Here is a 72089-nt window from a genome sequence, read left to right as displayed (position 1 = left end):
GAGAATTTGGTGGATCAAGGAAACCAAGTTTCCCTTTGGACCCTGTTAAGTTTAGCCCATGCTTAAGCTAGCTTGCAAGGCCCCTATCTAAGAGGACTGCCCACAGGCGCAAAGCATTCCCAGTGATGTGCCTTGGCCCGCTGGATAGGGGAGGAGCTGTAAGAAGTCAGCAGACAGCATGTGCATTGCCCAGAAAATAGTGAGGCACAGTGGTCCTCGGGCACAGCTGGAGGTCTCTGAGAATGCACCAAAGAACCACCAGTTGGATGCCTGCCTTAACAGAGGGCTTCTGACATCACAAGACAGATGAAATCAGTGTCAGTTTAAAAGAAAACAGCAAACAAAAGCCATTGCCTCAATCTTCTGTAAATCCTCCACTTCATATTCTCTGGCTCTGAAGAAGCCAAATTCTGCAGTTAGTTGGGAAGGAGGTGGGACAAGGAAACAGAAAGGATGGATCGCAACCTCCCCCTCTCTCCTGCCAATGCTCAAGCTACAAGTTAAGTCTGACTTTGGAAGAAAGGAGTTTTGAACTGGAGAGTCTGAAGTTTTGATGTTAGATTAGGTTAGATATTTTATTCTTGAAAATAAAACCTTCCCAATACTTCAAAATGACTAGAAAAGCAACGGAACCTTCCTGCAGTAGTAGGGAAGTAGAAGTAGGGAAGGAAATTTTCACAAAAATCATTATGGGGAAAGAATGATTCCTGTTTATACTTCATTAAGCTCAGGGAGAAGAGCAATCCAAACCAACCCACAAAAATCCACCAGAAGATGGAGTCCACATTCTTCGGCACAGAGTCTCCCCCACACAGGTGACCTGGCCGGAAGGAACTGAAACACAGCAGGGCTCCCCGCAGACTCGGCAGGTGCGCCGTTGCTGTGCCCCGAGAACTGGAAGGAGCTAGAGCCTGCACTCTTCCCAAGCTGTTCTGAAGCTCACAAGATCAATGTGTTCTTTTTCACCCCAACTCAACCCTTCTCAATAGAATCTCAGACACCTTCTCTACTGAAGCCTATCATACTTACACAAGTATCAAAATTCTGCAGTCTTTTCTACGGAAACATGTTTGTGACTCCAAATGTCTTGTTTCCCAACATGTGTTTTACTTCTCAACAAGTACATCCACTATGTTCTGAAGTATCATACAACATAATCCAGATGTGTGCTCACAAACAAAAGGTAAGTTTTCCATAAATATTGCTTAACCTAACAATTTTCCTGTTTTAATGTGAATAACTACTCTTTTAATCAGCATTACCCACAGTAGCCAGAATGATCTGCCAGATTTGCCATAGGAAAAAGGACCCAAGGATGATCTGAGTTTGATGTTGATCTTTAAGCTACATGTAACAGACACTGTAAGTGCCCCATCGATAATCCTCAGATCTTCCCATTTTTGTGTGTGAGGCAGACTCCCAACTCCTAGTACCTGCATCTCTTTGCATAAGGGCTTTTTCCAAAGCTCCCAGAAGTCTTGGAAATGCCAGGGAATTAATATTTCCCAGAGCAGCCTTCAACTAGCGATTGGTGGAAGCTGGTGTGTAAATACTCCAGCTCCCTCACCACAGAGTGAGATATGCTTGAGTCCTGGGTTCTCTTCTTTCCCAGAGTGTTCCAATGGGATAAAGCGCCAGTTGCCCACAGTGGTAACCGGTTTAACACACCATTTATTAGCTGATTTCCCTTCCCTGTCCCAACTCTCCACCTTCATCCTTATTTCCTTTCACACCTTTCAAATAAAGGTGTCTTGGGGTCTGCTTCCTTCAAACTAAGACAGCACGGTAGCCCTGCTTGTTGGTTAAATGTGGTCCCAAAGAATATCCTAGCCCCCAGTCTAACTAGCTTCTCCTCCCAGGAAAGAAGGTAAATGGAGAGACAAAAATGTGAGGTCAGAGATCAGGAAGTCTTCCACAAGCCCACTCACTGCCGTGAGAAGCCAGCTCAGTTTTCAGTTTGCTTATTCTTCACGGAGATATCTCTGAAACTGCCTACAATTGTGCTTTTCTGCCCCTCTTCCCAGGCACAGGCATCTTCATGCTTTGTTTTAATGGAAGTAGACACATCAGAGAAGAGGAGATTTTGAAACCAGATGGGTTTGGGCAAGCATTCTTCGGCACTTTGCATCTTTCTGAAAGCATTCCTTTGAAAATGGTTGGCACTGAGTGATCATTATTCCAGAGGAAAATTTTCAGAGAGGGAGAAGAGATGTAGGCCTGTGTCTCTTAACTGGACCATAGTGCCTTATGAAGCCAAAGGCAAGCTGGACACCCAGATTCAGAACAGACTATGACAGACGGCTCCTGAGCATCCCCTCTAGGGGGACCCAGACTCTGTCCCACTTGCTCATGGAGGGCTTGCAGTCATCTCTCCTCCCCACAGAGGGAGGGTTTCTCTTCCAACAAACTCCTCACCACCTGCCTTCTTCACTGGTTTCCCCTTCTCAATAACCATGATTCTGTAATCACACTCTTCCTCTTGGGCTCCCATTCCCCTATAGAGCCAACTAAACTTCCATTTCTGTGCCTCATCTCATCTCTGGAAAATGTGGCTTCATATTTCAGCCTTATCTGAATAGGGCACCGAGAGCAGGTACACTTTACAGGTCTTAAAGAGTCTTGAATCCAAATAATGGCATCAGAGTTGCCAGGCTTTCAGATTTAGAAGATTATAACAGGTCTTCAGTCATTTTAAGATAACCTTCCACTTGGCAGTTTGCAACTAACATCTTAAAATGTTCATACCCATTGACAATAATAGTACTATAATAATAAATAATAATAGCAAACATACATAGCAACTGCTATGTCCTAGGCCTGCTCTAAGGGTTTTATGTATATTAACTCATTTAATTATCACCAAAACCATAGGAGGTGAGCATTATTTTCTCTACTTTATAGATGCAGAAATTGAGACAACAGAGCTGAAAAAAAAAATTGCAGAAGTTCACACAGTAAGTATGTGGCAGAGCCAGGGTTCAGGGCTGCCATGTATGGATATGCAGGTTGTTCACTGCACTCCACCAGGAGGAAGCATTGGCATCAGCTGATGTGCAACCTGCTCAACCCTGCACACCAGGATCTGAGCCCAGGAAGACTCTCCAAAGTTCTGATAGGTTCTATAGTCAAGAGAGTTAAAGCACAGGACAAGATTTATGTATAAAGACACTGATCACAGAATTCTTGAGTTTAAAAAAGCAACAACAGACAAATGGCCGAGCCAAATTCATCAAAACCACTTCATAATTATTTTAAGACAATTTAAAATAATGCTTAAAAAAGATATGATATATTTAAAGTTGCCTTAAATTATGGTAAGAGGTGAAAAGAAACAAAATTTAAAAATCTAAACCTAAGTCAGTAGGGTAAAAACAGAAACACATCACCCACCATGAATTCCTGATATGATATATCCTGGGACCAGCCAGATGCCTGTGGCAGGTCAATTATATATTACTCTTGTCATCGTGTACTGGGCAGCAACTAGACTCAACGGGATAAAAATATTTCTAGCTTAAAGTTTTCTTTCCCTGACATCATGCTTATTCTAGTACATCCCTGGTGCCCAATCACGGTTTCTCAAACATTACTGACAAAGGAACTCATTTCAGAGTAAAAGAAGGCAGGTAATGACTCATACCAACAGAATCTACCAGGCTTACCATTACCTCATTACCCAGAAGTAACTGGCCTTAGAGAACCATGGAATGTTTTACTGAAGACCCAACAACTGTTACAAGAAAGATAAATCTTCGGCCTACACAAGTCATTCTTACAGAGCCTACTATATATTCTAAACTCAGGATAAGTATAAATTGTTCTTTCTTATAACCAGAATATAAAAGTCCAGGATCTAAGGATGAGATGCATGGGTGAAGCCTTTCAAATCCTTTGCAAAAATTTTACTCTTGACCTCTGAGACTCTAGATGGTAGACTCTAGAAGTCCTGGATCTCAGGACGAATTATTTCCTCCAGAAGATACAGAGTTTTGCTTTTTTCTTCCCCACTAAATTGGAACCAGACATGGCCACTTTAAGTTCCCTGTGCTACCAGACTAAAAAGCAACAGGAAACTGTTTTGTACAATAGCCTTGAGTCTGTTTCTGTTTTGTAAATAAGTTCATTTGTGTCATTTTTAGATTCCATATACGAGTGACATCTTGTGGTATTTTTTTTCCTTCTCTTTCTGGCTTACTCCATTTAGAATGACAATCTCCAAGTCCATCCGTGTTGCTGTAAATGGCATTATTGTATTCCTTTTTGTGGCTGAGTAGTATTCCATTGTATAAATACACCACAACTTCTTTATCCAGTCATCTGTTGATGAACATTTAGGTTGTTTCCATGCCCGGCTATTGTGAACAGTGCTGCTGTGAACACTGGGGTGCATGTATCTTTTCAAATTAGAGCTCCCTCTGGTTATATGCCCAAGAGTGGGATTGCTGGATTATATGGTAACAGACTAAGAATTATTTTTAAAAGCAGAATTTGTCAACTTCTGGCCTGAATGAGATAGCATAGTCTTACCTTACCCATTCCTCCCCACCAAGTATAATAACCGTAAATAATCCAAGAGACAACCTAAGGGGACCTCTAGAAGGTGGAAGAGGAAGGTGATCTGCTTTGAGGCCCCAGGACTGGAGGACAACACAGTGGCAAGGGATCAGACGACCTCCCAACTTACAGAAGGAGATGATACCAGCCAGGTGTTTCCTGCTGCCCAGCTAGCATGAGAAGGCAGCCCAGGTAGGTTCATTTCTCCCCCTGACTGAACAGGAGTCCACTGCAACACCAGGTGAGCCCAGCAAGTGGGGTCAATCAGATGCCCACTGTTACTAAAGAGCGGAGGACACTGTCTCCTTCCCCTCTGGGCCTGGACTATCCCCCCTCCACCCAGAGACACCACACAGATGGGAGGCACCAGAAAGGGAAATATGCCAAAATAAGAGGACATTTTTTTTTGCATGCAATAATGGAAAGGAAGATCAAAAGGTGGGGGAAAGGCAATTTTTCTGAAAGCACTTGCTTTGCTGTCAGATACTGGCAGGAGTGCCTGACTGGTGTGGACCAAGCCCATGCAGACATAACTCAGGGCCTTAAGAGCCCCCTGGAATACACAGCTGTAGACAGTCCACATCCTGGCCGCTAGAGACAAAACCAGGTGAGAGGGTCTGATATGCCACACTGCATGGGACAAGGACTCAGGGTTGCATAGCATCCCTGACTTTGTTGAAAATACAGCATCTTATATAGGTTTGCAACCATTATACTTTTCAGGGTATTTTTCAGATATTTTATTTTTAAGACCACCTCTCCCCTATTCATCGCCTTACAGAAACAAGTTTTAAGTAGAAATATGTTGTAACATTGAAGCAAATACTGTGACTGAACTATGCTACAGAGGCAAACTAAGGAAGCAGTGAAGAATCTGACTAAATACATGAGTCAAGAGGGTAAACTTGTAAAATAGTTTGGTTTCAAATTTTATTTCTAGTTTTGCAAAGTAGCATCATAACTAGGAGATTCTCCTCTGTGATGCTGTAAAAAGTGCAAGTCGGCCCAGAAGGTCATCAGGAAACTGTTGGGGTTCAGTTGCCTGCAGGAGGCACTTTCCCCTTCCCAGAGAATGACTTTATAAAGTAACCCTCAGGATATTTACAAAAAGAGAGAAAGAAGCCAGCACTCCACACGTTTCCTGGGTTTGTGGTCCCTCTGCCCTAACCAGCTCCTTCCCCAGAATAAGAAGCTTCCAATGGATGACAAGAGAGAGGTGATGGACAAACTCAACTTTCAAACTGTCGGTTATGGTACATTTCCTTGCAACTCCTCCTAGAGCATCAAAATAAATAATTGCACAAACGCTAGAGAGAATTTACAAGAATGTTGTAGAAAGCTTTCTAGAGCACTCATTCACTTGTTTACTTAACAAATACTTATTGAACCACTTCTACGTGACAGACACTGTTCTAGGCACTGGACACACAGCATGAAAAAAAGAAAAAGAAACCCTTCCTCAGGAAGCTTACATAGAGGTCAGAGGAAACAGATAAATAAATAAGCATGTAATATCAGACAGTGATGAGTATTATGAAGGAAAATAAAATAGGTTGAGGGAGGCAGAGTCAGGAAGACAGGGGATAGGAGCACTATTTTATTTTAAATGCTCAAAGATAAGCTCTCTGAGGAGGTGGTATTTGAGTAGAAACAAAACAGAATGGGTGACCAGTGCCCATGGCTGTGAAACAAAAGCATCCCGGCAGAGCCAACCAAAGGTGAGTGGGTCATGATGTTACAAAACAAGATAACACACACCAAATGGAGTTAATTATGCTAAGCTCCACATCACCAAACTGAGATTTAACTTACTTACAGCATCAGCTCTCCCCGCAATGGGATCTTGAAGAGCTAGTCAGGAGTTGCCTGATCAGCACTAGTTGGGCAATCTGCCTGATGGACCCCTGCCATCCCCTATAGGAAGGTAACACTGCAATAACCAACCCACTTTTCTAGTTCAACTTCCTTGTTCCTGCTCCCTTCTGGCTACAGAAGTCTTTCATTTTGTACAGTTCCTTGGAGCTCCTTTCTATATGCTAGGTTGGATACTGCCCAATCCAAGTCTATTTTTGCTCAAATAAACTCTTAAAATATTTAATATGCCTCAATATCTCTTAACAGTCCTGGCGTCAGAAGAGGGAATTGAAGGAAATCCCCAGTGGCCCCAGGAGAGTCACAAGAAACCAGGCACAGGTACCTGCTGATTTCCCTGAGCTCTCTGCCTTCTCATTCCCTCTGGAGGCCATGGGTCAGTCCCTCTCAGACCCTCGCTCCGTGGCCTTTGCATTATGAGCTTTCAGAATTTATTTGAGCATTTCTTTTTGTGGACTGGGTCTGGAAACCAGTCAGGGTCAGACTGGGTACAGCTTAAAAACCAGACTGGGTCTGGGGTCAGATTGGGTCCAACTTAAAACCTGGACCAGTTCCAAGATCAGAATGAGTCCAACTTGGAAACTGGACCAGGTATGGGGTTGCACTGGGGTCAACTTAAGCTAGACTGGGTCTAGGGTGATGCCTCAGGTGAATAAAATTTGTTTTAAGGCTGAACAAGCAGGTTAAACTCACCAAAGATAATCTTGAATTACAGCAGCTACAGTGGAAAAAATTTAACCTAGATAAGCTGATTCATTTATGAGGTATCCTAGAGAAAAAAGGGGTCTCAGCAAAGCACTCCCCATAAAGGGTAGAGGAGAAGTTATTTTTCCTCCTCTAGTTTCTGATGACCAGGATGGGACCCGCTGGGAGACACTACTCACTCCAGAGCCTGCAGATTGAATCCTGGAAAAACTGGCAAGTTAGGCTGAGAGTCCAATCAAAAGGGGGAATTGTTAAAAAAAACAAGACAAGAGGCCCAAGGTGGAGACGCTTTTGTTAAGCCCTGTGTCACCAAACTGAGACTTAATTAGTTTCAACTCCTTCAGAAGTGGAATGTTAAACCATTCAATCAGGAATAGCCTGATAAGCACTAGTTAGGTAATCTGCCTGATAGACCCTTGCCATTCCCTAAAGGAAAGTAACTTCCAAGTAACCAATCTACCCTTTTGTCTAGTGAAAATTTCTTGCTCCCATTCCCTTCTGGCTATGAAAGTTTTTCACTTTGCACAGCTCCTTGGAGCTCCTTTCTATCTATTAGATTGAATGCTGCCCAATTCAAATGGATTTTTGCTCAAATAAACTCTTAAAATGTTTAACATGACCCAGTCTATCTTTGAACAGGGAACAGGGAGACAAGTGTGGACGAAGATGAGTGCGCTGCGGTGGTGGAAGCAGGAGGTGTGCGCATGGCCTTGTGGCCAGTGCGAGGATCTGGCTTTTACTTTGCTTCTTCTCACTTTTACTCAAAAGCCATTGGAGGGTTTTGAACTTAAGAGGGATGCAATCTGACCAAGGTTTCTATGGGATCATGCTGACTGTTGTTGAAAAATACACGGTAAAGGGGGCAAAACTAATTAGGACGGTATTGTAATAATAAAGGCAAAAGATGGTGGTGGCTTGATCAGGGTGAGAGTAGCAGAAAAAGCAAATGGTCAGATTCTGAATATACTCTGAAAGTAAAGCAGACAGAATTTGCTGAGGGATTTGGGTGCATGGGCTAGGAGAGGAAAACTGGAATCAAGACTGACTTTATGACTTCTGATCCAAGAAATAGATTGAATTTACTGAAAAGCAGAGAACTGCAACAATTAAATCAAGAATGGGCATGAGCGGAATTAAGAGTTTGATTTGGGATATATTAAGTTTTGAGATACATGTTACATACTCAGGTAGATTTGGCAAATAGGCAGCTGGACTTAACAAGTTTGAAACTCATGGGAAAGGTTAATACTGGAGATACACATTTGAAAGTTATCAACCAAATAAGCTGAAATTTGAAGCCATGAGCATCTTTTTATTTAAGCCTCCTGAAGTTTAGTAATTGACTGGATTTATGCTATAGTAAACAGGATAAAAACAGAACAGTAGACATCTCTATCTCTGTCGCTTATATAGTCAAAGTAGAAAAGCCTTCGGACCTTAAAGATCGTAACCAGTTTACGAACTCTGCACAAAAGTGAACATAAAATATGAGCATGACCAAAGAAGAGAATTCTGACCAAGATTATCAAAAGTGATCACAGAATATATCGAAAGGACATCTGTAACACAGACACACACACACACATACACACACACACACGGGAGATGCAAGTTATATATATATGTGTATACACACGCATGTATATAAAGTCATATACACAAATATGCACACATACCTGCGAGGGCGTTTGTGCTTAAGTATTCATAAAGAATAAAACCAATTTCCATCTTATTTTTAATTTTCTATTCCTAGTCCTCCTTCTCTAACTCAAGACTTTCAAATCTCTTCTTTTTCTGCCCCTCTCCTATCAAAATTCCAATTTATGACTCTTGCCACACCAAACACTTAGAATTGGGGGAAAGCTGTATTTTTTACAAGCTAACTTGAGATCAGTTATCATTTTTTAAAGTTGACACTTGATTTCTCACCTGATGTGCTAAAGAATGGCAGAGAGGAGGCCTCTAGGGAGAGAATGAGATTTTCATAGTTTAAACGCTAAAAATAACAGCCCCATAACACTGAATCTCATTACTAAGCAGCGAGCACTCTCGCCTCTCTTCCAGTGCCGCATTCACAAGATGACTTTCAGAAGCCCACGCATTCACTCCACCCCATCACACATAAAAACACATACACACACACACACACACACACACGCCCCACCGGCTATGCTGTTACCTCTGGTAAACTTGGAAAATACGTGTCAGAACTAGAACCTTCTCTTGTCACGTTATCATAATTTACTGCCCGGGAAATGAGTCTGTGGCTGCAGACCGTTCTGTTCCTTATGTGGCAGATTTGGGCAGAGCCAGTGAGAATAATGAATGCAGCTGCACGTCCGAGCGCTGGGAGGATGGAAATTCAGACCCAGAGCGAATTAGAGAAAGAGAAAACCCGAGCCAGAGGCACGACCCAGCTCACTCTAGCTTCGTCAGTCCCTGTTTACATCATGTTTGCCCATAAAATAGATAATAACAATATTTCCACATATTCCTAAGCTGCTCCTCTCTGGGGAAGTCTAAAAGTTCATACTAGCCTTGTGAAGAAGTTCCAAATCTTTAGCAAACAATGAAAGAAACATGAAATCAACATTTCATCAGTCTCTGGATTAGACCTCCCTGTGCCTCAGGCAAGGAGTTATTTGCAAGGCTACCTAAAAGCGATAAACCAGGGAGAGCTGTTGAGCCCACACAGGCACGCTCTTGCCCTGCTCTGCTATTTTGCTCTTAAATCCTGTTGGCAAGTCTTGGGGAAAGCTATATCCCCAGAATCTTGTCCTAGAATGTTCCATGGGGAAAATGTCAGCAAAGCCCACCACACCATAAGACATGCCTCTCTCCCCTTCCTTCCTCACCAAGCCCCTTCTTCATTGCCTTCAGGAGAGCTGCATCCACCACTTTGTCAAGGCCTCGAATTAGCAGAATACAAAATTAACATATTCAATTCCACTGACACTTGATGTGTAAGGGTTTAGAAAACAATTTCAACATCTGTGGGGGCACTTTATCCTTTACAAACATCACCCTTCATACCCTTTACCACAGTGAAGGCTTTCAACAGTCCCTGGGAGAAGCAATGTTGAGTATTGGTCTCCCATCTTACAATTGAGAAGGAAGGCTCAGAGTTAAGACAACATGGAGGCCAAGGTCAATTGTAAAGTCTGACCCACAGGACACTAACAGGAAGCCCCTAAATTGAGGTCCACCTGAATGAACTACATTACAGGAAAAAAAAATCCTGGAGTCAGAAGGACCTGACTCTGCCACTCAGGCACCAGCCTCGATACCCACAAGGCTAGCATCATCACTACAATTGTTGCTCTGATGGTGATTACCCATCACCTATTCTTTGAGCTTACTGTGTACCAGGCACTGTGCCAAGTGCATCTTTAATCCTCACCACAATCCTATGAAGTAACACTGTATTATCTGCCTTGTTGGAAAGCCTAAAAAAGCAACTGCTTTTCAGAAGAGTTATGCAGAGTTGCAATTCCCTTTCTGCTCTGTCTGACTCCACTGCCCCAATCTCAGCAATCTGGTACACTGCCTGAACGCTCAGGCTCCTACTCAGCCCATCGTTCTCTGTCAGCCTCAAAGATCTGCCCTTTCCCCCTCCAGTCACATGCTTCAGTCCTCATTTGTCCTGAACCACCTTGTAACTAGACCAATAAATAGCTTCTAGCACCTAGTCCCATTCATAGGGCTCTCACCCAAGGCTGCCAGATCTAGCAAATAAAAACTAAGAATGTTCAATTAAGTTTAAATTTCAGAAAAGAAAAGCAAGCTATTTTAGTTAAAGTATATCCCAAATATTGCATGGTATGCTGACTTGCATGGGACATATTTATACTAAAAAATTATTTATTGTTTCTCTGAGATTCAAATGTAACTGGTAGTATCCTGTATTTTATCTGGCAACCCCAGGCACTTCCCAAACCTCAGCAGCCTCTATTCTGTGCGTCCCATATTTGTAAACCCTCTTCCTCAAACCACGCTGCAGTACTCTGTTATATCAGTGAATCTGGGGGCAACCACACCTCCAATACTCACATCCTTGTAGAGTTCCCCTTTCTTGAATCTGAGCCAACCTATGACACAACAAGAATATAGTGCAGGTGATTCTGTACCTGTTCTGAGCCTAAGTTTTCAGAAACCCTGGAGTTTCTGCTTTCACACCCTTGGAAGCTCTAAGTGTTTATGTAAGAATTCTCACTATCCTCCTGGAGAAATTATAGAAAGAGGCCTTACGGAGAGAGCAAGGCCCTGAAACCACATGAAGGGAAACCAAGAAAAGCAGCCAACAGTAAGAACCAAGGCCAAACCTGTGATCCTAGTCCAGCCATTCCAGTCAGGCCCCAGTCATGCAAACCATCTTTGATCAAGAGTCAGGCATGTGATGCACCCCAAAATTCGTGTATATATAATGGAATACTACTCAGCCATAAAAAAGAATGAAATAATGCCATTTGCAGCAACATGGTTGGACCTGGAGATTATCATAGTGAGTGAGTGAAGTAAGTCAGACAGAGAAAGACAAATATCATATGATATCACTCACATGCAGAATATGAAAAAAATTATACAAATTCTATTTACAAACCAAAAACACACTCACAGACATAGAAAACTATGGTTACCAAAGGGGAAAGAGCAGGGAGGGATAAATTGGGGTTGGGGATTAACAGACACACACCACTATATATAAAATAGATAAGCAACAAGGCCCTACTGTATAGCACAGAGAACTACACTCAACTGCTTGTAATAACATATAATGGAAAATAATCTGAAAAGAAAATATATACATGTATGTATATGTATAACTGAATCACTTTGCTGTACACCTGAAACTAAATTGTATATCAACTACACTTCAATAAAAAATTAAAGAAAAATAAGAGTCAGGAATGTAAGTGAAGAAGCCATCTTGGACATACCAGCCTGGTAGACACAGGTGAAACACAAGACCTTCAATCCCTACTATGCCCTGTCCAAATTACAGACCCTCCCAATCATGAGAAAGTCATGATACTTTCTACTACTAAATTCTGGGGTGGTTTGTTATGTGCAGCAATAGATAACTGAAATACCTGCCAAAACAATATTTTCCATAAATTTTAGGGGTTTAACATTAGCACTCAGTTCAACCTGGCTCAACCATGGATTCTCCCTAATCCAATCTTATAAACTCTGATTCTAGATACAACCTCCTTCTGCAGTGGTGACTTTAAAGGCTGCTGGAATTCAAGAGCTGGTCCCCATATTTCTCAGTTACAGCTGGGAACTAAACATGGCAGGGTGCAGCAGGCAGGGATGCTAGTGTATTGTGTGACCCAAGCAGCACCACATCAGCCCATGCCCAGGGAGAGTAAGGCTGAGAGATGTGTCCAGCACCTGCCTGTTCTCAGCTGAGGCTCCCGCCAAGCCTATGAGCTTTGTGATTCCATAATCACCAAGTCCACCTACATATCCTTCAAAAGAAAATTCCACGAACCATGGGCGATAATATCCACCTGAATTTTTATCTGGATTGGTACACCGAGGGGAGGATTGATAAAAACACAGCAAGGGAAATATGCTACCAGCACTGACAGAAAAACACAAGGGCTTCTAATATTGATTCACAGTTTAAAAGATAATAATGCCATTTTTTGACCACCCCAAATTGGTTCAATCATATCCTACTACGCATTACTCATGTTTGGTGTCCAATATAATGATTAGGCTTGATTTTAGTGGAAGATTTCTGGATGGAAAATTAAGAGAAGGAATTCATAATTCCACTCCAGAATTAATGTTGAAGTTGCTGGGTCCTTGAAATATGTATATCATCTGAAAATGTATCATGGGTAAAAACCTTTTGACAGAATTTGTTAATGTTGCTGGAAAGGAAACCTCAGAGGAGAGACACTCAACAGAGAGAACACTGGCAGGAGGTCTCTGCACAAAGTCCTGACATAGTTACTAGAAAGGAAGAAATTAGCACAAAGGATGGCAGTTCTCTTTTAGGACTCAGGAAAAATCCCTTCATTTTGACTTAATTGATTTCTCCAGAGTGGACTTTCCACGAAGAAAACTCTGTCCTGTGGCTGTATCCTTTAATTGAAGGTATATTCATTTAAGTACCTCTTATGTGCCAAGCACCATGATAGGTTCTGGGGATTTCAGGCAATGAGTAGCACATCGTCCTGGTCCTCACTGAGCTTACTGGCTTATGTGGGAACCATATGTGAGTGGAGACTCTTGAAGCAGAGTGTGGGTAAATACAGGGGGTGGGAAGTACAGCACAGGCTAAGGAGGAAGGAAGACCGACAGCCAAGGTGTCAACACAGACCAATTCTGCACCAGGCCTGAGACTTCAGGCTTCCTCAGTTCCTGATTCAACTTAGGAGACAAAACTTCTATGTGACCTTGAGGAAGAGGAGACCACTGGCTAGTTCCATCTACATGTTGATAGGTTTTTCATGGCATTGACTTTACCAGCTTTAGACATCTTACCACCTTTGGAGACTGGGGCTCCTCATCTGTAAAGTGGGGATAATAACATTTATGGTATAACGTTTTTGTTCAGTGCAAACACGAGCAGGAGGATTAGATCAGGTTCTTCAGAAGCAGAACTCAAGACTAGGATTCTTGTCCAAGTGACTTACTAAGAAAATGCCCTCAGGGAGACCAGCAAAGCAGTGGATGGAGGGAGTGGGACAGGGAAGAAGAGGACACCCACGTGGAGGACACTGTCTCAGGGAGGGACCTGCAGAGGGTGGCCTCTGCCTGACTCCACCGTGGAGCTCTGGAGCGTTTGCCCCCACCAGAGGCCAGAGAGCAGGACTTTCCTATCCCTGCTTCTGTCAGTCACCATCTGAGAGCCTTCACTGATAGGCACTGTGAACTCTTTGTGCCCGTGAGGAAAGCAACTCCCACAGCAGAGCACATCCCCCAAAGAACAGACTGAGTCCAGCAACTTGCAAGCAAATGCCCACTGAAACCAGGAGGGGATGCAAAGACAAGGCCAAAGAGACCCAACGGGTTCTGGGCGGAACACCAGTAGCCGCTACTTCAGTCTATACTTCCAGGCTCATTTAATGGACTTTGTCTTTTTGCTTGGCATGGTGAGGTTGGTGGGGATGTGAACACTGCCTTTCACATACTGCAGTCAAGACAAGTCCTTGGGCTTTCTCTTATTTGCATCTCAGAACCATGTTTTATGGCAATAATCTGAGACTCCCAGGTGTGCAAGGAAATTCAGCCAGATCCAAGGAAGAAGAGCAAGTGTGAGTCACTAACACACCCTGATGGACAACTCCCCAATAACCCCTCTTCTCCAGCAGCTTTTCCTTAGTCCAGGAGACTCCCTTTCACCCCATTTCACCTGCAGGACAAGAAGTAGCTGATGAGGGGACAGGGTAGGCAGTGCTGGCACAAACCCGTCACTCACTGGCCCCTGGCCCTGGTGAGTGACGCTGGGTTGGGGTTGGTGCGCTGCAGGGGCTGGGCTTTCACACCGAGGGCTGCCCTTGACCTCCCACTGTCCAGGGCTTGTGGCCAGCTCCACCCATTTCCCTCAGGATGACCTGCCCCTCAAAAGCTAGACCAGAGCTCTCCCAACTCAGGAGGGACTGGTGTCCGAATGAGGAACATCTTTACGATGTCCCTGGCCTCAGCCAACACATGGTTCAAAGAAGCCCTGTGCCCTCGACAAGGAGGGAAGAGAGGGGTCAGCACAAATCTACAGCTTCAACAAAGGGGCCAGAGGAACTCTAATGTCTATTGAGAATCAGGTTTGAGCCAGGATCTCTATTTGTCGGGATTAAAAAAACTCATTTCAATAGCTGAAACCAAGCATCCTCTTAGGAGAAAATGGTTTTGGTTTAGGAAAATACTTTAATGACTGCACTAGTTGGAGAGGTTGAAACCCTAAAAGCTTAGTCCATAAGAAGACAAGGAAGTTAACAGATAATTCAACCACTCTACCAAGTAAGTTAAGTATCTGGAGGCTGGAGTGAGTGAGTAGAGAAGAGATTGTCATACCAAGTGAAGTAAGCCAGAAAGAGAAAGAAAAAACACTTATATGTGGAATCTTAAAAAAAAAAAAACACACAAATGAACTTATTTTAAAAACAGAAACAGATTCACAGACATAGAAAACAAACTTATGGTTACCAGGGGGGAAAGGGAATGGAAAGGGATGAATTGGAAATTTGGGATTTACAAATGCAAAGTACAATATATAAAATACATAAACAACAAGGTCTTACTGTGGAGCACAGGGAACTATATTCAATGCCTTGTAATAGTCTATAATGAAAAAGAGTATGAAAAGGAATATATATGTAACTTAATCACTATGCTGTACATCAGAAATTAGCACATTGTAAATTGACTATACTTCAATTATAAAAAAATAAAAACATAAGTTTTTTCTAAATCTAAAAAGAAAAAAGAGATGGGATGGATTTGGAGGAGAGAGGAGACAGCAAAGCTATAAGTCTAATCCTCTCTGGGGCTCATGTTAATGTATTGGCCACTTATTCTTAAGTTGACTCACTGAGATGGTTCCTACCGCTAAGTCTGTGAATATAAGCCCCTCCCAAGAAATTTCTCCCCAGCCCCACCTCTACTTGGAGCTAGAACCTGGCGCTCCCTATTCACTCCCATTCCAGCTCCTTGAGTCATGTGTGAAGCAGGCCAGGCCCTGGGCTTCACCATGTCTGGCCAGGGTGTCCGGGCTGCCTTGACTCCTAAGCAGCGTCAGGAACCCCACAGTCCAAGCTCTGCAGAGTCAAGTGGCCCCCCTATTATCCTAGTCCTTCCCTGTCACTCCTGACACTCAATGAACTTTCAAAGATGCCCCCCGAGCAGGGCTCCTGACTCTTGCTGTAAACATCACACGATGCCAGAGCATCTGTAAAAGCCTATCTTACCTTCCTGTGACAGCACTTTGAGAGATGACCCAGGACCCTGCTTCCTGTAGGCAAGCCGTCTGTGTTTGTCTTCCTGCTGCCTCCCTCGTATTAATTCTTTTTTAAATTCTGTCTTTGCTTTAAAATGAGGAGTTCATAAAATGTTTGTAACCCCGAAGACTCTATGTTACTTAAGAGAATGGACTGTATTTTGATCTCTGCCCTGTCACAGCCCTCATGCCACCAGACACTGCTCACAGGGCAAGCCAGGGTCTCTGCCCCATTCTTTGTAAGTGGAGTCATGGGTCAAATGGACATCTTCTTCAATTGTAATTTCATCTGAAGATAAGAATGTGGGGGAGTGGGCATGAGCATACACAACTGGTGTCAAGGAAATCTATTCACCCTCTCTAGAGGTACTGGCAGTGGTTAACAAGAGCCCTAGTGTCCACGCCCTTTGAGCTCATGATTCCACTTTAGGAAATGTACCTAGAGGAAGGCACAAAATTTCATGTGTAAGGAAATTCTCATAGGTAAATATTTATAATTGTGAAATGTGGAAATAGCCTGTAAGTCAAATGAGAGAGAGGTAGCTAAATAAATTTTATTATATTTAAATGATTAAATACTTTGTAGACAGTAAAAACAACATTGAGTAATTACTGATATGGGAAAATAGTTGTTTTCTATATTTATGTATACATACATATAATTATAATTTTATCCCTATAAAATGACATGAATTTATAAATGTACCAAAATATGAGATTATGAAATTTATCTTTTGTTTTCCTTATTTCTTGTAATGATAATAAATATAATATTGTTTCTTAATTAGAAAAAAATTAATGTTATAAAATTTTCAATAAAAAATGTCTTTGGGCCAAGGTCATCAAAAGGCAAATATAACATTTATTTAACAGCCAATTGTTGAGAAACTCCTAGATGGCCAAGCACTTGAAGCTGGATATTCTAAGGTTGATATAACCCACTTTCTTTTTTCCAGCTTTACTGGAGTATAATTGACAAATAAAGATTTTATGTATTTATAGAAGCACTATATACAACAGTGAAGACATGGAAACAACTTAAATGTCCATCAATAGATGACTGGATAAAGAAGCTGTGATGTGTTTTTGCAATGGAATACTACTCAGCCATAAAAAAGAATAAAATTATGCCATTTGCAGCAACATGATGGACCTAGAAATCATCATTTTAAGTAAGCCAGAAAGGAAAAAAAAATGTCCCAGGGAGTGCGCTAGATATTGAAATACAATAACGAACAAGCCCAAGGCTCACAAGGACGCCACTATCGAAGTGTAGGACTGAACATCTTGAAGGGTGAATGGGCATTTGCCTCCTTACAAGTTCCTGGCAGATGACCACCTCTGACCCAGTTCTTCCCATCATTTCAGTTTGGTATCCAAGCCTCCCTTCTTGCCATCCAAACATTCCCTACATCATATCTCATGTACCTAACTAACAGCTCCTGTCAATGACAGCTGTTTCCTCAAGTCCCATTAAATTCACTGGTCACTAGCTCTGAACAGCACTTTCAGTCTGCACTACAGATGCCAGTCATGCCCTCCCTGGGTCCTCAGTCTACCTCCTGAGAGAGTCACCTCCCACCACCCTGGTGAGTAGGCAGTGGGCCACATGACCCTGCCCCCTGGTTGTATCTGACTGCATGGAAGAGGACACCCCAGATACCAGGTGAGCCATGTGGGTCCTTTCTTTCAGGAGTTTGGAATGGAAGACTCAAACAACTGGGCAGTGTCCTTTGAGTATTCCTGGACAGCACTATCCAGCCAAGTCTGAAATAATCTTTTATGGCCTCATAAACCATAGCACTGGAGGAACCAGGTCCAAGGAAGGAGAGAAAACTGTAGTAGAAGCCCAGAGAGCATAACACCCTACAGAGAAGTATGTAGTGAGCTACCATGTTGCCACCTCCTGCCTTTGCATTCTGGAAAATTTATCCCTTGCTCTTCTCTGTTTTAAAGAAGCTTCTTTGAATGAGATTTTCCTTCTTGCAAATAATACTCTTTGATTAAAACAATCTCCAAGAAAAAGCTTCCTGAAACTCTTGTGGGATCCCACAAACTTACTGGAGAGACCCTCTGATTGGACCAAGACTGGGTCAGGCTCTGAGCCTTGTACCAGGCAGAGACTCAATAAATAATTGTTGGCTGAATGAATGAAAAGCTGCCCCCAAAGGGTTTCTCTGGCTGCCTGAGAGTCCTCATTTGCCTGTCTGACATCCACAAGCACTACAAGGAAAGCAGTCACATGGGCCCAAGCACAGCTTGGATTCTCTGCCTCAAACTTGTTCCAGTAATCACTGAACACCTGTTTTCTTTGGCAGTCTGGGTTGCACTGAGCCATTCCAAAGGATATTAGAGTTCTTCCCTGTTTCCCACCTCTAGTGAGTGATGACTTTTGCAACAAGGAGAATGCTCAGTGTTCTCTTGAGTCCCATCAGTAGTCAGGGTTGTAAGGAATGGAGCACAGAATCAAGCACAGACAGCCCACTCGTGAAGATTTAGTTCCTGGTTAACAGGAACAGGCTTCACAAGTAGTTCTGGAAATGAGGTCAAACTCATTTATATCCAGATGGTCCCAGACGAAAAAAAAATGGAAAGGGTAAGGGAAAATTTTCAGGCATCATATGGTCATTTATCACATCAAACCAGCACCTTGATTTCTGAAATGTTAGGTATATCTAGCTTGGAATTTATCCAGGTAGCTGTCCTACATTTGTGGACTTTACTATTCGAAGTAAAAAAGCTTTTTGTTCAGAGATCTATATGCCAATCAAAATTCACACTTCCAATCCAGAATAATCACTCCTTCCCCACTGCTGTCAAACTATTCATTTGTGTATTTCAGCATTATTTTTTTATTCTTTGTATTATTCATTGAACAATATTTATTAAGCACATACTATTGTCAAACTCTTTTCTGACACAGGGATGGTGGTAGAGAGCAAAACAAAGTCCCCTACTCTCATGGAACATACATTCCAGTTGGCACAAGGGAAGAAAGACTAGCAAACAAATACACAAATACAAAAAAGTAAATAAATACAGAATGATTCAGGAGAAAAACAGTTCACAATTATGGAGATACAGAGTTCTCAGGGTGAAAGAAAATGGCTATCCTATATGGGATACTCAAGAAAGACCTCATTGAGATGGTGACAGGTGAACTCAAGACGGTGTTGACTCAACCCTGCACATGTCTAAGGAAAGAACATTTCTGGCAGAGAAAACTCCAAGTGCAAAGGCCCCAAGGGAAGAGATGCTTCCTACCTTTTAGGAAAAGGAAGGAGGACAATGTGTCTAGGGGCAGTGAGTGAAGCTAAGAGGACAGGACATGAGATCAGAGAAGTGTATGTAACTACTTTCAACTAGACTGTGAATTCCAAAAAGCAAGACTTTATCTTATTCATCTTTATATTCTCCCTAGCTCTTACCATAGCTCTTGGCACATGAGTGTTTCAATAAATAGTTGTTGTGTAGTTACAAATTAACACATAGTTTACTAATACTTTAGGTCACTTCTAGTGCTTTCTTATAAAGTAAAAAACCTAATTTAGCTTTCATTTCCATTAATATTGACCTAGGTTTAATTCCTCAGTCAGTAGATGCAATTCTATTAAATAAATGAGAGATGGATGGATGGATGAATGGAGACTTAGACATATAAATGTCAGATCTGAGCAAAACCCTAGAAGCTAGCTATGATCATATATCTGTATATATGTCCATGATCCCATGAGCTTTTCCATTTATCTTTCACTTGACTATTTGCAGTTTATCCATCAAGTGATGCAGCATGAGGAGTTCCAATCCTTAGCCCACATAGGTGAGATTATGGTTCACTAAAGAACAGCTGTCTATAGGCTCAAGAATGCTGTGCTGTTGTCACTTGAATACAAGCCCTGTTCTGAGCATCTGTATCTCCCTGGCCTTGAAAGGTTGCCATGTACAGCAGTGATTCTAACTTGTCTCCTGCTCGTATCCCTATCTTTTTCTCACTTTCCTGTAGGATTTACAGTTAATTCCAGCCTAACACTAGCAGGTGGGGCTCAGCTGACTTAGTCGTGCTTAGAACCTATGAATGCACCTCAGGCCATTGGGATCCACTAGGTTCTTAGCCAAGGTCCTTCCCCTTGTTTCTTTTGCCTGCATGTTAGCCAAGCCCACAGTCTTCTTTAATTAATAGGGGACCAAACAAAAGGCCAAATGAATAAATGAGTGAGGAAGACTCAGGTCTCACCCAGACCTTGCAAGGAGAAAACAGAGACCATCCGTTAGGTTGAAATTGAGCAAGTTTTAAGTTAGTTTAAAATTTTTTACTCCAGAATTTCAAGAAGCAACAATTGGCTTTTAACACATAAGTGAATTTGTTTCCTTCTATGAGGTTGGTAAAAACATCTACCCCTATAGTTGGTATGACAGACCTAAGAACATTAGTTGATATGTTACACCAGAATGTGCAACTCCAATTCATTCTTCTTTAAAGATACTCTGCAAACACTTCATCTACTTCACATAGAATATAAATTCTAATCTCTGTCTTTCACTGAGTATTCATTCACACCATGCTGTGCTTCATGAAGGTCCTTGTAAACTATGACTGTTGTCCAAATACAAGACTCATGATAAATTTCTCTTGACTTTGAATGCTAAAGAAACTGTCTTGTGCAAAACTGATCTACTTCTTTTTATCTGACAACAAGAACTAGACAAACTAGATAAACTGTTTTTTTTTTGTCTTATCTTTTAAGAAGTTCAAAGCTGGAGCATTAAACTCTATTTCACTGCCCTTCAACCCAGTTTCCTGGTATAATTACCTAGTCCCCATTGATACTACATGGTTTCTAACCTTCATTTAGCTTTCTTTCAGCATCCCCAATGTCATAAGCTTTATCCTAATGTTCATGGAAGTTTGAGGGAGGTCCCAAAAATACAGGTAGAATATATATTGTGGGTAAACAAAGAGGTATGTGACTTACTACATTAAACGTGGGATTTTGAATCATATAGGCCTGAATTCAAATATCAGCTTCAATTATTAAAAGTGTGATCCTGATTGAGCAAACTGCTTAAATTCTCTGAACTTTAGTTTCTTCATCTAATAAATAAGGACAACGATTTTTAAATGTTGTGAGGATTAAATAAGACAATACATACAAAATGCTTAAAACCCTATCTAGCACTTTTTAGGTGTCCATAAACAATATCTCTAAGTCAACAAATAATAACTATTGAGAGGCAACTTTGATTTGATATAGAATACGTGAAAGAGTGTCTCCTGAATGCACTTCTTGAGTGGCTAAAAGTTTAGGCCTGGGAACTAGTTTATGTGGGTTTAAACCCCAGTTCCATAATTTACTATCTGTAACCTCAGGCAAATTTCTTTGAGCTTTTTATGCCTCGTTTTTCAAACATTAAATGAAAGTGAAAACAATATTTACCTCATAAGGTTATTTTTAAGAAGACAGTACAGTATAGATGCGTTTTAAAAAACATGTCCAACATACACTAAGCACTCAGTAAATGCTACTACTGCTACAGCTAGAAGAAGAAGAAGAAAAAGGAGGAGGAGGAGGAGGAAGAAAGAAGAGGAAAGGGGAGGAAGAGGGGAGAAGAGGAAGAAATCATAATAGTAGTAGTTGACTCCTAGATTCAAACTAAATTTTCAGAAACATCAACTACATTTCGGCCCCAATAAAAACTGAAAATAATAAACACAGTAAACTGAATTGATCTAGGAACACAGATATTTTTCCTGGGTTTGTTTTCACTTATACATTGGGATCTATGTTGATAATAACATTAGAGGCAAACATTTTATGGGGGAAAAAATGTGCAGCATAAGCCCAGAAAGGTGTACATTGTAACTTCTCTCCAATAGAAAGGTATCTGGGGGGAAGATGTGTCTCTCTTTGTATCCTTATAGAGTCAAGAACCATATGAATTGACATATCTCAAACCTCATCATTATTGATTCTTTGTGTATTTATTTCATTTTACTCTTTGCAATATGTTTTCATATTAAACCATTATCTCTTTTGATCCTCAGAGTGAGTCAAAAAAGAGAGCAGGACAAGTACAATTATTATCAGTAATAAAGTAGTATCAGTAATTTAAGTATCATCTATCTAGTAAGGCACTGAACTGGATGCAAAACCAGATTATTTTCTTTCCCCATACTATGCCCATCACAGTGGAGCAGTTTCATATGTAAGAAGATCATTCTACAGTGACTGTTGGAACATCTAAGGAGAAGATTCCAGGATGCTTTCAGCTCCTCCATAAAAACTGCCTCACACTGCCCCTCTCAGAAGAGGGGTCTCTGGGAGAATAGGGTGCTTCTTTCCTTCTACTTCTTGTGCATCTTGTTTCAGCACACACTCATCCCCAAGCTATCCACTGAACTCCCACTACCAGCAACAAAGGAGGTACCTCTTAATCCCTGGCACTTAGAATGGAAAATTGAAGCACATAATCACAGGATTACAGAACAGCTGAATCTAGGGACACTGAAAAACTCTTTAGAACAAGTTGCCAAATAGCTTTGCTCTTTGCCAAAATCTCTTTTCTCTTCATTTAAACCCTTCTGGATTATAAGAGAACTGTAATGAAAACCATGATTTCTTCTACTTAATGAACAGCTTCTCTGGTCTAAAAAAAAAGAAAGAAAGAAAGAAAGAAAAGAAAGAAAAGAAAGAAAGGAAAGAAAGGAAAGAAGGAAGGAAGGGAGGGAGGGAGGGAGGGAGGGAGGGAGGGAGGAAGGAAGGAAGGAAGGAAGGAAGGAAGGAAGGAAGGAAGAAAGAAAGAAAGAAAGAAAGAAAGAAAGAAAGAAAGAAAGAAAGAGAGAGAGAGAGAGAGAAAGAAAAGCCTCAGAAAGATACCTATGACTATTCTAGCCCTTGGGAGGAGGAAGAGACCTCTTGAGTCATTCAGACTCAAGCTTCTTGGAAGTTGACCACTTATAGCCTGGGATCTGGGCTAGTTATTAAGCTGTTGTCTCTCGGAACCACCCACCCACTGTTCTCTGTTTTTAGAATTCCGAGGCTGGACTCCACAGATAAAATTTCTCCTTTGCCACCTGGCTTTCTGTTAGGATCTGCCAGTAAAGGAAATTAAAGGGAAACTGCAAGACAAGAGGAAGGAGAAGGGATCTGCTTTTTGCTGTTTCCTTCCTCTTCCGGTCAACGTCTCCTCAGCACTGGTTCTCCACCCTAGCAGCGGCAGCAGTTGGCCCCAGGTCTTTTTTTCCATATTCCCAGAGCCAGACTCATTGGGTTTCCTTCAGGGACACCAGCCTCAGCCAGTTGGCACCTCCTGCTTCATGGTCTGGGTCTCAGCTTTGTGGAGGCCTTCACCTAAGCTTATAGGTTCTAATAACCCCAACCTCTTCCCTTTGTTCTTCCTGTCCTCAGGGCGGTGGATGTTTCCTGCGGTTACTACATCTTTCTGCAGTTACAGTTCTCCAAACACCTGTTTTAGCTATTCAATTCTCTGTATTAAATTATCTTTGTTAAAATAACCAGTACGGTTCCTGTTTTCCTGATGAGAGAGACACTGCATTGGGTAATGAAGGCACTTATAGATCAGGTCAGTGAAATCTATTAAAGTACATTCCATAGTACATTACTTCATTCGGGGCATTAATTAGTAGGTAGTTCATGAATAAAGGACTCAGTGGGTAAGTAACTTCGAGTAATGATGGACTTAACAAAAGACAGTTTTACTTCCTGCAAGGTTTCTCAGAGCTTCTAATGTCCTAGTGTTTGCGAATCTCAAAGACAAAGTAATGAATTACAGCCAGCCCTCTAGAGCACATTTGGTTCATCTTTTCATTTGTCAACTATATATACACCTAGTTAGATATTCACATTCCCTCTGACCTGTTCCTCCCTCTTTCTTCCTCCCCACTGTCATCATCTGAGTCTTAGCCCTCATCACCTTTCTCTGCTGGCCTCCAACCTGACCCCTTGCCTCACTCCTCATCCCCCAAGTCAGTCTTCCATAGCAGAGGTGAGAAAATTGCAGCCCACAGACCAAACCAACCAGTTTCCTGTTCCTTTGTGGCTAATAAACCAAATTTTATTAAAATTTTATATGGCTACATTTAAAATGGTTATATAAATACCTACATAAGAACCTCAATGTTGCCTCTTGCCTTTAAAGCTTCAAATATTTACTATTTGGCCCTTTAAGAGAAAGTTCACAGACCCCTGCTTGACTCTCCTGTCAGATGTATTTATTCTCAATCACCTACATTTTTTATAATGTCTTCTCACAAGTAGCTCCTACTTGTTTATCCTGAATGTTTAGAAAACTACAAACAAGGAAAATCATCTCATGAAACACTCCTCAACCACCAAGTGGGAAGTGAGGTCCTTCTTTTAGGTTATGGCAGATGACAACTGTCACCTGCTGACTCTGGAGCAGCATCAGGGAATAGTGAAAGTGCACAAAGTCCCTTTCTGGGGATACAACAATGTGCACTAGATAGTGGTCAAACAGAAAGAATGACTCAATTTTGTCAGAGCAGAATCACCAGGCAGGAAGGGGTAGGTTTTGCAGGGATATGTGGAATGGGAGGTGACATGCCCTAACCTGTATAATTCACTACATATACCCAGAAGTGGAACTGCTGGATCATATGGTAGTTCTATTTTTAATTTTATGTGGAACCTCCATACTGTTTTCCATATACATTCTGAATTTTTTGTCAGACAGTTCATAGATCTCCATTTCTTTGGGGTCAGTTAGTAAAGCCATTTTAGTTTCCTTTGATGATGTCGTATTTACCTGATTCTTCGTGATCCTTGACTGCTTGTGTTAGTATCTGAGCATTTGAAGTGAGTTCTCTCCCCTTTCAGCCTTTAGAGTTTGCTTCAGCAGACACAATCCTTCACTGGTCAGCTCAGTATGGGGTACTGGACAGGCCAGCAGCTAGTGTCCATGGGCAGATGGGGACTGCTATCGGGATTTCTAGTTGGGTGAGGCCACCGCCCGTGCTCTCAGGCTAGATAGGGGTGCCACTAGCTGGGCTGCAGTTAGGTGAGGCCACTAGCTGGGTTCTACAATCACCTCTGCAAGGTCGCAGCTGTGTTTCCTAGCAGGGTGGTGACACTGGTTGGACTATGCAATTGGGCAGGGCTACAGGTTGAGCTTCACAACTACTTCTGGTCAGATGGGGTCTCAAGCTGTGTCCTCCTATGGGATGGTACTGCTGGCTGCACTCCACGTTCAGGTAGAGCTGCAGGCAGAGCTTCATGGTCAGATGGGGTCACAGACTGTGCCTTGAGTTGGGAAGGAGTGACAGGCTGGGCTTTATGATCAGGCTGGTATCTGTGCTCTGCTGTTGGGCAGGGTCTGGCTGAGTTCACTGGTTAGCAGGGGCCTCGAGCTGTAGCCTACAGTTAGGTAGGACTAGAAACTGTACTGCATGGCTGGGCGGTCACTGTCTGGGTTCCCTGACTAGGAGAGGCCTCAGGCTATGCTCAGCAAGGCCTTGGGATGGGATCTGCTGCAGGGCAGGACTGTCAGCTGGGCTCCATGGCTCTGCTGCAGGATGGAACCATAGGCTGCATTCAGAGGCTGCCAAGGATCACTGCTCAGGCTCCCTGGTTGTATGGGGCCAGAGGCTATGCGCCACAGTTGGGCAGAGTTGTGGGCTTGACTCCATGCCCACGTGGGCTTATAGGTTAGGCTCTGTGGCTGCCCAAGTTCCCTGTCGCTTCTTGGTCAGCCAGGACTGGGGGCTATACTCAGTAGTTGGGTGGGGCGGCAGATTTGTTTCCCTGCCCAGGTGGGGACATTAAAACAGGCTCCTCGGGTGGTAGGGCTCATTGGCTAAGGACCCATGTCAGGAAGAAATGCCAAGTGATCTCCTTAGGGAGATGTGGCTACAGGCTAAGCTCTATAGATGGGCAGAGCCACTGGATGGGATCTCTGCTTGGGAGCTGCTGCAAGCAGAAATGTGATCCACCAGGATCTAGGCTGGTCCTCCTTCTCCATCACTATCTGCTCCCCAGTGGTGGAGTCTTACAGATTCCCCCAGTGACCCCTCTGAAGCAGGACCCAAGCGGGTATCCTAGGAGCCATCCCACAATGCTGGGGGTGCTGGATCTCCACTTTGGGCTCTTTTTCCCACTGCAGAAGCCATAGGCTTAGTGGGGTGAGGGAGGGGTGCATCACTGTGCCATCCTGAAGTGGGCAATGTGATTAGAGTGTAGCTGCTCCTCTTGTCTTTCTTTTTATTTTATTGATTGGGGGGAGGTAATTAGGCCTATGTGTTTATGTTTAGATGAGGAGGTGGCTCTGTGGCACAATGGATAGCACATTGGACTTCTATTTTTAGAGGAGGTACTAGGGATTGAACCAGGAGCTCGTGCATGCTAAGCACACACTCTACCACTGAGCTATGCCCTCCCCCTTCTCTTACCCTTCTAATGCAGTCCTTCTTGGTCTCTGTGATCCAGGGAGGTGCTTCAACCCTCAGGTTCTAGGATTTTCACAATGGTGTCTGCCTAGGGATAGTTGCTGGTTAGTCTTCTTATAAGGAGGACCAAAGTCAGGAACGACCAATGTCACCATCTTGATAATGTCACTTCTCCACAGGAAGCTCTTTACATTTTCCACTATGATAGTGCAAATCATTCTGTCTCATTTATAATCGTGCCTGGAGATGAGATTGTCCAGACAGTCCAATGCATTTATTCAACAAATGAATAACAGAGTATGTTGTCTCATCAATATTCTATAATTTGCCTTTAGCTGGTTATTTTCCTCATCATCTTTATAATAAATGTCAAGAGACTGAGTCCAGATTTTTCTTCTGTGATTTGATAAATGTTTCCAAGGAGTTAGATTCAGACATATTCTCTAGTCGACATGTTATGATATACAACAACCACACAAACATACATACACACATACATATCATCACTTAGAAATATCTTATATGGCCTCATCTTAAGCATTCAAGAATATTAAGCATTATGTTAGATACAGGAGACATCTACATTGGAATCTTGGTGGCTAGACTGACATTCACGAGTAAAAGTAACTTTTGATATCACTAAATTAAAAACTGCTTTATAAAGAACTGTAATTGGATACACTACTATGAACACAAACTATTCACCAGTCAAACTGGAGCTTCAAGATGACCAGAAATTTGATAAAGAAGAACCCACAGAAGAGGTCATGCCTGGATGGATTTTTTTTTAATGGAGGTTTAAAATACAGATTTTAGAAACAATGCATTTACTGATGATGACAAGGTCCAGAGTTTTCCATGAGTATGGTGGTTATGTGTGGTAATAAGCTGCAGTGGAGGAAATGTTGGAAGACATTCAGAAACCCAGAGGATAACGTATTTGAAGATTTGTGCAGGTGGATGCTGATTTGTACATATCTGGAGTTAGACGAACTATTTTCTGGCCCCAGATCTATCTCTTACAGGCTGCATAAACTTTTTCCTCAGCCATAAAATGGCAAGGACAATGGTGATGTTTGATGATGATGATGATGATAATGGTGGTGATGACAAGGATGATAATTTATTGACTTCTCTATTCACAGTCTCAGCATTTAATAAAGATCATATATGTGAAGGTATTTTTTTAGCAAGAAAGCTCACTATAAATGTAGGGTGTTGCTTGCATGATTTGAAAAGGAGTCACTTTGGTCCTGTATCAGTCAGGATTCAACTGGAGGAACAGAACTAGTAGGAATTACATATATTAAGAGATTTATTACAAGGAATTGGCTTATTGAATTGTGGGGACTACTAGGCATATTCCAAATCCACAGATCAGGACATAGGAAGGGCAAACTGAACCCTCAGGCAGAAGCTGAAGCAACCACAGGTGGAATTTCTTCTTCTGGGAAGCCTCAGTTCTGGTCTTAAAACCATTCAACTGGTTGAATCAAGGCCATCCAGGTTACCTAGACTAATCTCCTTTACTTAAAGTCAACCAGTTATGGACATTAATTACATATGTAAACTATCTTCATATCAACACCTAGATTAGATTGAATAACTGGGAACAATAGCCTCAACAAGTAGACATATGAAACCAATCAGTCACACATCATTTTATGATCTTGAGCCAGAAATTTATTTAGCTTCTTTGAGTCTGAATTCCAACATCTCTGAAATGGGACAGCTGTGTATCTCACATGGCAGTCATGAGGATCCTGTGAAATGCCACAAGTTTAGATGAATGTTAATCTTACAGGGCTGTCAGCACCAGGGAACTGAATTTAGCTAGCTAACCCTTCTAGGAATGAAAGCTGGGCCCTGGGCCTCCCTGCCATCATTTCTGAGTTACTAGGGAAAAAACTGCCACCCAGATATCTCACTAATAATGTATGTAAATTTGTCAGCTCACCTATGAGACTGAGTGTGATGGAAACTAGTGTTATTCACACCATAGTTCTTTAAAAATAAGCCTTATTTAAACATTGTTTTCAAAATGTTTCACCATCTCCAGTCTATCACCCAAGCTGACACCTTCCCAGGGTTCTGGACAAGGCTCGATACCCGTGCTATGTCCCTGGGGATCTGAGCAGACAAATGTTTTGAGTCTCTGGATCTCCTGAACCAATTCAGCCTCCTAAAAACAGTATTTAAATCAAACTCACTTTAAATAGATGGCTGAGCTATCTCCTTCATAAAGGAGGAAAAAACCCAGCACATAATCCTATCAAACCCCACATAAACCAAGCAATTTTAAAGACTGAGATTATAGGTGATGAGTAATCTCCAAAACAAAGATTTCTCCTCCATGTGTAATAATGGTGCTTTGAAATTGTTTCAAAATTGCATCTTAAAAGGATGTTGTCTGGGCCAAAAAAATTAATTGTAAATTCATCTTGGTAGATTGAAAGAATTTCAGGGATTTCACCTAAGAAAATACCTTTGCTATTTGTAGAGGATGGCATATGGAAGGCTATTAGGTTCTGCAGTAGCTAATAGCAGAGTCAGGCATGGACAGCCACTTGTGAGCAGAACCAGAATAATGCTAAAATTCTTAGCAGTCAACCAATCGAATATCATGAAATCTCTAAATGTCTCGCTCACCACGTTCTATAACTTAACTCATATTTTCCTCTTATTTTCCAATACACCTTGTCTCCAAAGAGCAATTTGTCTTAATTATTTAATCAGTGACAGTCTTTGAATGTGTATGTACCAGGTGCTTTTATAATCGGCTGAGATCTCAATAAAATATAAAATAGGATCCTCATGATTTAAGAGACTAGGGCAGGAGATAAAATGAAATGTGAAATAAAAGAGATAAGTGCAAATGCTCTAGGAGCCCAGAGGGGAAAAGACCAAACAGCCTAGCAGGGGATGGAAAGCTTTATGGAAAAGATGACACCTGAACTGCTCTTTGAAGATGAAAAGGCACCACCCAGACGTACTTAATGTTCAGTGAGTATTTGTTATACATCCTAAACTAAGGCTAGGTGCTTTATGAGTGTTAGGAAGGAACGCTAATTATCTGCACTTAGGGATTTAGAGAAGATGCATAACTTGCTTTTAACATCTAGTACGGGCTGACACTAAAATAGTCACGAGAGTCCACTGAAGTCCTCGGTGTGGACCCAGGTGAAAGAAGGGTCTAGGAGCATTGTCCCGGCCAAGCAGACAGCAGCAGCAAAGAAGCATAGCAGGAAAGGGCATGATCAACCGGGAAGCAATGCTCAATATTTTATGAGTCTTGTTCTCTCAAAAATATAGAGTGAAACTTCAGCAAACATTTCAGCCCTTTCAAAAAAATTCAACCTATTGGAGATTCAACTGAGCTAATATTTCCCATCCCTAGGGTTTTTCCCAGAACTTCCAGCAGCCTGCTCATCCTAGAGTAGATGTATCCATATCACTCACGTTAGGTCAGCCTATAGGAAACAATCGTCAAGAAGACAGACCATGTTTTATGGATCTTCTATCTCCTGAGCACCAAGCCCAGAGAGAGAAACAACAGCGCTCAGTACAGGCTAGTTAACTGATGAACTTTCTGGCCAAGACTTTGCTGCTGGAATTCAACACCACATCTGACTTCCAAGGGAAGAGTCACCTGGAAAATTTTTCTAGCCAAATCAAGATAATCAGATGTTAATTTCAATGCCTGGAATTAGGATGTAGAAGAACTAGGTTATGATTTTAGATAATTTGCTCTTTTTCAAAAAGCACCCCAATGGCAAAAAGGAAAGTCAAACTATTTATCCGGATTGAAATCCAACCACTAACGAAGCTGATTTTCTATATTCTTATCTCCATTTATTCACTGATTCCTAGGACTAACGAGTCATGATTTGGGGATGGGAGTAGACCACTAAGCTGATGCAAAGACACAAAGGTTAAAGAACATGTTGGAAATACAACAAGAATCAATCTCTTTGGAGAAAAGAAAGGTGGAGGAGGGGTCTAGACAATACTATGTGGAGAGTCTGCAATGAAGCTCACAACATGGCCAGCATAAAAATAATTAAAACATGTTTTCCAAACAGCTTAACCTTGGGCCTTAATAAAGATCAGAAATACTGGAAAATCACATTTGGTTGAAATAGTCTCTAAACAGGATGTCACAAAAATATACCTCCCAGAAAAATTTAGGGAGCTATACTAGTCTGCTAGGGCTGCCATGACAAAGTACTGCAGACTGGGTGACAAATTTATTCCCTCATAGTTCTGGAGGCTGGAAACCCAAGATCAAGGTAGAGGCAGGTTTGGTGCCTCAGGAGGCCTCTCTCTTTGATTTGCAAGCAGCCACCTTCTCACTGTGTCTTCCCATGGACTTTTCACTGTGTGTGCATGTGCCCCTGGTATCTCCTCATTGTTTATAATGATACTAGTTCTATAAGCTTATGCCCTCCTTAGGACAGCCTGTATCTGGTGGCCAAGAGAGGGGGTGTAAAAGCCCAGCATTCCAGTCTGATGTAGGACATCCATGGGTCACACTCGGTCCAGAGCACCAGCCATGTTGCTGAGGCTGGTCAGGCCTACATCTCCATGTCACTTCTCATCAGCTCAACCCCACCCTCAGAGGGGTTGATTCTTAATGAACATCTTGCTCTCCAAACTCCATCTCTGCTTCTGGAGAACCTGACCCACAACAAATGGCTTAAAAGCTCTCCTGGAAAATAAACTTGAATATATAAATTTACACCCATCCAAACTGTCACTCAAATGTGAAGGCTAAACATTAGAGTATGAAGACTCATATGTACCCTTATGTATCCTTTCTGGGGGAAAAAAATTACTTGAAGATGCACTTGAGGAGACAAAAAAAATTTTTTTAATCCAAGAAAACAAACTAAAGCCAACAACAGAACTGTGTAACAGGCTGTGAAAAATAAAAAGTCCCAAATAAAACATAAAGTTAGAGTTCCAGTATAAAAATTTTCATAAAATGGTAGATTCTCATTTGACAGGTAATGTGACAAAGCAGGAAAATCTTTGTTAAATAGTAAAGAAATCATGTTTCTTTCCAGTAAGAAAATCAGGAACTTTAGACAAGACAAAAATCTGTATTTTAAAATACTACAAATGTGAAGCAAATTAAAATGTCATGATTTTGAGAGGCTAAAATAAAGTTCATATTTTAATGTCTTGAAAACTTATTTTGAAAAGGCGATGGCCTTCATCTACACATGATTTGTGTCATTTCCTACTCTCAGAAGGGCCATTCTACTTGATTTGGAGTGAATAATATGTAACCATAATACAGCTAATGACCCATACTGGTGCTCGATTTTTCCATTCAAGATACAGACAAAGCAGAGAAGGCTTAAGCACGTTTATAAAACAGAATGAAAAATAGTAATAAACCTTGACAATGTTTAATGGTGTAGTTGGAAGATCACGGGAATCGGAAGGAGGAAAAGTGGATGGAAGTTCAGGGCTCCTGATTTCATCTTAGCTCTCTCCGTGCAGTGAGTCAAATTTGTCTAAATTTGATGGATCACTATGAAGCACCTGAAGTATACTTTTAAAAATTATTACTGTACCAAAAGAAGAACCCAAACCAAAAACTCAAATGCAGGATGAGAAGAGAGAAGGTGGGAGAAATAAAATAGTTCTTTTTTATAATGCATAACAGAGAGTCTACAGCTAATGTTTAAAATTAATAACTGGAGAAATAAAGGTTTCCCATACGATTGAGAATTTTGGAGGTAACTACTGGAAAAATCAAAAGCAGAAAGAGCTTATCTGTGGGAAATGAATCAAAGGAAAGTAGGAATGAGATAAGGAACAGGTGACTTTCACTGTCTTCCCTTCTTCACTGTTTGAATGTCAACTTTCCCGGCTCATAAACATTTCACCTGGCTACTGCTCTCCCTCTGCCCTCTCAATCAGCCCCTATTTATGACTGTCTTCCCTAACTCTAATGTTTACTTCACCTTCAGGACACAGTTTCCCCTTTATGTCTACCTCTTCCACAGCAGAACCCCAGGACTTAGAAATAAGGTAAGTCAGTCCTCCATCACCCCCTTCCCTGGACACTGGCTTATGCCTGATAGGAGAGGAGTAGCTAGCAAAATCTTAATCTCCCTACCTGGCTTGTGTGCTTTGATTGGCTTCCTCTGTGTACCTACAATGCCCAGCATAATCCTACCAGCATGGGCCAATTTATACTTCATGACTGCACTGGGCCAGCTACTGGCCATAGGACCATAAGCAGGCTACTTTACCTCTTGAGATTTCAGTTTCCTCATCTGTAAAATGGACAAATCTAAGGTCCAACCTTCTGTGAGTCAGTGATCAATTTGGCGCATTTGGATAGAAAAGATTCAAGACACACCCCTTGGAAAAGACACGATAGATCTGAAAGATATTTTCATTACTCACCCAGTCACAAGTCAGAGTAGGATTGTAGGGGGAAAAAAAACCTTTGGCAACTAGTTAGAAATACCTGAACATTCTTCTATGTCACCTGGAGAGCCCAGCAGAGTAAATTTTGCCTGAACTGAACATCTTTAAGCTATGTGACCTAGGACAAGTCACTGCACTAATCTGAGTCTCAGTCTCCACATCTCCTTTGTGGAAGAAAATGAAATAGACGCTCTTTGGGGTCCCAAACCAAAGCTAGGATTCCAGAAGGCTGCCTGGCCTGGCTCAGCATCCTCACAGCTCCCAAGTCCATGGTCCAGCAGTGTATCCCCAGTGGTCCAGGAAAGAAACCCCACCTTCCCTATCCCCAGCATCTCCAGGATCCTTCCTCAATCTGATGCTAAAACATAAAACACTGCTTTTGGCCAGTTCTCACTAGTCTTTACTTCATGTCCATATTTTCTCTTTACCTGCTATCCTTGGACTCTATTTCTCAGGCCATGCCTGCTTCTATGTCTGCCTTTGCCCAGAACAACAGTGCTAGTTCTCTTTTTCCCCATGCCCATTTGCTTTGGGCCAGCTATGGGGTTACTCCACAAGGAAAGTGAAGTCCTGAATAGCCTGATGATTACATTAAATCAAATTAAATTAAAGCTATTTTTCAAGCAATGAGAACTGTAGTAAACTGTCCACCCAAAGAAACCAAGAAGTGAAGCACTCAATACGTAATTGGTATTATCATTAAAGGTCAAAAATCAGTCATCAGTGAGGAATAGAACAATTATATGGAACGAAATCTCTACCAGCCAGTAAGGACCAGGAAAAAGTGGCTGGCAAGCCTACCGGGAGTCATTTGCCTAGAGAGCTCATTGCCCTGGCAAATGAGAATTAGATTCTAATTACCCCATTGGCAGATTTCAGAAATTTTTAAAATACACTCTCTATAACTGTCACAGTGTCAAAACAATTATTTGCTTGCTTGAGCAGGTGTCAGGCATTGTAAAGTATATATGTCCTTGTAAAATTAAATGGGAAACTTTTAGAGATTGGAGGTGTTAAGCTGAGGTGCTAATAATAGCATATACAGTTACCTAGAGTCAGGAGGTGAAGAGAGAATGCTGATTTTCCTTTTCCTCTTTTGTTTCCCTAAGGCAGTGAATTCTAAGCACGTAGGAGGTAGAGGTAGAATATGCCACCTGAACTTCAGAGACAGATTCCAAGCCATCTGGCCTGTCGTCCTTGCCTTTGAACCATCATTGGTCCTTATATGTGTATGAATTTTCTCTGCGCAGTCTGTGGACTTCACCTGTATTGTCTCCTTTGGATCCTCCACAACAGCCCTGTAAGTTGAAAGCAGCAGCATCTCTGTACCATTTTACAGATGCAAAAACCAACTAACAAGTGGTGTTCTAAGTCTCCTGATTCTAAGAGACCCACTCTTTCTCCTATGTGACCCCCTCTGTAATTGCCTTTCTTCCTTGTCCAGAAACTAGAATTACCTCAGTTCACCCTCCTGTTGCTGTTTCATGGACTCTGAGACGCTCGGACAGATAGGTAGGAAGTAAAACAGGCGGCCACCAACACAATGCCCTTTGAGCTATTCACAACTACTAGACAATGAATTAATGCTGAGTGGTTGATCGGCTGAAATAACACCAGGGAGCCCCCTACCCCATTCAAGGCGCATTCAATTCAACCGTTGATTAGTAGCCTAAGGCATATGGACAGGCAGGTGTGTTACACAAGAAATACAGCAAGACTTCCTCCCTTGAGAAGCTTGCACTTGAGGCAAAGAGATAGATATGTTCTCACTTTCTGGATGTAATGGCAGCTCTCAAGAAGGTACAAAATGTTCAAATATCAAAGGAGAGAAGGAAGTATTCACAACTTGGGGTCAAGGGACTCTTCCTCTTCTCAGTGGTTATTAAGTACCTCCTATGCTTTGCATGCTTTCTGCACATCTGCGACAAGCTTCACAATTCTACAAGAATGAAAGCCACCCACCTGGGTCACCCCAACCCCCAGAGTCATCTTTAGGTTCTAAAGGGAAGCCGTGTGGATTAGTAATGGATTAGTGGGTGCTGGTGGTGCCCTGCCAGAGCCCCTTTACAGGCTGGTACTATCCCCCAGACACTGTATTGACTGTCATGAGCTCCAACGGGCCCCTCCCTTCAGAGAATTGCTCAGCTGATGAGAGCCTCCTGACCTGAGGAATCGTATCCTTACCCACCTAGGACAGCCCACAGCAATGACTGATGGGGTGCAGTCAGCCTCCCAGCCTCAAGGTGGGGACTATTCCAGGGTGAAGTTTCCGTTCCAGGGCTCCCTGTGAGTCAGGCCAAAGTTGAGCTTCCTGAGACCTCATCCTTGCTCACCCTTTCCCTCTCCTCTCCTGTGCCCCTCCAGGTTTCTCCTAATAGCACCCCCTTCACAAAACCCAGGCACCCAAATTGCTGTCTCAGGCTCTGCTTCCCAGAGAAAATCACCTATTCTTTCAGAGCCCTATTTCCTCACCTCTAAAACTCCAAGAATGCATCACAAGTAGTCCTGAAAACTAGATGAAATGACGGAATTCAAGTTTCTTGTACAATTCCTGGGTTCAATTAATCATGGTAATTTTTTTCCTTTTTATTTACATCTTAAGAGAATGTCTGGCCTCTGGGATACTGAACAAAGAGACCTCGGGCAGCAGTATCTGAAGGACCACAAGCATCCACATGTTTATAATAGCAGGAGCCAGTCAGCCCATTGGTACTGAAGACTTGAGCCAACCAAGTGCATTTTGTACCCAATTTACCACAATGGTTGGGGGCAGGGAGCTGGCTGAGGACCTGGTGAGGGGGCCAGGTGGCAGAGACAGCACTGTCATTGGAAGAGTTTCAATTCAGGACATTTGTAGGTTAGCGTGGCTGTTCACCTTTTAAGCAGAAGGGCAAAGAGATCGCCCACGGGATAAAACAGCTTTCTGTGAAATATTGCTTCCTGACTCCACTGTTTCATCTCCGATGGCTCCTGCCTCCCTCTGCCCTTTCCTTTCAGGCTGCCTTCCCACAGTCACTGCGGGGCGATCCCAAGCTGTTGAGGGCACCTGGCTTTTGTGGCAGCTCTTCAAAGCTGGAGGTCAGGTGTGTTTCTAGGATTTAATTAAGCTGGAAATGAAATCCTGCCCTGGAGTGGCTCATCGTCTTTATTATCACATTTTTTCCCTCTTGTCAGGCCACAGTGGCTCCAGGTCTTGAAAAGGAGAAGAGGGATGCTTCCCAGGTGGGGCTCGGTTCATCTGCTTCACACAGCATTTCAGGTACCTTCCTCCATTTCAGCGGGATGGGGAAAAGCGACAGCTTTCTGGGGCCTTTCAGGGGAAGAGAATTACTTTACAATGAACAAAGGAAAATGTATTTTGAACTAACACACTATTTCAAATAAATTTTCTTGCTATAATATGTGCCCATGATAAAAATATATAAGATACAAAAACATTAAAAAAATCATTTGTAGTCTCACCAACTAGAAATCACCACTATTAATATTCTTGTCTCTTTCTGGCCAAGTCCAGGTGTCTGTTCCAGGACTTAAAGTGTGGATAGTGAGACAGAAAGAAAGAGTCCCCTCTTTGGGACAGAAGAGTCCTGATCCTGTGAGGATTGTGATTCACTCTATAATCCTTTTTCTTTTAGTTTACATATATATTCATCAACATTATTTCACACAGGACACTATCTCACTAAGATCGATGAGGTTCCCACCCCCCACTTTCAAGCAACCCAGAACCAGGAAAAATCATCAGGACTTGAAAGAATTTCCATGCTCAGTAATACTACAGACTATCACACTGCAGTTGTGTTTTCGGTGCGTAATAACATATTCTAGAGTCTCTCAGATTAATCAAATGAGATGAGGGGATTTAGACACTGCTGTGCTCTGAGAAGGGGGCTTAACAGGCTCCCAAAGTAATATCATTTGACATTCGGAGCTATCAGGCTGCAACTGCAGAGGGTATTCATTTTTTAGCCTGATGTGTGTGCAGCAGGTGGCAGTCCCCTTCACGTCCCCGTAGTGCAGCAAGGCTTGGAAGCGACAGGGCACTGACCTTTCTCACTCTGGAGATATGATTGCTTTCACACTGATCACACAGAAACACTTAGCAAATCTCATACTGTTAACTCCATCCCACACCAGCAACACTGGCATTTTATGACTGTCATGTGGCATTAGCCAGCTGAAAACTCACTAAGATGAGGGAGCTATGCCGAATTAATAACTTTGAAGGTAGTAATTTAATCAGTTTTTATGCCACTTGGCCAAAGGCAAAAGTCACAAAATCACAGACTGTAGACGAACTTCTCACACAGCACCTTTATTTTACAAGTAAAGGAAACTGAGGAACAGAGAAAGGGAGGAATTTTTTTTCCTGGTCTCAGAGTCAGGATGAAATAGTGGTTTTCAACCTAATTGTGAACAGCACCACAGATCTTAAATGGAATCCCACACATATCACTATAATATGCAAAAGACATCTAAGAAAGCAGCATCGTGACTTAAGCAGGGTTGGACTCCAAAGCTTCACCCCTCCTTGTCTATCTCAGCTATGAGACATCTCGGGGAAGTCCTGAGTCTCCAGGAAGCACAAATCCAAACCATCTTCCTATGGAACACTGGCTCCTATAACATGTCTTGCATCTCCAAATATTCTTTATATAAACAAATTATATTTGACCGATAAATAATTTAAATTAAAAGAGTGGTATCTCACAGTCTTCTCCTTCACAAAAGGAAGACATTAATGGTCCCTGTGACAGCAAGTGAAATATCCATTATAAGTTGGACAAGGAAAAGGAGTAGATATTGTGATAGCCTCTCCCAGCATCAGTTCTAGCCCTGGTCCACTGTAGGATGCTACGTGGTTTAGGTGGGGCTAACCCCAGCCGCAGCTTCCTGAGTGGTTCAGGACCAGCCTAAGACAGTTAGATCTGGGTAACCATGGAAATTAAAACGTCAAGAGTAGACTCAGATCCACTGAGTAAGGACAAACATCGACCTTGTCTTAAGGAAATCAAATAAGGTTTACTCATCAAAGGATTCAAAAGGAAGTCAGGGTGGTAAAAATACATATATACAGCAGAGAGGTCAACAATATTCTCCAAAGGAATTATAAAATCCTAAACAATAGATCCACAATTCCAAATGATAAAATTTTAGAGAGCAAGGTCACATCAGACTTCTAGATACTCAACCCCACTCCATAAATAAGGCTGGGATTCCCTGCAGCTTAGGTAGTCTGAGTAAATTGTGGTACCCCGCCCCCATTTGGGTCAGTTACACTTTTAAGATTATATAATATACAATATACCTAAAGGGTACAGCCCAGAGCAATATACTTAAGCACAAATATAGTTCTATTTATTATTCTAAGCCTTCCCAGGCTAACAAAACTGGTCTAATGATTCCCTGAACTTAGGAATGCCAAACTTAGGACTTACCAAGTCAGTTACCCTATCCTTAGGAGCCAGGCCAAGAGACCATTAAACTGGCTATGAGGTCTTTCTTGTAGTTATAACTTCTTGTAATTATAACTCAGGGCAACAGAGATTGGTTCAAAGATATATCTGTGACCTAATTGATCCCTTCAGAGGAATGTTCAGCATTGTTGTTTGACAGCCTAGGTAGAGATATTCTTTCCCAGGGATATTAACAAATAAGCAAGTAGTTGTCTTTCATATTGTCTACCTTCCTAGAGCCGAAAAGGGATCCCACTTTAGGATAAAGATGACACCATGGACTGGATAATGAAAACAAAAAGAAACTAGTTTCTCCTTGGCACATTGAGCTGCTTGATCAATTCTTACCTGAAGTCAGAACTTCTGAAATTTCTATTCCACAAGTCAATACATTTCTTTTATGGAAACCGGAATGACTTGTATTCTTCAATACTTGCCATGGAGGGCTCTCTTATTGATATGAAAACACATGGTGGTTTCCCAAGTTAATGAATGCCTGAGGAGACATTCAAATGCTTCCAATCTCATGAGGAAAATTCACTTTAAGAACTATGCAGTATTAGGCCAGTAAATCCAACCATTCAGTCAACAGTTTAGGTCAACAAACATACATGGAAACCTACTCTGAGCCATAACCTGTGATGGACTGTGGGCTCAACAGAGCCCCTGCTCTCCAGGCAGTAACATCTTACCAAATGTTGACAGTAACAATGACATTAGAGGGGTCTGCAAGTTATTTTTCAATAGTTCAAAAAGTCCAAGATTAAAATAATCACATCTTTAATCAGACTAAGACTGGACTGGCTAACTGTGTTCAGGACTTTGGTTATTTCTGAATGCGGTAGCACTGGTTATTCTAAGGTGATAAGTTCTGGTTGGAAGTTAGAAATGAAAAAAATGAATTCTAAGCTGATTAATTTTGTTTTCTTTTTATGGCAGGAAATCTTCCAAGGAAGAAAGATTCTATAGAAAAAGAAGAAAAAAAGACAGGGAGAGAGACAGAGAGGGAGAAAGAAAGGAAGGTGGGCAGGGAGGAAGGAAGGAAGGAAATCATTAAATCAGTTCCATCTATAATTCAACTGTTTTCACACTTGTTACAGTGTCTTAAATTTCTTCTGAACTAATTCATTTCCACCTCTGCTGACTTGAGAGAAAAGCCACCTTTGAAAATACCCAGAAACAACACATGAATAAAAGTGAATAAAGGAGTTCCACCTTCCCTCTGCTTCACAACACAAGAGCAGCATGATACAATGAGCCCTCCTAGGGCTGCCATAACAAATTACACAAACTGGCAGCTTGAAACAACAGAAGTTTCCTCTCTCATACTTTAGGAGGCCAGAAATCTGAATGAATCACAGTGTCAGCAGGGCCCCACTCCCACCCTGGTCTCCAGTGATGAGTCCTTTGTGGCCTCCCTCACTGTCTGGTGGCTCCCAGAGTCTCCTGGCCTGTGGCAGCATAACTCCAATCTCTGTCTTCTCTGTGTATCTCTGGGAGTCAATCTCCCTCTCTTTTCTCTTACAAGGATACTTATCAGGATATAGTTACTCTAAATCCAGGATGATTTCATCTGGAATCTTCAACTTAGTTCTACCTTCAAAGACACTGGTTCCAAAGAAGGTCACATCTGCAAAGGACTTGGATGTACCTTTTTAAGGGACTCCATTCAAAGTACCGAGTCAGTGAATGCATCCTCCTCATTTTTTGGACACCCATATTTCTGACTGTCTGAGGAAACCACCACCTAAACCATCATCGGCCCCTTGAAAGCAGTATAATTGAAACTGAACTCATTCCTCTCAAGCATGTTTCTCTTCCTGTATCTCTTACTATTAATGTCCCACATTAAATCAGTTGCTATGCTCTGTTTTCCATATGAAATATCTCTTGCATTCACTTCCTTCCCATTTCACAACCACTGTTTCAAGTATTTGTTTTTCTTCCCAGGCACCAGCTAAGAAGCTGCCTCCCTGACCTTGGCTTCAACACCCCCAACCTCTAATCCATCCTCCCCACCACTAAATGATTGACTTCTGATTGACTTCCCTAAGATAACAATCTGTTCAAAACCCAACAATGACTGTCCCCTTTTATCTCTTGTCAGACCTCATACTTATTTCAAGGATTATTTCAGCATCCAGATGCCACCCACACCAAGAAATTTTCTGAAATCTCCCCAAGGAGACGTTTTCTCTTCTCTGAATCCCCATAGTTTATCTTCCCCACCTCACAGTATTTTAGTAAGTGGTAGTTTTGGTCAGTAATTAATCTACAGTTATTTCCACCAAGGACTTGTCTTTGCCTCTCTAGCAATGGTCACATATTAAGTCACTTAATAATCACTTTCTGAGATTCTCTCTTCATCCTTGCTACTGTGAAAACTGATGCTCACTCTTAAATTGGGCCCCAGCATGATCCTACCTTCCACCCCACCATAGCTAACTAGACACAGACAACGGGTGGGACAATCTAACTTTCTTCCTTGGACTTGAAAGTTGAAGCCACAGTTCCTTCATGAACTACTTACTTGAACAGAAGAGGGATTTATTGTCATTAATGTTCACACTCATGTGGTCAGTGGACCTGTTATTGGTCCACCACAAAATATGCCTTGAAATCAAGAGTGTGCATTTAGAAACTTTCACAGCAATTTGACAGAGTCATGCTATGTCTGTTGACTCCAATAATTGAAGTCTAAGAATTGTATTTTGTATTCATTTTTACTTTCTTACAATTTGTTCTTAATAACTTTTGTGAAGTTGACTCACAAAAAGTTACAAAAAATAGTACATAGAGTCCTGCTGTACTCTTCACCCAGCTACCCCCAATACATCATCTTACCCAGGGTGCAATGTCCACACAAGGAAACTTGACTCTATGTCATTTTTATTGTATTTTACAAAAATATCTACCTGTGACACATTAGGATTTTTTAACTGGTTATCCACTACAGATAATTTGGGAAAAGCTAGTTTGCACAATCTTATTATAAAAGTAATTGAAGGTAGCAATACAAATTGAGAAAAGGAAAAATGCTATAAGGCTTGAGAGCGGCTGACTTGATCAAGCCCTGGCCCAGCCCCCAAAGGAGCTGTGGGCAAATTCTATAAATGAGGTTAATAATTGAAAATGAAAGGAGATAATAATTATTCTGTATCGCAGAACTATAAGGACCAGATGGTATAAAGTTTTCAAAGGCCCTTTAAAAAAAATAAACATAAGCCAGTGTTCTTTCCATACTAATAGAATTATATTTATGTCCAACTTACATACACATTATATTAACACACAGACTCTGTCCCACTACAGCACAATTATAAGAACTCCTTATTTTATAAGTGCTTGACAATTTTCAGGACCCTTCCATATGCGTATAAGCTAAACATAAACCCATTTGATCTTCGTAAAGGTGGTTTTCCCTGATATTATCCATGAGGCTCCGGAACGTCAAGTGGCCGACCCAGAGTCAAAGAGCAGGGATGAGAGTCGAGATAGGAACTCAGGTCTCTTTCTCTGAACCCAGCCCCCCTTCACCTCCTCACATCAATGTGCATTTTACAAAAACCTAGCATGATCTCAACTCTGCAGTAATCCAACAATCCAAGAGAAGGAAAAGATAATCTGTGCAGATTCCCCAAGTTACATTGCTAACTTAAAGACCTTGTTGGAAAAAAAAAAATACTCAGTGTTTTATGATAGTTGGCCTTTGTCACATATGCTTTCCTCTCATTTATATGTAATTCTGCCCTTTTCTTCCCCCTTTCCCCAGAGTGGCACATAGAGGTTGCTAAGCAATTGTCCCTGACAAGGTCTCAGCACCTGTCAATAAAATGAAATATTCTCCCATTCTCTGTTCCCTTTTAGTACTGAGGAGGGTGTCAATCAAAGAACATCAGTAAACGTGGCTTTCGAGAGAAGACAGAGAGAGCCTGACAGGCAGGGAATAAAAGGTGGCTATTTTTAAACTAACAAGTCCTTTCTTAAAGTAAGGCAAGTTGAGTAGGAGACAAGTTTCACTGCTCTGCTTTTCTGGGAGGTGAAAAGGCTCCTTCAGGTCAAGCCACCATCCTGATTTGAGAGGGATGTCTTGTTTGTCCAGAGAGCAATTTTCAGTGTGTGCTATTATTGCCCTTTGTAAATCCAAGAAAAAAATAGCTCAACAAATAGGTTATCTGAAAATATCATTTTCCCAAAGGCTCAGGGATTTAGAAGGTTCTCAAAAGCTTGGCTGTCATATTTAACTAAATAAGACCTTCAGAGAATGGAGAATTGGTATGCAGGGTGAATGCAATTAAATGGTATCAAACTTATCAACCTATGTTTATATTCAGTAAGTACAACACTAAGTCAGGGTGCATTTACTGCCACAGTGGCTGCCACCTTTGTGCACAGCACTGAGCCACACAAAGATACAGAGATTAAGATAAAGGGACATTTGTGCCCCTACAAATGTACCACTAGTCTGACACAGAATTAATACCTGTACACAGACCTGCAAGGTAGAGCATCTAGTCAAGCCAGAGGAAAACACGTCTTGCATTTAAGAATGAAATAATCAATCAAACCACTATTCTACCCCACCCCCTCCCTGAAAGGAATTTTCAAACTGTCTTACCCAAAACTGACCGAGTTCTCAGAACACATAGCTCTGTGATCTTAGAACGTACCATGTTGCTCTCAAGCCCACACCTGGATCAGTTTTCTGAATAGACTCATTAACCTTTGCTCAAACGTAAGCGTATGTTCCTAGCAGGTGGCAGCATTCTTCAGTCCCTGGTAATATTGAGATAATTCTAGCACAAACACAGAAATGTCAGTGTTGCTAAACTTTTTAATTACACAGCAGATAATCTTCACGTGACATGGGAAATGGCTCCATGCAAAGTTCTACTTCAGGTTACTGCCCTGCAGGTGAGGAAGGCAGTACAGTGGACTCAAAACCCACGAGGGTAGAGTGGTAAAGTAACCCTGATGTGGTGAGGCCCCAAGAATTGGAGGTGAGAGGGAAAAGCCAACCGAGTGACAAGTGTTGAACTCGCCACCAGAGTAGCACAGGAGATCTTCAGGTTTCCCACACCTATGCCAAGCCAGGTGTGGCTTGAGGACCAGCCCCTGAAGAGTGAGAAGCATGGAACATGCTTTTGTCATCTTTCTCTTAAAGAACAGGCAAGAGACCTACTGGTTTACATATTTTTCAGAGTGAGAAACAATGCATTCTGCGTAATATTTATGTTTGATTATTAGTTTCAAATCTCCCTGTCATTAGGTGCCCCCAAAGTATTTAATTCCTCAACCTCTACTCCCCTTACACCCCACCCTCCAGTCTCAGACACAGAGAGAATTTCAAATAGTATCTCGGGATCCAGGCTTAGAAGGCACCTTAACACGGGTACCTAAATTGGGAACGCTCGGGCTGCCTGGTTTCATTACCAGTCACAGCCCATCCCTCGCATGTCAGGGGATGGTACTTGTGCCTGATCCCTCCATGGAAGTGTACTCAGTGTGGTGCACTAAAAGGAGGGTGAGCTGTGAGGTCACTGGTCCAAGTCTGGGCTCTACCCCTTCCCTCTGAGTTCCAGATGTCTCCTCCTGAAGATATGGCTAGTAATCCCCACACACCAGAGTTGTTAAAAGAACTAAGTAAAATGCCTTTCCCAATATTTGCCACATAATAGGTTCTTAATAAATGCTAGCCTACGGTCTTCCATTTGAGGGTGAGGCAGATTCATCTTTGTATCACAAATAGCACAGAATTTAATATACTGTAAAGTTTTCTTTATTTTTAAAGAATCTTTTTCTTATTCATTGTCATCACTACTTAACCTGTCCCCCAACCATTTCTGCCTTATGTGACCAACAATAACCCAGAAAATGTACAATAGCATTGTTAAGTGGCTAAGTGACTCTGAAAGATAATAATAATAATACATAGATAACCTTGCCCTTGCCCTTCAAAGATGGTGACAGGGATGGTGTAACGTCATGTGAATGGGGGGGGGGTCCGTGTACTTTATTGATGGCACATGATAAGGCAGGGCTCCCTAAGCCCCTCCCTCCCCTTCTTTACAGGGTCTGGGATGGAAAGCATATACCTTCCCAGTTACCCCAAAAAAGATATTGCTCTCCTTGTTGTAACCTAGCCATGCTCTGCAGTGCTCACTGATTCCATTTTACAATTTGTCGTTTTTAAAAAGCTCAGTCTATTACCCACAATTATTCCCAAAACTCTACAGCTATGTGAGAGCATGGAGATGATAAAGAAAACTGTGGGGGGCAGAACTATGTGCAAGTACTGGGCCACAAAGAATGTCAGAGCACTGCCTCATTGTCCCCAGCGTGCCTGCACAATGTGAACAATGTCATCATCATACAGAGATTCAGAAATATATCCCTAGCTGTCTGGTAGAGATGCCCAGATTTGGGGTTTGAGAGAATGGAGCCAGAATTAAAAACATAAAACTAGAGGTGAAGGGAAGAGGGGTACAGCTCAGTGATAGGGTGCATGCTTAGTATGCACAAGGTCCTGGGTTCAATTCCCAGTACTTCTGTATAAACAAACAAAGAAACCTAAATTAACTCCCCTCACCATAAAAAAAAAAAATCACAAAGTTTCTATTGTATAGCACAGGGAACCATATTTTTTCTTGTAGTAACCTGTAATGAAAAAATATGGAAACCAATATATGTATGTATATGTATGACTGAAACATTATGCTGTACACTAGAAATTTACACAACATTGTAAACTGATCATATGCAAAAAAAGAAAAGAAAAAATAAAGATGAAGATTACAGATCTTGCTCTGGAAAACAGAACACTGACTTCATTGCTTGGGTCATTCTCTCCTCATTATGCTTTAGACCCATGCTATCCAAGAGAATGTTCCTCTATAAAGAAAATTTTCTACGTCTGTACAGTCCATCATGGTAGCCAAGTAGCCACATATGGTTATTAAGCACAGGAAATGTTACTGGTATAACCAAGGGATTGGATTTTTTATTTTGTTTAATTTGGATTAATTTGGATGCAGATGTAAATAACCACATGTGGCTAGTGGCTACCATAATGAACAGTGCAGATCTGGGCTAAGTTATACAATCTGAGAAGTGGAAATAATTTCATTTAGAGTCATTTTCTCTATCTTGGTAGTTCTCTTCTCATTAATGATGATTTGTCCCCTCTTCTGATAGTGACCAGCTCATAGCAATGGCAGAGCTTAGCTTCCCTTACTCTCTCTGCTCCTGCCCACACTACAAGAGAGGGACAAATAACATTGAAATGATCAAAGATGGATGTGTTATCAATGAACTAGCCTAGACTAGGTAACGTGTCCCATAGATTTAAATATCTCTCTATGCTTTGCAGTAAATTATATAAGATATTCTCAGGAACATTCTCTCCACAGCGTGAACAAGGTGTTTCCTAAGGCTATTTCTTACAATGTTCCTCACCATAAGTTCATGACTCACCCAGAGTGCAAGTCTTTGGGAGGCCATTATTACTTAGTGTGGGTTCACAGCTCCCTTGGGTCTAGAAGGAAATATTTGCATTTCAAAAGAAGGAATTAACTGCACATCCTTTATGCAATCATTCTTAATGTTGTTTTTTTCTCAGCTACAATTTGAGTAACTATTGGACAGCTGTAGATTCCAGAATGTGCCCCTGGAAAATACTTTAACATAGACATCTATGCGGCCATTTAAGTGCAGAACTGTTACCCTGAAAAGGTAGTGAAGCTGGAAAAAAGAACAATAACCTCGTAGAAAATCTGAGGACTCTACTAAGGATTCATGCCTGAAGGGAAACATCCAACCTCTTCCACAGGGTAAATAGCACTGATTAACTCCCCTAAACTTAGTTAATGTTACCTAACACATCTCTTGTCTTTCAAGATATCATGACAGTCTTTCCCAGTGGTGGGGTATGTCATCTGCTGGCCACAATGCATATATGACCCTCTGTTGTCACCCTTTCCTATGTGAATATTTTATCACGGAACTTGAAGCAAATGCTCCTTCAAGGAAAAGATTATCCCTTCTGCTTATTCACATTACTCAGCAATCACCTCTTACACAGTGAATGTCATTAGGTATCTTTCAACTATATAAAGGGAAACACCATAATTGGAATAGACAGCTCTTAAATCATGCTATATTACCTACATTACCCATTTGAATGATTCAAAAGAAACTTTTAAAATATGTTTGAAAATAGTAATGCTTAATTTACATGAGCCGTTCAAATTATTGCCATCCTTAATGAAAATGATATATCAGAACCATAGCTTCTCTCATGTTTTCTCTTGCCCCAAATAAAGTGTAATATCCATCCCTTCCTATATACTTCATTTCTTTGTTAATTAATTATTATTTACAGAAATCTTGCCTCAAATTCATCTTATATTCATTTTCTTCCCCTACACTCTAATGGCTAACTAGTGATTTTCTTAATTTCATTTTATTGCTAACATCAGGTCAGATTAAATCAGCTCTGTTCAGAGGGGTTTTAAGTGCCCTTAACTGTTGCATAGGGTGGCTATAGGAAGTTAACATCAAACCTTGGAATAAGTGTAACATCTGAAATTTATATTAATGAGGGGGACTAATCTTAGGTTTTCTACTTTCAGTGAATTGCAGGGCTTTGTAGGAATCCAGTTAAGGTGACTAGACTATATACTTGTATTACATTTGTTTAAACAGTTGAATTATTGAATCTAAAAAAAGAAGGAATGCAATCTATATGGAATCTAGGAAAAAAAAAGACAAGAATGTTACAGTAGTAGTTACCTAACCGATGAGAATGTTCTAGTCACTTAACACAGCATACTCTCATCTGTAGCCTGGAGAAAATACCCACATGGTCATCCAATTCCATTCCTTCTGAGTCTATTCAATATAAATCTTCAGGTTTCAAAGCCTATATACTCATTGTCTTAGTAGCAAAAAAAAAAAAACTGTCCTTGGGTGGTGAGTACCATTATATGGTCACAGACAATGAAATCTTACTTCGTAAACTAATAGTCCCCTCTAAACATGAATTCATTCCCTGAGCCTCGTCATATGTGGGGCACTGACAAGTTTAGTTTCTGGGGTTGCCCACCACAGTTCCATCATTACAAACCCTCTAAGAAGTCAACCAATCTCTCCTTAATTTCCTTAACTTACTATATTTACTCTCAGCGTTTTGTCTGAAAACACTTTAACAAGTCCCATTCTTTTTACTATGTTTCACTTGCAAACATATTTTTTGCTTTGTAAGAGGCTAGAGTAGCAATGGAAGATGGACTCCTGCCAACTGCCAATAAATGCAAAGTTGAAACTTTTCATTTCTTGACTTTGTGGATAACCATTCTACCCACTATGTTGGCTTTGAAGTAAAACATCTTCTGAATCACATATATTTAACCCTACAGAGAACCAATAGAAAGTGAATACATCTAGGAGCTGAACAGACAGTTTGAGCTCCAGACCCACCATTTGCATTCACTTGCCATATGAGATTAGTCAAATCCTTAACCCCTCTTACCCTCGGTGTCCTTATCTGTAAAAATAATATTTTCATCTCAAAATTCTTATAAGTATTCAAGGAAACAATATATAAGTATCTGGCACCTTATGGGAATTCAAAAGCATTCATTCTCTTCTATTCAAGTAATCTTCTCTGGCTAATAGCTTCAGCATTCAGGAGCATTTGTGAGTCTTGTAATATCTTGGAAAGGAATCTTTCCAATTACTATTCTAGCAGCTTTTTCTGAAATTACAAGCCCTAAGTTTATCATCCTATGTCCAATATTAGTTGTGTCCTTATTATCAGCTGTAACTTCAAATGCACGGGTTTTATTGTTATTCATAATGAAAAATTTTTCTACAACCCTTTCTGGACCACTTGGATTTATTACAGAAATAGCCTACATTTAGACGTCTAATGCAGGGCTGAGCACAAAGCAAATTCCCTCTCTCTCCAATAATTACCACAATAACGTTGTTAATATCAAGAGAGGCTGCAATTTGTTGAATACATACAGTCAAATCCAAGAAGAAGCAAAGGCTTTGACCATCCATCTGTAGTTATTAGACTATTTCCTCTACTGGTTGGCTCCTCCTGAAATCTGTTCTTTAGCTCTGACCCTGGATGGTCTGTGTCTAAGCTTTGGAATCTAACTCTAATTCTTGACTTAAGCATGTGCCCTTAAACAAGAATGATTGTAGGGTGTAAAATATATAATAATGCAGACATGCAAATAAACAGAAGCCCAAGATCTGAGGCGGGGGGGGAGTCAGAACAGAAAGAAATTATATTCTGGGCAAACAAGTACATTTTTTGCAATAATTTTAGATTTTATCTATCCCTGCTGCCAGCTATGTTATTTCTGAGTAAGACACCAAGATTTGTGAGGAAAGCCACTAAATATTTTACAAGGTAATAAAAATGTGATCACACCAAAGGATTCTTTAAACTACCTGGGAGGCAGAAGAGTCAGACTCAAAGGTTTTATTTCACTGTGATTTGGTTAAATCAGTCTTGCTCCAATATCCAAAAGAGATGTAAACAGAAACATTCATCACATCATCAGAAATCATGCACAACCTGAAAGAGACAATAGGTAACCCAGAGGTCAGCCTGCCACTGGGAGACTCAGTTCAACTTGTCCTGACTCCCAATTCTGTTACCTGTAACAGTCAAAAGCCCTCTCTACGATATCGGCACTGCTGAAAGTTTATTTCCTCCTGCTTATGTTGTCTCCAAACCCCTGGCTTTCTTTACATCCACAGCAATCTCAGTTCCTTTACTAGTTTCCAAAATACCACCACTCAGATCAAATGTTTCAGATTTGGGGAGGCTTCCTGAAGACTTGGGGTGACACGTGAAGGTGGGTTTCTTTATAGCGCACACATCTTTCCAGAATCTGCTGGTTTCAATCTCAACACGTCTGGAGCAGACAATGAAACAATCTCTTCCACTAACCACACAAAATATATTTAGACTATGCCCTGGCCCCTCGGGACAGAAGAAGAGGCAAGTAACTAGTGCTACCCTAAGCTCTTATAAAAATGCTGTCTCTCAAAGATACCTTTCACTTTCTCAGGAGAATTCCACCGAATCTTATTTTCTCCAGCTCATGACACTGAGAGGCAAAATGGCATCTTAGGCAGAGATGGAAACTGATGTTTGGGAGTGTTTATTATGTGCCAATTGCTTCAAGTTTACCCCTTCCACCCATCACAAAGACAGACCTGTGTGGTTTGCATCATACAAAATAGGAAAGTTAAGTTCAAAGAGGTTCGATTATGTCCAAGTCTCAAATGCAATGAAACTGAGGTCTCACTTAACAGATTGACAGCAAAACCTAAGCTTACCCCCAATCTCCAATGGCCTCCAGATATGCTTACTTATCAAAAACCAGTCACTCAACCAGTTCAAGGTTGATGCTTCAAGCTGTGGAATACACTGAGGAGCTGGAAAGGTAACAGAAAACGCCCAAACTCCACTCAATCTCCTTTTCTCCCATTAGAGTGAAATCCCGAATTCCAAGTATTCCTCTGAGCAACATTGCTATTGTTCTATGAAAAGTGTGCAGGTTACTTGGGCAAAGACTGTCAAGAAAAGCCTCTACTGATTTGCAGCTAACATAAAACAGGGGAATCCTTGTGTACCTTTTGCTTGAAGGCAAAGGAAAAACAAAACGAAGAAGAGCTTAATCCATATAGATGCCATTTAAAATCTCCCTTTTATCTCCTCCATTTTTTGTTGTTTATTTTTAGGGGGAGTAATTAGGTTTATTTATTTATTTTTAGAGGAGGTACTGGGGATTGAACCCAGGACCTCATGCATGCTAAGCATGAACTCTGCCACCTGGCCTATACCCTGCTCCATTTATCTCCTCCATTTTATAAAACCTAAACCGAGGGAGGTACTGGGGGTTGAACTCAGGACCTTGTGGATGCTAAGCACACACTCTACCACTGAGCTATGCTCCCCCTGACCAGACCATTTTCATTTCACGTTTATGCTGACATTTCCCATGTGTGGAAGCCATAGGGGAGATATTTACAAATACAACAGTGAGGGGAAGAAAAACCTTTCATGTTCAGTCTAAACCACTTTCCACAGCATCTTTATGTCTTTCTTTGGAAGAGTAGGCATTTGTAGCAACCCTGCACAAAGTCTGAGAACGAAATTGCCTGCTCTCTTTTGAAAGTGTCTAATCTCAAGCTCCCACAGCCATCTTCTGTGAAATTTCCCTGTGTGTCTGTGTGTGTGTAGATGCGTTATGCATTGGGATAGGGTGGGCAGTAGTGAGGACAGACCTAGGGGATAAAGGTAAACATTTCCTAGTAGAAATGTTCCTGGGATGTACAAAAGACAAGGAACAGCCTCTACCGACAGTCAGCCTGAATCACTTAAGCACTATCTTTAGAAGGTGATACAGTATGATTTGTACAAGAAAAATATGGGAAAAGTATAAACATCCATTACCAGGAAAAGCAATAAAATTGCAGTGTAATCATGCAATGAGTCTTATGCAATCAGTACAAATAAATTAAATTAGAGTTTTATATGCAGACATGAAACAATGTCAACTGTATCTTGGTAAAACAAAAATAGTTATAGGATAGTATGATCTTACATGTTAAAAGGTATCTATAAAATGTTCTTAGGCTTTAGTGTAATAATCATGCACTACATTGTATTATATACAAACAGGTCATGTGATTTATGCCCAGGAAAGGAGATTTGAGAGGTGGCAACAGCACTTGCCTCTGGTTGGGACTACAGACGTCTTTTGCTTTCTTCTTTTGGCTCGCCTGTATTTTCAAGTCCTGCTATAATGAATATGCATTGCTCCTTTCAAAATACATTTTAAGATTATTTTTAAATTAAAACATATGCATATGTGAAGAATCCTTTTGCATTCCAGCAGCATCCCAACCAATTGAGAGCACCGTCTCTAAGAGATATTTCTGACAAACCTGAGTGTCTGCAGATTGAGATACCCACACCGGTAGAAACCCTCCTCAGGCTTCTCAGAGCATCAGGCCAATTAGGGCTGGGGTCACCTTGACACACCTGGCTAACGCTCCTGTGAGGTCAAAGGCAAGCACGAGTTACCACGGGTAGGGACTCAGACGACCCGGGGATGCCTGTCTCAGTTTTGTAACTGAGAACAAAGCCCCACTTCCTAGACAAGAAGTACACGTTCTCTCCACATTGTTTCAGGGACTTAACTGCCTGCCAAATAACAAACCACTGTAAATTCAGTGGGTTAAAACAACACTCATTTTATTATGCACACAAATGCTGTGGGTCAGGAATTTGAGCAGAACAAAGCAGGGATGGTCTGACTCTGCTCCACAGTGTCCAGAGTCTCAGCTGGGGAGATTCACATGGCTGGGGGCTCCTTCACTCCATGTCTGGTGCCTGGGCTACAGTGACTCAAAGTCTAGGCTCCCCGTATTGACCTGGGCTTCTCACTGCATGGCAACTGGGCTGCTCAGGAGAGTGACACCAGAATTACCATTCCAAGAGAACAAGGCAAAAACTGCATGGTCTGTTACGAGTTACCCTTGGGTCCATGTAGTGTCACCTTCATTGGCCAAGAGAGTCACAAGACTGCCTGATTCAAGAGGTAAGGATGTAGACTCGATGTCTTGATGGGAAGAGTGTCAACACATTTGTGGCCATTTTTCAAAAACCACCATAGACATTTATCAAGTTTTTGCTCTCTGACAGCCACAGGAGCTGGAGCAACAAAGAAGAAAAACAGAAGGAGCACTATATTGGGGATCAGAAGGGCTCTCTGCCCTGTCTTTCCAATAACTCATTGCCTCAGGAATAAATTCCCTTTCTCTTTTAGCAAGATAGAAACAGTCATGTTAGGTTGAACCATATAAAATTGCCAACTTTTAACCACTTCTGACCCACAAAATGGTATTGGTTCAACCTAATACTTGACCTAATGCTACAAAGAAATGTAAGGCTAAAAAGCGATAAAATACATACAAGTTTTACCGTACAGTACAGGGAACTATATTCAATATCTTGTAGTAATCTATAATGAAAAAGAATATGAAAATGAATATATGTATGTATATGGATGACTGAAACATTATCCTGTACACCAGAAATTGACACAACATTGTCTAGTCTATTGTCAAGAGTGTATGTTCTGTGACTATGGTTCTACTCTAATACACTTGCGAAACATCTTTTCTAAAACCTTCTTGGGGTTTCATTTATAGTACTATAACCATGCTTTCTTTTTATTAACCAAATTTTGGATCCTTGCTAATTTTACATTATATTTGAATAATGTGTCAAATATTACAGCATATTAATGTGTCATGTCTTCAGTATCCAACAGGTTACTTCCTCATTAAACCACATTGGAGGGTATTAAATACCATCTGCATTTATAATCAACCCCATTTTCTACTGTTATAGATACATGACCACTAAAACAAGCTGTATAAGGATATAATAACATACAGTATAATAGAGAGGGGTAGGCAAGAAAATATTTTCTGGCCAAAACTAGAGAGGTGAAACAAGAGGAGAATTACTGAAAGGTAATTTTGCCAGAAAACACAACTGCAAAGTAATAAGACTCTGTCTCCTGAACGGACCCTAAAAATTTGGCCTAGGGATAAATTGCAAGATTTGGAATCTCCAAATACATTTTGAGCAATAGATGAATATGCAATCTCTCAAAGGCCATGTTTCAAAAGGCACAAGATAGGACTGTTAACATTTGGCGTTTTCTTTCTCCTGCACAGCTTTGGGATCAGCCATATTACTTCACTGGTAGGGTAGTTAGCACCATGCGCAAAATAAGAAAAGCCTAAATAAAACCAGTTAACACTGCAGTTAATACAGTGCCCATCTCAGGGGCAGCTGTGAGGAAAAAGAAAGAATCCCATCCTTGGATTTGATGACCCAGAATTGAACTTACTAAGGTGACCAACTCATCCCATTTTGCCTAGGACTCACTTCATTTTAAAACTGAAAGTCCAGTGTCCCAGGAACTCCCTCAGTACCTACAAATTAGGAACTGTTCATCAGTCTACTTACTAGACAACTTTGGGTGAACCATTTTTCCTTTATAAAATTCAATGTCTCCAACGTAAAATGATTTAAAAAAATAATAATAACTTGTACACTTGCTGTGAGAACAATGGAAATGACGTTTCAAAGCACACTTTTTATGTCTACAAGCCTTTGTTACCTGACCCGCGGGCACCTGGACAGCTGCCTGGCCTGCCAGGACCTTTGATCTTGGCCACTAGCCTTTGTTTTAAAAATTCCTTAAGTAATTCAATAAGGAAGAGACACTGCTGCCCCTCCTTCTCCAAAACGGTCCAGGATTCTACCCAAAGTCAAAGGAACCGTAAGACCCACATCCCAGGGAGGGTGACCAGGAAAGTACTTGGGAGAGCCCCACATTTGAAGCACACTCTCTGTGACGACTGGCTTTGCATTTCTCTCATCAAGTGAGAGTCTCCTAGGCCATCCTTCATGTGTAGAACTGAATTCCCATTTCCCCCCACCCCAAACAGTCGCAGAAGGGGCAGAGGGAAAAAGTATAAAAGCTCCGTTTTCAGCAAATTTTGAAAATCTTTTCTTTCCAAGAGCTATCAGACACATTTCCTTTGCCTAAAGCAAATTAGCAATTGGAGAAAAAAGAAAATGCTATCCGACTATTACACTAATAAAGACGACATTAAATCACTCCAGTCAGAAAGCTGAGCAGTAATAATCATGGAATTTTTTCAGCCTATCGTTTAATTAAAAGTTGCCAAAATTAGCATCAGTGCCCCTCTCTGGCTCAGTAGTAGTTGAGCCCCACCCACACTCTTCCCTGGCTCCCATTCTCTGCCCTTGGTCCTACCCACCACTGCTGTGCCCCTCTCCTTCCTCGCTCCACACACTCCCTCATCTTCTCTCCCTGCGCCTCTCTCACACCTGGAGACAATAACGATATGCGGCTCCAAATGAACTGAGAAAAGGAAAATTACCTTCCCAGAGGAAGGAAAGTGCATTTGACATCCACCTTGTTCTAGAACTTGAGAGGCTCTGAGATAATTACCTCAGAGAGGCTGTGGGCAGATGGCAAACTCGGCAGCCCATGTCCTCAGTCAGCAGGACACTGCCAAGATGCTCTCGGTGACAGTTTGTTCAGGATGTTTCCAGCACACAAAGCCGAGAGCTGGCAATCTGCAACAGGGCCAGAGGAGCGTTCGTTAGCCTGAAATGATGGCCAACTCACCCTTGTGCTCTGCGGGTCCGCGCCTCCATCACTCAACCCAGCCCCATAGGCAGAGACTGGGGATGGGGTCGATAGTGATGCACCTTCTGGGGAGAGCTGGAGAGTGAGCCATGGGCAGGATGAGGGCACAGCTGACGAGCTGGTGAGGAGCGTGCTGTGCCCAACACTGGCCCTCCTAGGGCACCACAGTCCTCCACTTTTCATTTCTGAGTCACGTGAGGAAGTCAACGCAAGCTGCTAACTCCTAGACAGATGTTAGGGATGATTGTGAAGGAGAATAACGGAGGACTGACAAGAGACAGAGCGGGAAGTGTGACCCCACCAAGTGTGAAATATCTCTCCCCCTTGAATTCTCATCTCATCAACATCCCACTTTCCAGGAATTTTTCTGTCAGTATCCATAGCAGTCAGGGTAATGCACCAGCTGCTGTAACAAACAACCCCAAGTCTCAGTGGCATAAGCTAATGAGGTTTATTTCTCTCCCGGCACAGTCCCATGTGGTGGTCCGCTCTCCCTGGTGCCTTTCTTCCAAGAAGATCCAGGGTCCTTCTACCTCACACACATGGCTTCTGAAAATGCTGTTCTAGGGAACAGCAAGAGCAAGCTGATTCCATAGGACTGACAGCCAGGCCTGGAAATATCCTTTGGATGTGACAATACGAGGAAGTCTTTGGCTTTGATAAGAGTAAATGAGTCGGGGCATTCAAAGCCAGATGTGCTATGTGTACTAAATCTTGGTAATTTCCACTTTAAAAAAACAACTAAGAGTTCATTAATTTGTTCCCTACTAATGAGGAATTTCCAATAACTGAGACATAACTGAGCTCACCTTTGTCAGCACATCCATCTCCTCCTAAATGCAAGTTAGAGTATAAACCATACAGAACAGGGGCATGCTGGACTATCTAAGAGACCACACCATTTTTAGCCAACTTCAGGATTCCTCAAACAGGAGATCCTCCAAGCCCAGGTCCAAGTCACAGTGGATGATGTGAGTATGTGGGAAGAGTCAAGTCAAAGAGAGGGCCTGGGCTCAGGGAGGGCCTTGAAGGAGCAGACAGTCCCTGCAGAAGAGCTGCAGTCACAATGGAGAGGAGATGGGCTGACAGCCATAATGGCGGGCATTCATGGGCCGCTTCACATGTGTTCGTCTGTTTTAATGCCCATAGTCCAGAGACCTCCTTCTCCCCCACCAGTTGTTTCCATAGGTCCCTACTCAGTTCTGGAGGGAGCTGACGGTAGTGGGGACATCAGAGTCTGAGGGTGGCAGCAAAATGGGGCAAAGGCATTGACTCTGACTCCAGGCAGTTCAGAACCTTAAGTGGAAGAAATTAATAATTTTACTTAAAAATTCTACTTAATAATTCTACTTAAAATCTCTTCTAGCTATAAATTATATAAAGCAATCTCCTTCAATATCTTTACTCATTCAATCAATGTTCATTAAGTACAAACCAACCATGTGCCAAGCTCTGTAGTGGCTGCTGGAGTGAATATTCACTTGGTTTCTCCTAAGAGTTTATAGCCTGGAAGCTTATTATGGGCTACATTGTGTTATTTCATTCAACTAAAAGGGGAGTGGAACAGGAAAATACATGCTGCCTCTCCTTGCAACAGGAGAATAAAGCACTATTCATCACTGTGCTCAGGGAGGCAAAGCAAATTTCTCAAAATCACACAGCTACAAAATAGCAGATGCAAAATTCAAAACTGAAAGTTGCAATAAACTTCCTTAAGCCTATTTTGTTTTAGATTGTACCTCATCAGACACGTCTCTCCACCATGTGTCTCCCCACTATTTACTTGGCTGCATTTTGGTTTTGGTTTCTGGAATTCTTTATTACCTCCCCCTTCAGTCCACACTTACTCCAACATGTGGGGCCATGATTTGAAACCTGCACTCCCTCTGCCAGAACGTCAGGAAAGCTAACCAGAGCGTATCCTTCAATGCTTTGATCATACAGAAGACAAATTCAAACAGAAGTTCATATTGTTATAGTGATTATAGTGATTATAATTAATACTAGACAACATAATGATCAGAACATGATGTATTTAGAATGCCTAATTAGAACCATTTTATCATTATTTTCCTCCAAAGCCTAATGATCATGATCATCATTATTAATAATGATCATAACCACAAGAAGACAATGACAACAACGATGACAAATGGCCCAGAGCCAATTTGATGTTCTCCGGGAAGCATACTCCTCCAACAGTCTCTTGCTGGTCAGAATGACTTTGTTAGTTGTGAAGTGACTGATATAATGTAATTATTATATTTAATAATAAATGACAAGTGGCATTACACTGCAGAAGGGGAAAAAAAGGCACCCAGGCCACCAACACATCACTGGACAGTGACTCTCCACGTCCAGCACAATGGATATGCAAATATGTACACAGCCATCACCACCAGCCCACCCTCCCAGCAGGCATCATGGTCATCCCCTGAAGCTCTGCAGGACAGCCTGGGTCTGAGGTCCCTGATCCTGGGACCACTAACATGCTGTTCTACTTCCACCTGGACTTGTAGCAAGACCCAGTTTGATGGTTAATTTTTAGTTTTGATGGCCAAATGTGAAGTTGACCAGGCTAAGGGATGCCCAGATAGCTGGCAAACCACCATATATGTATTATACACACACACAATATTGGTTCTGTGTCCCTGGAGAATTCTGACTATAATACCTAATGTATCTCAGATACCCACTGCAAGAGATCCTTTAGGTTTCAATCCACATATAGCTGAGATGTATCCAACAATATTAGGGCCAGGAAAATGCTAATCAAGGCTTGGGTATATATTCACTGAGTCATACTTGAATCCTGCAACAGAGGTGTCCCAGGGCACCTCAAGAGAGGAGGATCGTGCTTCTTTTACTGGTAGATGCTACAACTAGTGTTCGATCTGAGCCAACACTAAGGTTATGATGCCCCAGCTGAAGAGCTCCCTAGCCTTCATCACATTTGAAATGTGGGCATCCCCTCTGTTCCTGCCTCACCCCTACAGCTACCCAACTTGTGCTGCTAGAAACCCTTCTCTTCTCCTTCACGGAACAGCCATGCATTCTGCACCTCCCACCAAAGAGGCATATCTGGTGTGAACCTCAAAATCATCACCAGCCTCTCGCTCCCCAATGACACAGTTACCCAAAGAAGCAGACTACAGAGAAGGAGAGCAAAACCATCTGTGAAAGGATGGAGGAGCAGAGGGTGGAGAGAGAGAAGATGGCAGCCAAGTCCAGCAAGAGGGGGAGCATAACACAAACATAAAGAGAGTGGGTAGTCCTGTAGCGACATCCTGAACACAGACCAGCGACCTTACAAATACTAGAAGTACCTGGACTGTAAACAATACATATACATAGACTCAGCAAAGTATCTTATACCTCTGCAATATAACAGGTTGCCTTTGCCACATAATATAACATGGTCCTCAGTGTGAGTCTTTTAAAAGCAAGCCCCAGGTTCTGCCCACAGTCACGCAGTAGGAATTTATAGGACATAGCGCTATGAGGAGGAGACGTGGAGGCCATGCTGGAATTCTGCCCGTCACAGCTTTCCTCCATCTTCCCCCAGAACAGACTCTGTTGCCGCAAATACAAGAATTCAAGCTCAAGTCTGGGACAGTCTAGCATAACCTTGTCTCCCTCAGGGAACTCAATTTTCAAGTTAAGGTGCCTTCTAAATTATTGATTCTATCACCCAGATACTAAGTTTCCCTTATTGTAACCATCAAGACACATACAAAAAAAAAATGTTTATTTGGAGTTCTTATTTCCTTCTCCCTTTACTTTTCTTTTTAGATGTTCCCATTAGGTCTCAACAATGATTCAGGTCAGACTCTAGATTTCCTCTCCCTTCCTCCCGTCGTTTCTAACACAATAACAGTAATGACAATGACAGCACTGGTGATGACACTGTCAGGCAGTTCTGACAGAAGGGAATCGCTCGCCCACCCCCTTTAAAGACTTACACAATTGCACATCTGTCCGGGACTGATGGGAAAACAAACCAAATTAAGTTTAATGTCAAGTTGCATTACCTCCTATTTGTGAACTCTCTCTGTTTCTTTGTCTCAGAATCTGTGGAACGTGATGGACAGCAGCAAACCTCTCATTAGCATATTTCCCATTGCCATTTCAGGTAAATGAATCTTCCTTCACCAGGATTTGAGATTCCAGTCAGCTTCTCAATTCCATCTGGCTAGTCATTCTCATTATTATGCAAATGCCAGCTTTACCTGGAGGCAAGAGCTTCCTTCTTAATATTTAAATTCCATCTCCTTTTCCTTGATCTCTAAACAACAGCCCATCTTTGAACTTTCCTTGGAGAACTTTTTAGGGATGAAAGGTCCCCAGAGATTATTTGGTTCCCTCTTTAAAAATAGATCGGGATGATTTGGAGAGAGTCAGAGAAGGGACGGGGAGGAATTGCCCCACCTCTGCTTCCGGAACAGGATTTTTGAGTGACTTTGGCTGAAGTCTGATACAGGGTGCCCTGGTGCTAACGGCAAGGCACTCAAGGGAGTAATCGACTGGCAAAGAAGAGACAGTCATCATGCCAGGCAAGCCTTTTTTGAAGAGGGCATGGGAACCAACAAGAGGACCAACTGCCAAGGCAAACAGTCCAATGAGACAACTAAATGGGACTACTAGGTGGCTGGCAGCACCCTGGGAATCCAGGCCAGTAAGTAGATGGATAGCCTCAGGGACTAGGCAGGGCTACAGTTGCTGGTTTCCCCAGTCACTGAGTCTGGAGTACAGAATGCATTGCTGTGTCAGGGTCCCAGTCAGCAGACTGACATGGCAATTTAGTGTCTAATAAGAGATGCCGATCATTCTCTCCACCAATCATTTCCTCCTCTGCCAAAGTCCCTCTTCTTGGAGGGCCTACCCCTCAGCAGGTATGTCATCCACCTGGACACCTTGTATAGTAACCACATGGATACCTGACTTAAGCCAAACCAATCAGATTCTCCTGCAGAAAATGTGGAATTAGGATTTAGAGTCTAGTTGGCCTCCCTCTACCTAGTTATCTCTCCTTTTCTCCCCTCTCTTTTCTCTTTCCTTCTCAGAGTTTGAAAGGAAAATCTGTACAAAATTGGACCAAGAAGTCCATCTTCCAGCCTATGCCTTTTTCTCCTCTAAGAAAAATCTGCAGACAGAGAGTGAAGCAAACACATGGAGGAAAACATGAAGGATGGGGAGAATGACTTACAACCACTGGTCACTAACTACCCACTTTATGACCTATTTTATACGTGGAACCCAGAGCCAGAGACCATTATGGGGTAAGTAGACAGCACTTTCTATTTAGACGACAGCGTGGACACGCAACACTGCTCTTGACCTTCCCCCTTTCACTTACAAACTGGTTCCAAAGGATCAAAGATGAAGTGCCTCAGAGAGTCTCAGCAGCTTGTTTCCAAAAGTAACTAGTGATAAGTTCCTTCCCTTCTACCCCAGCTCTACCTCCTGAAGACATTAAGATATGTTTGAAAACCGGCACAAAGAATGAAAGATAAAGTTTCCTTATCATTTCCTACTTTATCTCCAAAACAAAGGTCAGCCAGTTAAACTTCAGAAGAAGGAAGTGTTTTTAAATGCTTGGGACAATTTTGCACATTTTTGTCAAACAAAATTATGTCAAACCATCATTTTCGTCTATCTTATCACTAAAGGGTATGAATACAGGAAGAAGAAGAGGGGAAGGATGAGCAATAGGAAGAGAAGGGGTAGGAAGGAAGAGGAGAAACCTCTTACTTACCATGTGCAGTTCAGGTGCTTGATGTACATTATCATTTCGACCCTCTCAACAGCCCTGTGAGGTCGGGACTGCACAACAGAGGAATTACTGCAGAGTGGACAACACAGGCTCTGGAACCAATGCTCTAGATTTGAATCCCAGCTCTGCCATAACCTTTTGCTTCAGTTTCCTCATCTGTAAAATGGGAATGACAATAGGTGAGACTTACATGAGTTAATACATGCAACAATCTTCCAACAGTGCCTCTCACAATAAAACCTTGGTTATTACTATCATCACATGAAGAAAACTAAGGCCCAGAAGATTTCCGTTACTTGTTCAGGGTCAAATGGCTATTAGTGATGGGATCAGAAGTCCACTACATAACCATCCAATTCTTTTGACTTCCATGTAGTTGGACTCTCTCACTGCTCCAATTTATATCTTAGGAAACAGAAAGGCTGTCAATCCAGTCAAAAAGAAAAAGGGATGGAGAAGTGAAGTCAATACAGCCACTTCAACTCCCACTATAAAGGTCCTGCCTCCTTTTGCTCTAGGAAGTCACCCCAACATCAAAGAGAATGAGAAACAGAAGCCCAAATTTCACCTTTGACAAACTAAAATAGACTGCTGAAACTCTGAACTGTGCTAAAAGAGAGAGGGCTGTGACACCCAGTGAAGAAATTCATGAGGACACCAGCAGGTACAGGTCTCAGAGAACTGTCAGAGCACAGTTGTCCAAACAAGATGGTGTATGCTAGGGAGAAAAACAATGTCTCATCTGGAGCAATATGAGGGCATCAGTGGGCTGACTGAGGGAGTTTCCTAGGATCCTACTTAGCACCAAGTGTTGCAGGGGAAAGGAGCTCAATGAGGAAATGCAGACTTTGCAGGAAGCTAACTGTGACTGCTGTAGATTGAAGATAAACTCTCAATTGCAAACAATCATGCACTGGTTCCCTTGTCAGGGGATAACTAAGATCTAAAATGATTCATTCACTCTCAGGTGCATCCAACCCTGTATCTATAGGCTCTTCCTCACCCAAACCTGATGGAAAAGGTGGATGCATGAAGAACTTGTTTCATTCAAAGATGACCCAACAAAAAAAAATTAACACAAATTTATATAAAAGGTTATATGAAAATAAAATAAAGATAGAAATAGAAACACATACACTGACCAGAAAAAAAATACAAAAATTCTTGACAAAGAACAGGAAAAAATGACTAATAATATCACTAAGCATTTAAAAGTTCAAAAAATAAACTTAAAGTAGAAGAAAACAAAAGGGGAAGTCTTCACGACATTAGATTTGAAAACGATTTTTGAATGGCAACAAAGGAAAAGTACCTAAATTGGACTATATCAAAATTTAAAACTTAAAACTTCTGTGCATCAAAGAACTGAATCAACAGTCAAAAGACAATCCATGAAATGAGAGAAAATATTTGCAAATCGTGTATCTGGTAATGTGTTCATATCCAGAATATATAAAGAACTCCTACAACACAACAACCAAAAATAAAAAACCCAATTAAAAAATGGCTAAGACTTGAATATACATTTCTCCAAAGAAGATACACAAATGGCCAATGAGCACATGAAAGATGCTCAACATCACTAATTGTAAGGCAAAAGCAACTAAAAACCACAATGAGACAGCATTTTGCACTAATCAAAATAGCTGATGTCAACAATCAAATAAACAGATAATAACAAGGGTTGACAAGGATGTGGAAACAACAGAATCCTGTGCACTGTTGATGGGGATGTAAAATGGTACAAATGCTATGAAAAACAATATAATGTCTCCTCAAAAAACTAAAAATAGAATTGTCATATGATCCAGCAGTTCCATTTCTGGATATACCCAAAAGAAATGAAAGCAATGTCTCAAAGACATACACCCATGTTCATAGCAGAATAATTCACAATAGCCAAAAGGTAGAAGCAACCCAAGTGGCCATCTATGGATGAATGGATACACAAAATGTGGCAGATACAATCAATGGAATATTATTCATCCTTAAAAAGTAAGGAAAGTCTGACATATATTACAATATGGATGACCCTTGAGGACATTATGCTAAGTGAAGTAAGTCTAGTCACAAAAGGACAAATACTGTATGATTCTACTTGTACGAGGTTCCTAGAGTAGTCAAATCCAGAGACACAAAGAAGAATGGTGGTTGCCAAGGCCTGGGAGGAAAAAGGAATGGGGAGTTGTTTAAATGAATACAGATACTCAGTTTGCAAGATAAAAGGAGTTCTTTAAATTCGTTGCACAATAATGTGAATGTACTTAACTACTACTGAAGTGTACCTTTAAATATGATTAAAATGGTAAATTTTGTACATGTATTTTATCATAACTGAAAATAATAATTTCTTAAATTATTTAAAATAAATTCATTTTTAAAAGAAGAGCTCAAAGCAGGTTTACAAGGAATGAACTCCCATGAGCCTTTCTTGGAGAAACTAGTAGAGTGCAAACTTCAACCAGCCACGAGATGACAAGAGGAACTGTTGTAAAAACACAGACAATGGGCATTGATCCACGTCACTGATAACCAAGACTAAAAATTATGGAGATTACATTTGGAGAATAGAATACACATGTTATATACAACAATAATGTAGAGACAGTATTACTAACAGCATTTGGGAGGAAATGGGGAAGAAAAGGTGGAAGGTGGTATAAAGATGTTGAGTTTGTCATCTTTTCTAGGCTGAGGACAAAACACATCATTTAAATCTGATAATTAACTAGAAGTAATATAAATATATTGGAAGTTGTAAATATGAAGCCTAAAAATTTGACCAAAAAAAGAGAACTGACAAAAATTGGGGACAGAATGGGGAAAGATAAACAGAGACAATATGGAAGCAAGAGTGACTACGGCAAAGTCAGCCAAGCTCAAGAGAGGAGAAGCGTAAAACTGCCAATGTAACCACCAGAAGAAATTAAAACAGGTCACAAACTTTTCAAATCATCAGAAAGTGTGTGCACTTCCTGATGACCACTACATACACACAAAGGAGGCTGATCATATAATGAAAGATTACAAAAAGGAAAAAATAGAAGATACAACATCAAATACGATGACAGAATTAATATCCAACTCATTTGTTTAAATAATAAATGCAAAGTACATAAATACCTAGTTAAGACACCATATTATTACATTGGATCATGGAGAAAAAACCAACTATATGTACACAAGAGACATAGATCTAAGACAGTCTAACTCAGAAAGCTTGAAAATGAGAGCCTGCACTACGGTACACAGGCAAATGCAAATCAAAAGAAAATAGAAGCTCTGAATCTCACTCTCAGACAGGGTTGAATTCACAGCAAAAAGCACCAAACAAGTCATAAAATGAAGCATAGAAAATAAGGAAAATTAAACAGACACACCTTAATAGAAGACTTTCATTCAGTTCTCTCAACCTATGACTTAATGTGAAAAAAAATACAGATAGAATATAAAAAAACCTGAATACACAAATTAATCACATAGGATTAACTGATACATCCTAAAAGATTAAAATACACATATTTTGCAGGGGTTTTGGTTGGTTTAAACCAAAAGCTTTGAGAACAACTATCTTTACAGATTTGGAATAGACTAAGGCATTAGGTCTGAAAGACGTCTGGCAGGGACAACTGAATCCCACTTCTGAGTGCCCAGGCAAAGAGAAATGGAGTTAAAGAATTACCACTAGGGTCATGTGCCCTCCTCCTTCAGCCTGCTTCTATTCTGACTGACAGTAGTAGCCTCTCAACCCCATGGACATTACCAGTTCCCCCGTAGCCTGGGGTCACTGCCAGGTACTGCCCAACTCTAGAAGGGATACCAGCGCCCTTCCCAAAATGGTTCATCCCACTGTTGACCACCACACTCTACTGCCAATATGAATTCGGGGCAGAGCCAGATATATGCTGGAGGCAGGGTTCTACACTCAGTTTATTGATTAGGGCTCTTTGGGGCGGGGTGGCAGAAGTGTTGGGGGACAGACCACAGATTTTGGATTCAGACTATGTGTGTTTGAACTGTAACTCAGCCACTATAAGCTCTGTGAGCTTGAGCAAGTCATTTAACCTCTCTGGACCTCAGTTTTGTAAGTCTCCAGGCAAAGAGAGACGTCACAGATGGAGGTACTTTACAGGGTTGCTATCAGGATTAGACAAAATGAAGCTAAGGTATCTAGTAGACACTGACAAGTAGCCCCTGGTCGGTAAATGGTGGCTACTTAGCCATCACTATTATCCTCAAAGCATGCCCTGGGAGCTCTCCTGCTGGATGGAGGAAGTAAACTTCACTTCCTCTCGGATCAAAACCATGCCAGTCAGGCATCAGAGAAAGTGCAGAGTAATGGAATAGCAAGTCTGCTGTGCTCCTCCATGGTTCATTTCACAGCCCAAACAATGCATGCCATTAACATAGGCTCCACGCACATGAGTACATGTGCCTGCACGCACATACACACCCTCCTAGGATGCTTTGGTGTAGGATTACTGAGGTCTTTCTTTGTTCATTTAACGTACGTAGCCAGGGACAACATGGCTTCATCCTTAAGGGTGGCTTTCTCTTGGTAGTGTCTCATCAATAAATCCCTCCCCCTTCATCTCCTTTGCTTTTTATCAGCCCAGCTCCACCAGGTGTCATTATCTCCACCTGCCCTTGAGAACGTTTATTTCAAGCCATCTCTCCCCAGTGGCTAGTCATGCAGCTTAGATGATGACCCTGCAAATAAACATGAGCAGAAAAATTTACCCAACCAACTCAGGGTTATTCAAATGCTTTTAGTCTGCGAAAGTCAATTATCTTTGGTCTGTTTGCAAAGGAATAAATATATGGGTGGAAAGGATGTTGTCTTTGGAAAGTGGATAATAAGAATAATTTAACAATAACATTTATTGATCACTTACTAAAAGTTAATTGCTTTGCATAATTTATCTCAGCAACTCCTCCCAATAACCTTGTAGAGTGTAGGAAACTCATCCCAACTCGTCCAGATGGGAAAACTGAGGCTCAGAAAGGCTACATAACATGCCCAGTTAATACTCAGGCAGTGAGTGGCAGAGTATGGGTTCTGTTGACCCATGCTCTGGGTCAGTTTCTCAATTCCAGGCTATTAATACAACAGTCATTAGTCTGAGTCTGTCACTACCTCTTAAACCAAGGCGTAGATGTTATTATGTACTACATGTATGTGTCCCCTCAAAATTCATATTAAAATCTTAACCTCCACTGGGATGGTATTAGGAGGTGAGGTATGTGGGGGGTGATTAGGTTAAGAAGAAGTCACAAGAGTGGAATCCTCATGATGAGAAAGAGACGAGAGCTCCGTCTCTCCTGGCCATGTGAGGACACAGCAAGAAGGTAGACATCTACAAGCTAGGAAACAAGTTCTCACCAGGACCCATCCATGCTGGTACCCTGATCTCAGACTTCCCAGCCTCTAGAACTGTGAGAAATAAATTCATGCTCTATAAACCACCCAGTCTATGGGATTTTGTTAAGACAGCCAAGACAAAAATCTACTTAAAAGTCTGCCTGAAGATTCTCAACATGTCCAGGCACTGAGTATAAACTGTGTACCTGGTCACTGGCAAGATTTGGGACAGGTTGTGAATAAACTCTAGGACAAAGATGGGCATGCTCCTTCTAACTAGAGACAGTTATTCCAAAACAGAGGAAGAAGAAACAAGGCAATACCCAAGAAATGATAAAAGTCCTCTGAGAAACGACAGGGGATTGGTACAGATGCCAAAGTGAATTTATGATGAAAGTTTCCTTCTCCCCACCCCCTCCTCAGAGGCCATTGTTTCTTCTCATTTCCACCTAAATTAACTTGTGTCTCACATGCTTATCTCCCCATCCTCATTTCCACCATATGATCTTCTTTTTAAAAATGCTGTTCAGGGAGTCCTTTGCTGGAGCCCCTCTCCCTACATTCACTTTAATGCAGCTACATAAGCTACAAAGCTTGATTCCACCCTGCTCACAGCTTGAGGGGAAGGTAGGCAGCCATCTGCTGGTAACTGGTGCCTCGAATTTCGATCTGGACTGGCAGCTGAGGCCCTAGCACGGCACAGCCTGGCCCCTCCCTCTGACCCTCCGGTCCTCAGGTCAAGGGCTCTTCCCGCTCCAGCTTGCTATACTGCAGTGTCTTTTCAAAAGTACAGCGGTACAACAGCATAGAGTTTTCCCTCTTCTTCTCCACCAGCCTCCCTGGGGTTTCCTCCTCCGAAGCACAGTTTGAGGGCTCCCTTCTCCCTCTCATCTTCACTGCCCTCCAGCGTCCAAGCCATTCTCTGGATCCCTTTGGTCACTCACTGCTCATCAGACATCATAGCAGGGGAAGGGAACAGTAGCTGATGAAAACAAAATATCAAAGACATAATGGACAAACAGAGTGGGAAGGGAGAATTTCAACAAGATCTATAGGAAGAGAAAGCCAAATCCATCCAGACTTCATCTGGATCCTGAAGACAAGGTTTCTCCTCTGGGTCTCAGCAGCAAAAGCTTCCTGTGGATCAGAGGCTGTGGGACTCTATGTCAGAAGACCAATGTGTTTCTAATCCTCTGTGCCTATCATTGAGGAGAGATGTCAAGTCCCATCTTTACTACTTACAGCAGGGAATTCTGAGATGTCTCAAAGGCTCATAAGCTAAGATGAGAATTAGCTCATGAGGTCAGAGATATTTCTAGAGTAAATGGATCAAAAAGAGCTCTGCTTCATGAGGGTTACCCCAGAATCTGTTTAAAGAGAAAAAAAGAGTAGACTGAAATGATTGGTACTTTGTTCCTTCTTCAAATGGACTTTGCCATCTTTAAAATCCCCATCAGTTTATATAGACCGACAGGTCTACTCCAACCCCCTTGACTACAAATAAAACTGATCCCCCAAGGAATCACGTCACCTCCTCACGACCATATGGCTCAACTGAGCTCTCAGGTGAGGCTGGATCCAGGCCTCCTGCTTCTCAACCCCATGCCCCTTCCTCTGCCTCGTGAGAGTAGAAGTAAAAGGATCACAACCTGCAATGTGCTGGAGTAGAAATTAATCAATCATCTGGAGAGAGGGACTGTGCAGGGTCCCTAAGCAAAGCTTTGCCTCCACCCCAGGCCCATCTGCCACTTCCCTTTGCCAGGGCAGCTCCTGGACTGCTGGGTGTCCTTCTGCTCAGGACACTGAGAAAACTAGGTCAAATGTAGTATTCAGCAACCTTTCATAAGCACTGAAGGTCATCTCAGTGCTCAGCATTTTTGCATCTTTTCAAATAAATAATGCAAGTGGAGATTTCTCAATATGGCATAGCTGGGCTGATTCCCTGGGAGCTGCATTCACCACATGTTGCCAGCATATGTTTCTCCTTGTAGAGTGGATGCCAAATTAAGATTACATTAGGGAATAAATTTTCATAAAGAATTAAGGACATCAAGCAATAACTTGTTCGAAAAATGGACTAGGAAGGAATCTGGGCAAAGGGAAGTCCTGTTCACCATAGCAACACACAAAAGGGAAGTTTACAGAGCACAATGAAGGAGATAGGGTGTCTAAAACTACTAGAGTAATCCTCAAAATGTAACCAGGTGATCACTATGAAGACTGAACTATACCTCACTGATGGATGCACACATGAAATACTGCACAAATGCCAATTCTGCCAAGATCATTTAACATATATTTAACAGAATCCCAAACAAAATTCTGATGCAATTTTAGTTGTAGTCAAACTTATGGCCCCCCAAATATGTCTGCATTCTAATCCCAGTACCTCTGAATGCGTTACCTTACATGGTAGACTTTACCAATGTGATTAAGGGTGAAGACTGTGTAACGAGGGGAATTATCCTGGATTATCCAGAGCCTAGTCTAATCATATCGGTCCTTTAAATTGGAGAATATTTTCTGCCTGTGCTCAGAATGAGAAACAGTCAGAGAATGCGCCATTTTCACCTTTGAAGACAGAGAACAAGGCATAAGGGCAGCCTCTAGGAGCTGGAAAGGGCCAGAAAACCAACTGTCCCCTAGAGCCTGCAGAAAGGAATGCAGCCCTGCCAACACCTTGACTCGAACCAAGTGAGACTTCCGGTCTATGGAACCGTAAGGTAATAAATCTGTGTTGTTTTAAGCTGTGAAGTTTGTGGTATTATTTTGTTACAGCAGCAAAAGAAAACCAAACACTATTTTTAAACCTGACCAAATTATGAAATTGTTAAGTACTATGAAATTAGTCTAAGAAGAAAAAATTAGGGACAAAACTAGGGAGGGAAATATTTAAGACAGTCTCAATGTGAAAATCATCAGAGGAGACCATCCTGTTAGGTATTAAAATACATCTGGCACCATAAAAAAAAAACTGGAGCCAAATAAATGCTCCAGAAATGACACTATCACATTAAACATTTTTTACATTCTTAGAGGAAACATCACTATATGATGGGGAAAAAAGAAGACTGATTTAAGAAATAGTTTGGGGATATCTGAGTAGCTAATTTAAAATAAAATTAGTTTATATCTTCAGCTTACATGTAAATGAAAATAAAATTTAGGCCACAAAAACAGTAAATATTTTTAAACCTTGTAAGATGTGGCAAAGAATAAAATTCAACATGTTTAAATATATACAGGAATCCAAATCTGCCAACCTTTCACTAATGGGAAAAATTCAGATTTAATGCTATAAAATATTTATTTTGTAGCCTCTAAAATAATGTAATGAAAACTAAGGGAAAAACAAGAGATTAAAATACTTTTAAAAGAAAGATAAAGGGTAAATATCTATACTATATAAAATGCACAATTATAAAAATAAGATGCTCAATAGACGAATGAACAAAAAATACGATCTGATCATCTATGCAGTAGGAATTAAAATTAGTAAACAAACATGCAGAAATGCTCCACCTTGCTGTGATCAAAGAAAAACAAATTAAAATATTCATTAAGTACCATTTTACACCTATTATATTATCGAAAATAAAGATAATACTCAAGGCTAATCAGGTTCTGATGAAGCTAGTATATTTATACACTGTTCAGTGCAATTTAAATAGATTTTGTTTGTAAAGCAATTTAACTATAAATATCAAAAAACATAAAATATTAATTTTCTTGGATCCAGTAATTCCATCACTAGGAATTTGTCCCAAGGAAATGACCCAAAGGAGAGAGAAATGTCTTTGTATGAAGATATTCATTTACAATAGTAAAAAAACAAAGGTCAACAAGACAAAGAATGTTTAAGTAAACTTTTACTTGATGGAATATTGGGCAGTCATTGAAGTGACAATTATGAAGTCTACCTAGCAACATGAAAAATGTTAATACAAAGTACCACATTTAAAGCTGAAAAACATTAGCCTGAACCATATAAAAATTTTTTTAAGGAAAAAATGGTCAAATATTGAAAATTCCACATGGTTCACTATATATATAGCTTTGCCATGGGTTGAGGTAAATAAAACTAGTATCTTCCTATGGACCAAACCTATGAGGAAACACAAAGAGAAATATAGTTGAAGGGTGGTAGTATCAAGGATTAACTTTTTAGTCTCTGTCACTTTTCATCTTCTTGTAATATTATTTGTAAAACCAATTTTAATGCTAAAATATTAAAGGCATGATTGCTACACAGATAAAGACATCTCATGAAATAACTTAAAGGATACAATTTTGTTATATTTTCCCATTTCAAATCCTTTAATTCACCATATAAGAATCAATGAAGTAAGTTTCCAACTAGAGAAAGAACTAGTTTTGAAAAGATCTAATTTAAAAAATGTCAACTTTAGTAATAAGGCAACACAGCAGGGGCGTTAAGCACCAGGTTTTAGAGTTAAATCTCATTTACTTGTAAGATATTGGAAAAATTACTTTATTTCACTTAACCTCAGTTCCCCTATCTGTAAAAAGGGGAAACTAATGGTACTTACGTTAGGGTTGTTGTAAAGACTGATTGATGATGATTATCAACTGCTTATTTGAGTGTCTGGCAAATAGTAAGTATTCAACAAGTATGAGCAAGAATATCATTATTAATAAAGAAACATAAACCTTTAGATAAATAATGGACGAAGTTAGAGAACAATATTCACAGAAGAGTACTTCTATGTACATTAGGTTGGAAATTATTCCAATTTATGTAACTTTTTACCTCGTCTTTTCTAAACACATTTTTAATTAAAACAGACCAGCCCACACAATGATATATGTAGAGTTATCTTCAAAATTAAAATGTATACTAAAGATTTAGTAGTAAGTGCAAATGTAAATTAGAAACAATTTTCTTTCTCCATCTTAACCAATAAACAAGAAGACTAAGTGGCCCCAGGTCATACTTTTTAGAAGCATCTGCCATAAAACCTTTTGCACTATTACTGATCATTGTGAACATGCCCTCTCATTCGCTGGTACAGTAAGATTTGGAAGGCTATAGTTGACATTGGTTCCCTTTTTTGTCTATGCAGTTAAGTGTACCTTTTGGGGTTTGCCCCTCCCTCATATGATGGATCAACCACATGACCTCCACCTCCTCCATCACAGGGGCAGTAAGAACCTAGGCTGGATAATGAAATTCCCTTTCCACAAAAATCACCTGAAAAGAAAGTCTCTCTCTGGAACAGTAAGAAAGTTCAGGCTTGAGCTGGCAGCACCACATTGGGTGACTTTATAGTGGACCCATGTGCTCTGTCCAGCTACCCCTTTTCAGGCCAAGCCACTTATCTCCCCAACTGCAAGAGTGTTGGTTCCTGATGGCTCAGAGCTGTGTCTGTCACCAGGAATTGCTATCTGCTACCGAGAAACACTTCATCAAAGTTTGCTCCCTCCCAGAGAGTGGCCCATAACCAATGATCTGCTAATAGAGGGATACAATGGCATAGACTCTTTGCGTCAACTTGGAGACAACTCTGAAGTGTTCTAGAGCTTCTTGTGGAATTAGCCAAGGCACCAGCTGTAACCTCTTCAGGGGTCAGCATCTTCCTCTGCCCAGTCATAGCTTTCTCACTTCCTTACAGCTATAATTCCCAAGAGCTCTGCCCAATAAATCTTTATGCCACTCTCTATTCAAGAGTGTTTCCTGGGAACACAGCTTAAGGCAGTTGGTGCATGAATAGAGCCTGTCTCATAGTGATACCAAGAAAAGACAAGAAATACAGAAATCCAACAATGTCATCTGAACACCTTGATCATGCTACACCTAAAGCCAGACCACTCCTTGGTCTTCCAAGTTCCATGAGTCAATATATTCCATTTTTTACTTAATCTAGCTAAAATTAATCATCTTAATCTCTTACAGTGGAAGGAGTACTGACTAGTACACAAAGGCTGTCTCCATCTCCTATAATACTTAACAGTGCTGTGTACATGAACAATGCTCAACAGTATTTACTGAACTCAATTGTTATACAGTTGTATCTGTGTTTCATATAATGACAGCCTCAATAGATGTTCTACTAAAATCCAAGAGAGGAAAAGGCTGTTATCACATGACAAACTTGGTAAGTACCACATATTATACACACCTCCAGATTTAATAGGTATTATTACCATATTAAAATTTCTGAGCTATATTGCAAGAAATTTTTTTAATTACAAATAAAACCTGCTTAAATTCCTTTTGCTTAACTCCTAGGTAGAGTTCAG

General features: G+C 41.2%; 1 long non-coding RNA gene across 1 annotated transcript; it reads right to left on the bottom strand.

Annotated features, from left to right (window-relative positions):
* Positions 1-36075: 36075 nt before the first annotated feature.
* LOC140686555 (uncharacterized) lies at positions 36076-60619 on the bottom strand. Its single transcript, XR_012060380.1, has 3 exons — positions 60449-60619; positions 54493-54620; positions 36076-36258 (listed from the first exon to the last, which is right to left on the bottom strand). It is a non-coding gene; the product is annotated as an uncharacterized lncRNA (long non-coding RNA).
* Between the last annotated feature and the right edge of the window lie 11470 nt (positions 60620-72089).

This window comes from Vicugna pacos, chromosome 17 (assembly GCF_048564905.1).
Source record: "Vicugna pacos chromosome 17, VicPac4, whole genome shotgun sequence".
In the NCBI taxonomy this organism is placed as follows: domain Eukaryota; kingdom Metazoa; phylum Chordata; class Mammalia; order Artiodactyla; family Camelidae; genus Vicugna; species Vicugna pacos.
The sequence above is the reverse complement of the archived record's forward strand: the minus strand, read 5'-3'. Positions and strand labels throughout refer to the sequence as shown.